The sequence below is a fragment of the Camelus ferus genome, chromosome 11 (genome assembly GCF_009834535.1).
Source record: "Camelus ferus isolate YT-003-E chromosome 11, BCGSAC_Cfer_1.0, whole genome shotgun sequence".
Lineage (NCBI taxonomy): Eukaryota > Metazoa > Chordata > Mammalia > Artiodactyla > Camelidae > Camelus > Camelus ferus.
In genome coordinates this window covers 57367408-57439496 of record NC_045706.1, presented here as the reverse complement: position 1 = coordinate 57439496, position 72089 = coordinate 57367408, and the positions used below count along the sequence as shown (strand labels likewise).

Sequence of the window (72089 nt, the reverse complement as noted above, 5' to 3'; positions counted from 1 at the left end):
TTGAACTTGAAACTTTTAGCAAAATTTAAAAGGTACCTCTAGTTTGACATGTGGTATCAATATTTTACTAAGCCTAGTCAAGATATTGAGAAGGAAACACTGTTTATTATGAGCATCTTTTCATAAAAGATATTTGATCTCCAGAATATAGAAAGGGTGTGATATTTAAACCAAGAACATTTCTTTAAAGTTTATAAGATTTACTTTATAAAAAGTGATCATATAATACTTTTTTTCCCCTCATTTTTTTCCAGCATATCACAATGGACTCTGGTCCATTAGCTCAGGTTTGGGAGGCAGTACATTTCTAGGAACCTATAGAGAATTTGGTTGGAGGGTTACTTATAAAATAATCTTCTATACACCTATAGCTTACTCCCTTGTGATCCCCAGCCAAGGGTCCTCAGTTCAGCTGGGGACCTCCCACCAGCAAGAGTATTCTCTGCACTACCTCAGTGTTAAAGATGGTCAAACTTTCTCAGTTTGTTGGGGGTATGCTTTCTTTTCAGTCTTTGGTTGTAAGGAAAAGGTCACTTTTATTTTTCCCCAAAGAGGATGTTGATTTTAGGTAAACATGTGGACTGAAACTGGTATTGACCTGGAAATCGTAAGCTCTGTTTACTTCGTAGGCCCTCACTCATGATCTTCGTACATTAAAAAAATATGAGAGCAAAGAGAATGTTGCATGTGAAAATAAAAATTATGTTTACTTGATATGTTTCCTACAGAGAAAGTCCACTCTTCGAGAAGAACTGGACACTCTCAGTAAGAAGTACAGTGAGATTCTAGAGGGGAAGAGAGCTACAGATAGGCAGATGATTGGTAGAAAAACAAAAGTTGCCCCTTATAATTAGCATATCTACAAGGGATGGTAAGTGCATAGATACTGGTAATGCAAACATCTGAGATAAACTTGTTTTTATTAGGGAATCAGAAATATACAGGAATAGGAGCTCAGGACCATATTTATTTGTGGGAATAGTAATAAATAGGGTTCTTATATTTGAGGTGTATCTCTGAATGCAAAGATTTTTTTAATATGATTGCACTAAATAATTTTTATCTATTCATACAGAAGCAGGGCCAGGTGTCCATTTTACCATTTCATCTTTCTTTTACAGACCTCCCTAACTGTGAACACATTTTTTCAACTTTTCTTATTTCATGTTTCTGCCAGAAAACTGTGATTGACACCATTCACTTCATCTGACCCAACAGTGGGTCACTGTTCAGCCTATTATCTTATTCCCTTTGGATGAAGTTTTTCATCTTTTGTTCAAATAACCGTGAAGAGTGGACCCCATGGGTCATATAAGTAGAGAGAAAGGCCATATAACAGCTGAAGGACAGGCGGATTCCTTTAGAAGGGAGTGTTGGCAGGAGACTAGCATAAATGATTCTAGTGCAGTGGTCTTAGCCTTGTTGTCGCCATTAGCCTAGATACATTCAGACTGAAGCCATCCATGAGATTCATGACACCCTCAAGCTAATAGATAATTGGTTAACCTGCTCTGCTAGCCTGCCCAGGCGTTTCCAGAGCCCCACGGGAGTAATGGTGAAGGAGCCGAGGTCAGGAAATCTAGCTTAGCTATACACAGTAGAATGGAAGTAGATTTACTTGACCTTTGGTTACCGAGGCCAAACTCATACTGCTCGCCACACGACAGTCCAATAAATTGAGAGACAAGTCATTGGGGCAAGGAATAACAACTTTATTTGGAAAGCCAACAGACTGAGAAGGCGGGGTCCCAAAGAACCATCTTGCCTGAATTAGAATTCAGGCTTCTTTTATCCTAAAGGGAAAGGGAGTAAAGTCAAACATTTCCTGTTTCCCGTCAGCCTTCCAGAGGGGATGTGTTAATTTCTTCCTTCTGGCAATCTTTCACAGGCAGGCTTGGTCAGGATGTTTCTTGTGAGCTAAACAAAGGTATTTTAGCTTAATGCTCATTACCTGGGAGGCAGGGTTCCCAGAGATGGGCTATTATGTATAGTTTAAGCTCACAGGCAACATTTCTTTAGTGATTAACTTGTAGCAAAAGCAATAGAATATAAAGTGTGAAGTAAAAGAAGCAGATCCAATATGGAGTCAGATTTGTTCTTCACTGTTACACTTTTACATCAGAAAACCTTTTGACTGATTCTTTTTCTTTAAAGAAATGTTGGATACTCTAGACTTACTGAGGTGGTCATTGGTGATTCTTGAGATAAAGACATGAAGGATCTCAGTAAATGATATTTTCAAAGTACATATAAATTGAGAAGGATGTGCTAATGATGTGATATCTGTTCACTAATGTCTCAACAGTTGTTGAAAACACACTTTTATGCTTTTCTGAATAGGATAATATTATTTTATGAGACATCAGAACAAAAGATATACCTTATAGACACCTTTGGTAAATTCTGAAATTAGTTGCCATAAGTCCCATAGATGGAATTGGTGTGAGCCCTTCTTTTAGAATTTTAGGAAGTTCAGAGACACAAAAACTAAAACTTTTTTATGAGTTTCGGTAGGCATTGAAAAAAGAAAATTGCTGTCATGTTACCAATAGTATAATAAAAGTTATGGCTCACAATTGTTAACTGTAATGGAAAAAAATGTAGTATGCTTACAAAGTGTAAAACAAAACCATGAGATTAACAGTGAAGGAAGCTGAGTTTCAGCCCCAGCGTGTGTCTGGATAGCTGTGTAAACTTGGATGAGACATTTATTCTCTTTGGGTTTCCACTTCACAAACATTGAAAACAGAAAGAAATAAAAATTCTTGCACATTGAACACACTATATGAAGAATATTCCTGTCTTTTCTGAAAGAGAAGAAAAGGAAAAAGTACACAAAATAGACAAAGAATGAGAAAATTATTAAACAATTAATTGGAGAATAAGAGAATGGAAGAGAAACAAAAGCAAAAGGAAAAGAAAAAAATAAAGGGAGAAAGAACTTGGACCTTATATGCATGTGACTTTCCCCAGATATAAACAGCACAGAAGCCCTGGACCAGCAACCAGGTTGGAGATTAGCTTAGTAACCTCAACCAAGTTCCACCGATTCTTCTGAGACCTCAGCCCCCTCATTTATAAAATAAAAATGGTAGATGAGATGATTTACACAATACCTTCCTGGTTTATGACTTAGCTTTATGTAATTGGAAAAGGGAAGGATTTCATTTTACTTGCTTTAGGCTGCCAGACACCAACTGTGTCCCTGCAGTACTGAGCTTCAAGTAAACTCAAAATGCTTTCATGGCATAAATGCTCATATGCCCATGGATGCCCTGTGATACCTCATGCACTTTCATTCATTAATAAAAGATGAAATCTGCAATTTCTGTAATTAACTCTGTTTGTTTAACTGAGGAAGGCATTTGCCAAGCAGGCCCTGTCTGGATTTGGACATCAAGTGAACTCTGTGGGCAGCCCCCGAGCTCATCCTGACTAAAGCTAGACCCTTGCCCTAGCTGTGCCTGGCTTAGGTATTAAAGCAAATTCAGTGTAATCACTGTGGTTTTGGAGACTTGCCATGTGGATGGTCCTTCTCTTTGTTCCCGATGCCTGGGGCGAGGGAGCAGACAGTTCCTCAGCAGCAATGCTGAGACAGCAATTCACTCGCTGACAGCTCTGATCAACCTCCAGCAAACATCCGCCCTGCTGTCTGGTGTTATGGGGGTTACCACCTTCATGAGGCAATGCTGTTTAAATATCTGACAAGGCCCTTATATAGCAACATGGTGGAATAGAGTGGGAGCTCATATGAAGCAATGTGACCGGGTTCAAATTTCAATCACAGGAGCTGAGGGACCCTGATCTAATCTCTAGGTATCTCTGAACTTCTCTCTTCCTCTAAGGTGGGAATCACATGATAAAGGCTCAGTCTACTTCTCTGTAGAATCTCTGTAGTCTCACATGCCTCTCCAGAGGGCAAAAAATGAAGCAAAGACTTTGAGGCATAAAAGGAAACAAACTTGGACTACATGTTTATTTCCAAAAGGTTCAGAGAGAACAAATGGCTGAGCCATCCAGCCATGGTGGGCACTAGGACCACTAACACAGTGTTCACACATTCTTCTCCTCTGCTCTCCAGGTGGACACTTTTTTCATTTCAGTGCTTTTTTTGTGTGTCCTCAACTCCACATTCACTCTTCTGGAATTTCTATTGCCCTAAGGTCAGAATCAGATGTGGCTAAGTGTGAACAATGCCTAGGCTACCCATGACCCATCCAACACCATCATCATAATAACAGCTCGTGTTTACTGAGGTCCACTCTGGGTCTGCCATTGTGGTATTTCTGTGGATGGTCATCTTATTTAATCTTATTCTCACTCCCATGAGTAGTGAGGGTAGTAGGATCAACCAAGTTCACAAACCTACGGATAGGAAGACTTGCCCACAACCACAGTGCCTGACAATTTCCCCAGACTTCTCTCCAAAACTCTCTTCAAATTTTCTCCTAATCTCTGCCTTCGTGGTTCCCAACTCATCACTCTGCATCCCATCTTTACTACAGTTTCTTCATTATTCTGGGTTCATAACATCTACAGACTTCTTTTGGCTTCTTGGCTGTTGACTTTGTTCTTAGGACTTGACTCCATTTTTGACTCTGATTTAAAGATTCCTAAAGTCTTGGATAGAAAAATGATCTATTCCAGCCTTAGAGCCATGAATCTATTAGTCAAGTTTGTGCATTCTGTCTCTCTAATTAAAGCTTCAACTTCATTGCCTAGTCAGTAATAACTGCCAGTTCTTGAGGGCTCAGCGTGTATTAGGCGGTTTTCTGAGAGCACTTAACCTACAGCATTTCACTCAGTTATAATAAGCACCCTTTAAACAAAATTCTATTATTTTTCTGAATAAGCTTCTGAACCCTAATACAGCTAGTGAACGATGGAGTCAGAATCCTAATCAAGGTCCATCTGACACCATTCTAAATATGGCCTTGATAATATTTTAACCATAACCATGTTTTATGCTGATTGGTGATCTCATCCTATATCGTGCTTCCCTGATTTTATTCTGGATTCCAACTAGAATTGGAGCTGACCGTAAAGTTGATCCTATTGGTTGAAGTCGTACCTTTCTGACTGAATACCTTCATGCTAATCCTTCTGCGTATGCAAATTAAAATACTAAAAATTGCAGCTCCTAAAAGCCCCTAAAAACAAGAACAACCGCTTCCTAATAGTCTCCAACATGAATGGTGTTTTCTTGACAGTAACTCTATGTGGCGGTATGGTGGGGGTGACACACCATGATACAGTGCTATTCTGGTAGCTATTAGGAACAGAGGAAGGTTACATGCTAATCTTTTACTAGGAGGATTCTCAAAGTTAGGCAGCCATCTCTCATCATAGTTTGAAGAAATTACTCGGTCCTCCTCCTGCTGCTGTGGACACTGATTATTCCCCGTTGGCTGCAGGTTGAGACTTCCAGTGTTTCTGTCACCATAGATCAAGTAAAGGGGACAGAGATGACTTATAAAGTCTGTTAATTTGGGGGAACATTCAATCTAGCTGTAGTAAAATATTACCAAGGACCAGAGTTCCATTTTTTTGACCTTTCTTGAATATTTGATGAAAACCACAGATTCAAGACCATCAAACCCCTCAAATGGCCCATGATGCAGAGGAACAAATATAAGACTGAATGCAGGTTTCTTATGAGAAAAAAATGTGAGCAAGCAGACAGTGGAATAGTATCTTTATTTTTTAATAATATTTTTGAGGCTTTTTAAAATGAGGTAACATTGGTTTATAACATTATATAAGTTTCATGTATATAACATTATATTTCTAATTCTGTATGCAATGCAGCCTGCTCCCCACCAAAAATTAAGTTTCTATCTATCACCATACAGTTGACCCCTTTTACCCATTTTGTCATCTCCCTGCCACCCCTTCACTTCTGGTAACCAATACTCTGTTCTCTGTATCTGTGTGGTTTTTGTTTGTTTGGTTTGGCTTACTCATTTTTTTTTTTTTTTTGTATTTTTGTTTGTTTTTTATATTTCACATATGAGTAAATCATACAGTATTTGTCCTTCTCCATCTGACTTATTTCACTTAGCATGATACTCTCAAGGCCCATCCATGTTGCAAATAGTAAGATTTCATCTTTTTTTTTTTTATAGCTGAGTAGCATTCCATTATATATATACATATATAATGCATATATGTGTGAGTAGAATGAATTCTTTATATATTTTAGACTATCAGATTTACCCATTATGAGATATATGATTTGCAAATATTTTCTTCAATTTGATATGTTTGTTTTCATTTTGTTGATGATTTCCTTTGCAGTGCAGAAGCTTTTTAGTTTGAGGTAGTCCCAATGAAACATCAGAAAGAGAAATTAATAAAATAATCCCATTTATAATCACAACAAAAAGAATAAAAGAGTTGAAAATAAATTTAACCCAAGAGGTAAAAGATCTGTATACTGAAAACTATAAGACACTGTTGAAATTAAAGAAGACAAAAAGAAATGGAAAGCTATTCCATGCTCATGGACTGAAAGAATTAACACTTAAAAAATGTTCATGTTACCTAAATCCATCTACAGATTCAATGCAATCCCTACCAAAACCCCATTTTTCACACACAAAGGACGAAAAAATTATAAAATGTATATAGAACCACAAAAGACCCCCAATAGCCAAAGCAATCCTGAGGAAAAAGAACAAAGTTGGAGATAGCCCACTTCCTGATTGTAAACTATATTACAAAGCTATAGTAATCAAAATAGCATGGTATTGGTAGAAAAGCAGATATATACATCAATGGGATAGAATTGAAAGCCCCCAAATAAACCCATAATTAATTTATAACAAAAGTACAAAGAACATACAATGGAGAAAGGATAGTCTCTTCAATAAATGGGTTGGCAAGACTGGACAGCCACATGCAAAAACAAAACAAACAAACAAACAAAAACCACAAAACACTAGAACACTATCTTATAGCATGTGAAAAATTTACTCCAAATAGATTAAAGACTTAAAACCATAAAATTCCTAGAAGAAAACATAGGCAGTATGCTCTTTGATATTGGTCTTAGCAATATCATTATGGATATGTCTCCTCAGACAGGGGAAATGAAAGAAACATGATATTTAAAATGCTTCAAGAAAACGTCCAAAAAAAAACTGGTAACCTAGAATTCTATACCCAGTAGAGATTTTTTTTTTTTTTGAAAACAAAAACACACTTACTGAATGACTAAAATCTGACAATACCAATATTTAGTAAGAATGTGGAGCAACAGGAACTCTCATCAACAGTGTGAATGCAAAATGGTACAGTCTCTTTGAAAACAGTTTGCCAGTCTTTTACCAGTCTAAATATAGTCTTATAATATGATCCAACCTCATGCTTGTAGATATTTACCCAACTAATTTGAAAATTTAAGTTCACAAAAATTTTTCATGGAAGTGCTTATAACAGCTTTTTTCAGATCTGTAAAAACTAGAAACAACCAAGTTGTCTTTGAATGGGTGAGTGGATAAATAAACTGTGGCACATTCACACAGCAAAATACTATTCAGTGATTAAAATGAATAAGGCTATGAAGCCACACAAAGACACAGGTGAATCTTAAATAAGATCGAGGCATTTAACTGTCACTCTTGCTGTGTATGTCATGATTAATATGTAATATTCCTTCTAACCCTGATTCCAGTTCAAAAGCGTCCTACTACCAAAAGCTATTATTGTCTCTTTCAGTTCAAATAGTACCTCCTTCTGAAACCCCAAAGCAATTATCTGTTCCTTTATTACCAAAAAAAACAAACCAGAGGGTGTAGCTAAATGAATTTAGGTGAAGTCACTTGGGCTTGAGTTCAGATGCCAATTCTTATTCAATTTATTAACCTCGCTGAGCCTGCCTTACAGTGTAGAGGAAAGGGAGACAGAATAAAGAATTCGAAGGGTTTTTTTGTTAAAGAATCAACGGACACTGGTGGCTGGATGCGTGTCTGGGTGAAAAGAACTGTAATTTCCAGTTTGAGTGTCTGAGTAAATTCTGACTGTTTTCCCAGTCCTTTCTCCTAGTACTCCTTCTATACTTGTTCATATAACTCACTGCCAAGCAGCATGACTGAGATTTCCAGGCCATGTCACTGAAGCTGGGAGTGAGGGATTGGTGAATGAGAACACTGTGTGGGTAGCAACCATGCTGGTGGTTGTAGCCACCAAGGCTGTTCTCAGCTCTCACCATATCATGTCTCCCAAATTTCCTGCCAAGACATTTCTTGGATTCAGTCTTTGAGGTGACACACTTGTCTTTTAACGTATCAGAATATTTTGCTAAATGCCCACTGCTTTCTCTACTAACCTGCTCTATGCCACTGTCAAATAAAACCTAAAATGAGTTTTTCAAGGACAATAACGTAGAATGAAGCTTTTAGACTCAGCACTAATAATCATCTTAGTCAGCTTGGGCTTCTGTAAAAAAAATACTATAATAGCACAGGGAACTATTTTTTTTAACTTTTTCTTTATTGAGTTATAGTTATTTTACAATGTTGTGTCAAATTCCAGTGTAGAGCACAATTTTTCAGTTATACATGAACATACATATATTCATTGTTATTTTTTTTTTCGCTGTGAGCTACCACAAGATCTTGTATATATTTCCCTAATAGCACAGGGAACTATATTTAATATCTTGTAATAACCTATAATGGAAAAGAATCTGAAAAAGAATATGTAAATACATATATACATATATATACATATATATATGAATCACTTTGCTATACACCTGAAATTAATAAAATATTGTAAATTAACTATAGTTCAATAAAAAATACTGTAGACTGGGTGCTCACACAAGAAAACTTTATTGCTCACACTTCTGGAAGCTGGGAAGTTCAAGGTCAAGGTGCTGGCAAGATAGGTTTCATTCTGAGGCCTCTTCTCCTGGGTTGTAGGCAGATTCCAACCCACTGTGCTCACATGACCTCTTCTGTGTGCATGCATGAGGAAAAAGGGAGAGTAAATTCTCTGGTGCTTCTTCTTATAAGGGCACCAATCCCATCATGAGGGCCCCATGCTCATGACCTCATCTAACCTTAGTTACCTCCCAAAGGTTCCATCTTTGAATACCATCACATCAGGGAATTAAAGCTTCAACATGTGAATTTTGGGGAGATACAAATATTCAGTCCATAGCAGTCACATTACTTTCTTATTTATCTCAAAGATTCAAGGAGAGTCCATTATTATTCCTACTCCCTTCCCGTGTATATACACACCATTTATTGCTCTGATCGTCACAACCAGCCAGTTGACTGTGGAAGGAAGTGTTCATAGAGGACCTTTCTATTTACAAGGCTCTTTCATAAAGTCCGAAGCTTGGATCAGACCTCTCTGCATATGCAGCTCTCTTTGTGGATCACGTGGTCCATCAGTCATCGGGTAGAGTCAGAATATGTCTGGCCTTAATGGCTGTGTGTGGCCTCATGTAACTGTACGAGCTTCCTTGCAACTGAAGTTCAAGTACTGCAGGAATCTCCCTTGTTGCAATGCCTGCTTGGGTTTCTGAGCCAATGTTAGGACGTCCATGGACAGAGAACTGGGACATTCCTGGAAGAGGCACAATTCAGGGTTGTTCTGTCATGATAACCCACATTCTTCAACAAGAAATTGTGGAGTTATCAGGGAAGATGAAGTAGTGAGCCAGCAATTATAACTTTGCTCCCATTCACAGAGGCTAATCTAAGTCCTTCGCTCTTCCTGGTACATTTGGGCATTTTATGGTTGCTAGCCCTCCAATTGTCTTAAGTGTCAGATGCATCTGGGTTCCACATAGGTGGGGTCGCAAATGGATTTCTTCAACTGTGTGTTTTCCTCCGATACCCAGAAATCCTGCATCAAAATCATAATCTTATGTAAATCTCACATGATTTATGGATTAGAATCTTCTTATACCCTGACTACCAATGATGCTAATAAAACAATGCCTCCAATGGTAAGCTTCCAGAGATTATTTTGGAATTGAGGAAAAATGAAGGCTAATAGAGGTAATTTACATGTGATCAGGGTTCCACACAGCGACTGAAACATAGCAGATGTTTAGGCCATGCCCGTCTCCTTTTCCTTTGGTGATTATCAACCGTTTTTATTCAGTCAGATCTGCTTGTCATTTGCCACGTGAAAAATAGACTCAGACAATCTCTTGGTAGCATCCACTCCTATTTTTCCTGTCCCTTGATTGATCCATTAGTGTGGTTTCACTTCTTCATCTCCTTTTACCTAAAACTTTACCTCGCCCTCTGGCTCCTGTAGTACTAAATACAGTCTAGTAAACACAAGGATAAATTCTCCCAGTTTGTCCTCAAAACCAGCCCCTGCTGTAGGTAATTTTTATCTGCATTTGTCATATGAGAAAGTGGCTCAGAGAGACCAACTAGCTTGTCAAGGTCACACAGCTCCTAAGTGTTGAAGTCTCCAGGATTCAGTTTACAGGTAAAATAGCTACTATTAAAATTGTTCTCCAAAATTTACCATTTTAATGGCCACCTTTTCAAGGTGGCCCAGATGACCCACATGACATCTAGGGAAGCCACGTACTGCCTCAGTCCTGAGCCGAGAGGAAGAAGGGTGACAGGTGGCACATGGATTTTATAAACTGTGGGAGGACACAGATGAAAGCCATTGATCAACATCATAGAGTTAAGTCCGCTGCCAGTTGCCTTTGCAATGAGGGAAAAGAAATTTGCATTTCTTATTTCCAGGACAATAATTGTCCTGCTGTCAGGTGGCCGTTGCATGTCTGATGCTGATTTATAATGCCGAAGCAACATGCCTCTCAGGTGGCCTCTCTGCAAAGGAGAGGGGAGCCTGCAGTGTATCCACCTTATGTGGGGAGCTAATTCTACCAAGTGAGCCATGATTTATGACCCTGAGTCCATGCTGTGCTCCTGACAAACCGCATGCTGGGAGCAGCAAGGAGGGAGGCACTGAAGAAGCAGGTGTTGAGTAAGTAAGGGGATGTGGACACCACACCGTTGCACCTGGAGTGCCGGACCTGTGCCCCTGCGAAGGGTTGCCTGCAGCAGAGCAGCTGGGGGAGTCTCCAGGCCACACCTGGCTGCCCAGTTGCAATATCAAGTAAGAAGCCCCCGAATTCCAGGCTGCTAGACCCATGCAATTGAAAGAACAAGGACATCAACTGGTCCTGGAATTGCTCCAAAAGTATTCTGTGCAGGCACCCACATCTTTTGAGAAATAGTCACACTTGAGATGCATTTGTGATGTGCTCCTTACTGTACACGTCCCTTAAGCTTTGTCTTCTGGCCTGTCTTCACCAAACAAGTACACACACACACACACACACCCCCCCACGTGTTTATCATCCATCATAGCAGAAAGACAGTAGAAAAGGCATGCACCATCTTATATTTGAAACTTAGCCTCTTGGCTTCCTTAGCTCTATGAATTTGGGCAAATTCCTTAAATCCTTGTGCCTCTGTTTATCCATAAAGCACAGATGGTTGTAATGATTAGAAGAAAACATAGTGGAAAGAGCACATTCCACCTACTTCCTTTTACAGAACAGCAGATGTGTCTATAATTTTACTCCTTAAGGGCCAGGGACATATCTGATTTCTCTGCTGTTTCTCCCCAAACCCTCAGCCCAGCATAAAGATTGCCATGAAGCTGAAACTCAATCAGTATTAAATCTGGGGCTGGAATGGAAGGAACACACGGCCACACCTAGTTAAGGGGACAGCAGATCAGCAATTTCCATGCTATTTGGAATTAGGACTAGTAACAAACAAGGAAAGAAGTGATTATTTAACAAGCCCCCTGCAGCATAACATAGTCCACGAAACACGAATCAAAACTGAGCTCCAGTAAGCTACAGAATCTTGGATAATTCAGGTTACGTCTCTCCAGGTCTGTACCTTCTCCTAAAGTACTGAGAGCCGCCTTACCATTGAGCAATAATGTGGGTAGAAATAACTGTTAGATACAATAAAGGGTAGTGTTGAGATCTGTTGTTATTGTTAATATTATTATTATTATCATCATTACAAAATGCCAGGAATTAAGCTAACCATTGTTTTACATTGTTCTTGGACTTCCATAGGACTGCCATCAATTCTCAACTATGAAGTTAGTTTTTTTTTTCCCTTAAAATTTTTAAAAATTTAATTTAATGTTTTTAATTGAATTATAGTTGATTTACCATGTTGTATTATTTTTAGGTGTGTAGCAATTGATTCAATTATGCATACACACATATATATATATATTCTTTTTCAGATTATTTTCCGTTATAGATTATTACAAGTTGTTGAATATAGCTTCCTGTGCCATACAATAGGTCTTTGTTATTCATCTATTTTATGTATAGTAGTGTGTGTCTGTTCACCCCAAGTTAGTTTTTTATCAGAAGCATTTTCTAAATCTTCATAGAGTCAGTCATTCATCTATCCATTTATCGAATAATTATTAAGCCCCCACCTGGTCCCGGGTGGTGTTCTCAGATCTGAAATTCAATAGTATACCATGCTCATCACAAAACCAAACTTCCTGGAGTACTTACTCTGTGCTAAGTACTGGGTTAAGTGCTTTACATATTTTGACACATTTAATGCTCACAACAACCCAATGAGTTATATGTTCTATTCTTATCCCAACTCTACAAATAAAGGAAAAAAAAGTTGAATAGCTTACTCAGTGTCAGACAGCTAACCAGTGTTGGCACCAGAATTATAGGTGGTTTGGTTAATGAGTCTGTGCTCTTAACCAGTAACTGGTTCTCATGGAGCTACAGTGTGGAGAACAAGATGGACAACAGGCAAGTGAGCAAATTCATACTTACCAAAATTGCAGGGGACATCAAATACCACTAGAAAATAATAGAAGAGGCTAGAGAGAAGGAGGAGGTAAGTCTTGTAAATTTGATTGTTAGCGAATTTATCTATGGGGAGGGAATAGATGCCTCAAAATCTCAATAATGAAGATTAAAAGCCATCCAAGAGAAGAGCTTCTCAGGCAGCATGAACAGTAAGTGGATCTGTCTGAAGGCCAGTGAGAAGGCCAGTGTGACTTGCATGGTGTACGTAGAGTATTTAGTTCTGCTGCGGTGACAAAAACCACCTTAAATCTTCGTGGCTCATAAAATGTAACATGAATTCTTTACTCGTATTACTTACTGGGGGCCTCCTCTATTTGAATGCTGTACTTGTAGGAGAGGGAAAAGAATAAGAATTACCAGAAACATAATAACTCATGCTGCAACATGGCATGCCGTCACTTCTGCTCACTTCACCCTGGTCCAGGATTGCCCTGTGGCCAAGCTAACAGGGGGGTGCGGAGTGATGCTCCTTAGCAGGTCACATGGCATCAGCAGAGGCAAGGTCCTGTAGGGCTCGTCACTGTCCTGAGACACAGGAGAGTTTCTCCGGGTTCAACAAAAACTGATCCTCAGAGTGAAGGGCAAGTCTTCCTCAAGGACTGGAAAAGCTGGGTGCCTGGTCCTAATCTGGGTTGATGCTTGTTTTGGAGAGCTTTCAATCTGGGTCCCTAAAAAAAGGGAGCCTCTCAGACAAAGAGCTTCAAATGTAATAGTACCCTGGTGTTCTGTTTCCTGAAGAGGTAGCCCACTGTTAGAGAGAGTTCTACCTACCCCTGGATGGGTAGAGGAGGCGGGGTGAGAATGGGAGAAAACATGCTGCAAATACAGTGAAAACGTACTCTGAGTTTTAATTCTGGCCCTGGCATTAAGTTAAATTACTTAATCTTGGTAAATTCCATGCTCCTTATTGGTAAAATGGAGATAATATACTCATCTACTAGAATCCCTGTATCAACAAGAAGACCCATGCCCTGGGGCTACAATACTAGGCACACAGCAAATGACCGTTAGGTTTTCCTTTCTAATGCTAACGTTTTTCTTTCTCTGACTAAGAGAGGGAGATCAGGAGGGGATGTGGTTTGATTTCATACACATTTAAGGAGTTACAAAGATAAACGGTGCCGAGCACGTTGCCTTCTCCGCATCCTGCAGGATCTCAGGACGGTGCTCACCCTTCTAGACTTGATCAAACCTGACATGGGCTTTATGTCAGTTCTCACCCTGTGGTGACTCTTGTTTCTGTTACACTATACAAAGAAAACGAGTCTCCCACTTTCCACTGTCAGGGCATCCTGGGATTGGCACACCCTTCACATAAATCAAAACAAACAAAATGAGATTCAGAGAAAGACAGGGCTTTCCTTGTAATAAAGTGCCTGTAAGATTCTGTAGTAGAAACCTCAGAAGTTAGTGGCACTGTTCATTTTAGAAACTCGCCAGGCTAGCCATCCAATAGTATCTTTTTTTCTTTCTCTATTTTTTATTATTATTTAAAAAAATTTTATTGAAGTATAGTCTGTTATAATGTGTCAATTTCTGGTGTACAGCATAACGTCCCAGTCATGTGTATATTTATACACACACACACACACACACACACACACACACACACACACACATATATATTCATTTTCATATTCTTTTCCAATAAAGCTTAAGATGCCAGTAGAATCTTTAAGTTTTCTTGACATCCTTGCACCTGGTCAAAGGCTGTAGTTGCTTCTGCAGATGGAGAAACTTTGGCAGAAATGGCATCAGAAGGGATGAAATTGCCACCACAGTAAAGAAAACTGCTCTGCTGGGGAGGGAAACAACACATTATAAAAGGAAGAGGTTCAGATGGCTCTTATCCCCTGGGCTTTAAGAGACTGAAAAATGAAAGCTGGTGGAATGATCAAGTTGGGGGTTGGGGTCGGGGGATAGAGACTATTGGTTTAGAGAAGAGAGAAGGGAAATAAAATCACCCAATGAAGTCACATTAGCAAAGGCATTGGTATAAAATAAGAGCAGGGCAATCTTAGAAGTCCAGAGGAAGAAGGAAGATAATGAAAGATAATGAATGCCTTTTGCTGCACAGGGAAGAGGAATGAAAAACAGAGTAGGAGGGAAAAACAGGGAAGGGAAATGTGGATGCTTATAGCTGAACAACACCCCCTTTTCCGGGCTGGTACAGATGGCTGGAGAGAGGTTTCCACATGCTGATGAAATGCTTGTGATTAATAGTAAAACAGACAATCGAAACTCTACTCTGCAGCTAATCACCTGTATGGCACAAGCTGCATTATTCACCCACGTTAAGTTTTTTTGTTTCCACATTTAAATATTGAGTATTCTTTTATCTGTTCGACATATTTACTGGTGGCCTGCGTGGTGCCAGGAAATGTGTTAAGGGACCCTAATAGTGTGTAATTCATAGAGTAATAGGGATTAAAAGCCATTGCACATTCTGTGCATTGACACAGAATCATGCCTGAGTCATCAAGCGTTTACTGTGTGCTGAGAATTGTTATAATTATGTTATATTTGTAAACTGCTTTTGTGGAAGGAAGAAGCAAAGTAATTTGCCCAAGGACAGACAGTGATTATGAGAACTGGGATTTGAAAGAAGACAGTTGGCTTTTGAGTCTGCGCTCTTAACCACTGGGCCATACCACCCTTGACGGAGCACAGAGGGAGGACTTTAGGCTCAGAATCCTTAAAACAACTCAGTAAATTAGCTACTGTATTTTTTATTATTCGGGACTCTGTGGCACACGCAGAACTCAGTATTCACTAGCCCTTAGTATCAGATCCCACAGCCTAGAATTCAAAGTCAGAGCACTTTTTCTCAATGGGGAGACTGAGTAGATGCATAAAACCTGACTTCACTCCACATACATAAGAACAGTGAAAAGATGTGTATTTGACCTTGACGGTAAGAAAAAGAAATACCCCTGCTGTGTGCAAAGGAAACTTGAATCCGTAATAATGATCAGAAGGTGAAGTTTAACTGTGCAGAGGAGTGAGAAGACCAAATGTAAATTAGAGGCTAATCAAGACCAGTCTATGTGCAGGCAGGAGCTGGGACCAAGTTCCCTCTTTAAAAGGCAGGAACCTGGACATGACTACTGATTAGTGAAAGGGCGACACAAAAAACCCACCCACAGCCTGGGAACTCAGAGGGGAAATAAGCAGCCTGCCCAGGGCCATAATTAGAAGAGTCACCTACAAATACTGGAAAATAAACAATGCCCTGTGTGTGTGTCCTGGGAGGGGATGGGTCAAATTTGCATGCTGCTGGCAGGTGAAATTGTCCTAAAAGTTGTCCCTGAGTTTGCCAACCCTCTAGGGCCCCGGCAGGGGCAAATGTGGGACCTTCTGAGTCATTTCTCCAAGCCGACTCAGTAAATACAGTGAGCATACCTTCTTTTTGAGTACAAATTGAACAGTCCCCAAACTGATTGCACAACTACAAACCCACTTCCAGATATGGCCTGGTGAAATAAGAAATAAAATATAAGAATTAGGGATTATTTAAAGTTGATTAACATTGAAAGCCAAATATATCAAAGCATGAGGAATGACTCAAATTATTTTTACAGGAAAACTGATAAAATGCATGCTTTAGAAAACAGAAGTACTGAAAATTACTGAGTTAGGCTTACATCTCAATAAAGAAAAATAAAACAAAGACCCAGTAAACCCCAGCTGGGGTTCTGAGCCCCAGGCTCTGCTGGGCAACCCCATCTTTTGAAATCTAGGTGAAGTTAGCAATATCTAGGTGAATTTAGTCAGGCCTGTGCACTGTGTGATAGGAAAGACAGCCCTGCAGGTTTGCTGCCTGCACCCTCTGGAGGTGCAGCCCCTGTGGCTCACACTGCACGGGGGCCCAGAGTCGCACCTCGGGTGGCTGAGGTCAGGGAGAGGAGCCCTTCATGGGAGGTGGCACTGGGCAGCACAGCCTGAAGCCCTGCAGTTACCCGAGGCCCCTCCTTTGAATCCACTCTGTCTTCCTGGTCCTTGCACTCTGTGTCTGTGACGGGAGTGGCAGCCCCCGATGATCTCAGGATCCTTCTTCCAGTGTCTTGAACAATATCTCCTGGCTCCTGTAGAGATGGTTGACTTACCATCTCATCAGCTGGTCCTTTGGCCACACCCTTACTGTCCCCTCCAAACATGCTTTCTCATTCTTTTCAACACGGATTGGCTGAGCATTTTCCAAATCTTTAAGTTCTGGTTTCCTTCTGTTTAACAATTCTATCTTTAAATCATTTTTCTCTTCTCAAATTTTACTATGAGCACTCAGGAGGAGCCAGGCCACTCCTTCCTTTGCCTAGAGATCTCTTTCAACCAAATATCTAATTTCACCACTTGCGAGTTCTACTTTGCACCAAACACTGCAACACGAACACAATTCAGCCAAAGTTCCTTGCCGCTTTATAACAAGGGTTGCCTTTCTGTTGTCCGAGAATAGGTTCTTGCCTCCCACAGGAAAGAATTCAAGAGCAAGACATAGTAAAGTGAAAGCAAGTTTATTTAGAGAGATAACACAGTCCATAGACACAGTGCGGTCTGTCTCACTCAGAAGGGAAAATGGCTCAGGAGATACACACTGCATAGACAGAGTGTGGGCCGTCTCAGAAGGCAAGAGAGAGAGTGCGCGACCGCGGGGTGCAGAGTTGTTAGTTTTTATGAGCTTGGTAACTGTATATGCTAATGAGTAGGAGGATTATTCTATCTACTTTGGGGAAGGGGCGGGGATTTCCATAAATCGGGCCCCTAGCCCCTTTTTGACCTTTTATGGTCAGCCTAGGAACTGTCATGGGCACCCATGGGTGTGCCAGGAGGCTAAGTTCTGTTGGAAGTTGAATCTCCTGCCATCTTGGTTCCAACCAGTTTGTTCTGTCCTCAGCTGTCATTCCTTCAGTGGTTGTGCCCTGCCCCCTTTCCTCCTATCTCATTTCCTCCAACGTCCAGTAACATGTTCCTGTTTTCAATCTGAGATCTCATCAGAATGCCTTAACCTTCCATATTCTTACCAGCGTTCTGTTCAGGATGACGTCTGTATTCTTCAAGCTTGAAGCTTTCTGTACAGTTCTCCTCTTCTCTTTTCCGTTCCTCACCAGAATCTCTCTTAATGGTCCATTCACAGCAATACAGGCTTTTTCTGGCATGTACCTCAAAGCTTTTTCACCCTCTACCCATCATTAGTCAGTTCCAAAACTGCTTCCATATTTTTGGATGTTTGTCATAGCAGCAGCCCAACCTCAGTACCAATTCCTGTTCTAGTCTGTTGGGACAGCTTTAACAAAAATGCCATAGGCTGGGTGGCTTATAAATGACAGAAATTTATTTCTCATAGCTCTGGAGGCTGGGAAGTCCAAGATCAAGGTTCTGGTCGATTTGGTATCTGGTGAGGGCCGCTTCCTGTTTCATAGATAGTGGTCTTCCTGCTGTGTCCTCACCTGGCAGAAGCGGAGAGGGAGCTTCCCTGGGTCTCCTTAATAAGGGCACGAATCCCATTCATGAAGTCTCTGCCCTCATGACATAATTACCCACCTCCTGTTGCCATCACATTGTGGATTTGGGGGTTAGGATTTCAACATATGAATTTGGAGGGGACATAAATGTTCAGTCTGCAGCACTGTATTGCATGAAATAGTCTTTATTTTATTAACACCTAGAGATTTTGAGCTTTATCTCTTAGAGCTATCAGTACTTTAGAGCAGCCACCATTACCTTAACTAATGTAAGTAAGTAAGAGGCATTAAGAAAGTATTGGGGAAGGAGAATGACTGTAATGCGGTAATCAGGGAAGACCTTATAGCCAGGACAAAGGCCTTAAGGTACGAACACAGGTGATATATTCAGTAACCATTGAAGGATCTATCTTGTGTTGCTGGGAAGAGTGGGGAAAATGTTGATGGTATTTATAATGTTTCTAATTTTTTGGGGGGGCTTTTATGAAAATGCTGCAATGGGTATACCTTTGTATATAATTTTTCATAATTATCCTTTTTTTTTTAGGAAGAGATAAATCTTGAGAAGTGAAATTCCAGGGTTTAAGGGTATGCACGTTGAAAATTCTGAAACATATTCACAAACTGGCCCTCCAGAAAGAATATAATAATTTTAAACTCTCAGTATTAACTGTTTTCCTCTCTTTGTCATCACAGAGTAATATCAGTCTCTTCATCTTTGCCAAAAACATTAAGAGCCATAATGATAACAATAGTTGACATTTATTGAGCACTGATTATATGCCATGCAAATCGAGAAATGCTTTATAAATATTAATAAAGTTTATCCTTGTATAAACACTGCATTATCAGTGTTATTTCCACAGTAAATACAAGGAAACTAAATCATAGAGAGGAGCGACTCTGTGATTCCAGAGCATGAATTATTAACTACTTAGCTGCAATCAATTTAATAGTTAGAACAACGTCTTATTTAAGTTTCTTTGTTTATTAGTGAGATTAAACATTTTTTACTATTTTAATTGGATGTTTGCACATTTATAAATTATATTTTCAAGGCATGTCCCAATATTCTGTGGGAGCATTGTCCATTTCATATTAAGCCCGATTTCAGTGACATTATATGGTGCACATATGTTTTCCTAGTTGTTCATTTGCCTTTTAAGTTGGTTACAATATCCTTTGTTGGAGAAAGATATTGTTTAGCATCATAATATGATAGATAAATACCTTTACAAACAGAAACAGCAGGTAATATTTTAAACATTCTGGCAACTAGAATTAATAATATGAATTAAATTAGAGAAAGTAAGGGAGAATATTATTATTGCATACTAAGAAAATTCAAAGCATTAGGTAAAAAAAATTAATAAACACAACTTTCTAGCTACCTTTCTTTCCCTAGGCAATTAAAAAAAATCAGTTGGAATCATTCTGTTCATGATCATTTTTCTTTGCTCAATTCCCTCTTCCAAGATTATTTTAGATCTTCCTGTTTTTCAAGACTCTGATTCCTCTATCTTCTCCTTAATTCTCAGATGAGGATAGAAGACATTGGATGGGATCTTTGTCAATTTTGAACCATTGGCCTGTAAAACCGACCTCTCTCTGTGCCAGTTCTCTCTCTCTCTCTGACTGAGCAGACATCCATCCTTCTCTTTATGGCTAGTCCATTTTCCATCTTTCTTCCAAGTCCCTACTTTCTTCCTTTTCAAGAGACTTACACCAATTATTACCCAATACTTTCTCTTCTCTTCCTCTTACCTTCACTCTGTCAAATCAAACCAGATTGTAACATAAAACTACACCAAAGCATATATATGATGCTGGAGGCTGGGATAGGAAATGAAATGTAGTAAAATCTGACTTTAAAAATTTTAAAAAATTGATTTTTAAACTTCATTTTAGAAAATTAACCTTGGGGAGTCTTCTGTACTGCTTGGCTCTGGGGATCAACTCTGTGGTGGTGTTTACCGGTTGCACTTACTGATACTTTATATTCCCTCATCCTATGGAAATATTTGATATTTGACCCTCATGTAGAATTCTGGATCAGAAGCATCATGAATGCAGAGGTAGGTTCTGGGAAGTGGTTTCCAGGCAACCACAATGTATCCTTATTTTAAGAAGTGATAGTTCAATGACAATATGAATCATCTGACAGTTTAGTCGCTTAGAGGGAGAGTTCTAAGCTCTGTTCTTCTCAAAGCACTCTCCAAAGAACTATGTTCTTTGATCTAAATGGTTGTACAGGTGAATCCTGTTTAACGATGTTTCCAGGGACATCAAAATCACGGTTCTATTCAAATCTTAAAATGGAAGCCAGTTGTAACAGTTTAAAGAGTATGTGCACCACGGGTATTTTTATTCCTATCTCAAGTAATATTTGTGAGATGTGCTGTTTGCACACTGTTTTGTATATAAATGTATATTTGTAGCAAGAAGAACTAGAACATATTGAAAAGTGTCTAACCTTACTTCCCACAACTCCCACTTCTGTTTCTCTTCACAGTACAATGTTTCAAAAGCTTTTACTGTTATTGATTATAATAGAAATAATAATAATAGCTAACATTTACTGAAAGATCTGATACTCCTCTCCTGTAACCACCTTCTGAGGCACCTTCAGTGTCTGGAGCCAGCAGTTGTCTTTATAATGTGTCTCAACATGGTGCTTCCCAAAGCCAGTCTTCATCGGAGGAAGCTGGCACGCGAGATGAGATGTTTGCCTTCCTGGAAATGGGAGTGTTCCAATGTTTCTTCCAATTCTAAGGTTTTATGATTAAAAAAATGTGTTTCAGGCAAGATCACCATGTTATACTCCCTAAAAGCTCTTGATGCTAAATGGGCAGAGAGCTGTCAATAATTTTATTCAGGAGACACAAAATTTCTCATTTTATTTGCTAATACATTAATACTGGCAAATCAGTGTTAGTACAGGCAGTTGGCCAGTGCATGGAGATCAACTCAGAAAACCACTTAATATTTAGCTTACAATGTTTCAATTTTTGTTCAATTTTGTTTCTGTCACAAGGCATACAATTATGAACATTAAATAGTAATTTATGTTCCCCTTTCCTTAAGCTCTTCTAAAACAGGTCAAATCACTTAGTGTCCCATCAGATTAGGGAGAAAAAGAGCATTTGAGTCCAGTCAAATAAAACAGCAGTTCCTCATATTAAGGAGCAATGCTTTCTTCTGCTCTGATTACCTCTATCAAGTAATTAAAGTAGACAGTGGATCTCTTGTGTCAGAAGGATAGGAGTTCTAATCCTGGCTCTCTGGTTATCATCTGGGTGATTTTATGAATGTTGGTTCACTTCTCAGATCCTTGGGGATCTGTTGTTCCTTCTCATCATGAGTTTTAAGAATATAAAATTTGCAAATATTACTGTGATTAGTAAATGAAGTGTGAATGTGAATGTGTTCAGTACCTAGGACAGGGCTCATAGCATTGAGAATGTTCCCTTCTAATTGGAGTATTTGGGTTTTGGTTCCTGTTTTTTTCTTACAGTTCTGGCACCCCCTTTTGTTGTATGAATTGGATAAGCTCAACCTTCCAGGTCCCTTGGGTGTTAGGCTCCTGTTCAGGCTGATAACAGAACTCCTCGCTCCCAGGCAATACTGCTGGGGCAGTTACTTCCCAGATACAAATCCAGCTTCTCTGCTTTCCTCCATCCCAGACTTCAGTAGTACCTCATCTTTATTGTCCAGTTTTTGTAAGTAAACACCTGGAATCAAAGTGTGTCCTTGTCTGGAGAATGGGGAAAAGGCGAGTTTCAATTTCCCACTCTGTTTTGTTTCTAGGTTCCATGGAAACAAACACTCATTTCATAGGTGTCTAACTTCATCCCCTTCTGTGTTGGACAAGATGGGTAGCTGGGGGCTTGACTAGGAAACAGGTGAATTCCTGTGCTGAACTGAACTAGACTTGGTCTGTACTCAATCATTATAGAACACAAAATACAAAATAGACAATAACACTAAAAGATTATGTATGAACATTGAGGTCCAGTAAGCAGGATGTTTAGAGACTTAAGAATCCATGCTGGTCCAGAGAAAAAGGCTTGAGGTTGACAAAGAAAATCAGAATTTGAGAGACAAGTATATCACCTCAAAACCCCATTCTACCATTTAGTTTGCTTTCATTAACTGCCTGGCTTGGGCTGCGAGAGTCACATAGCCTAGCTTGGAGGGGCAGGTACAACTGAGATGGCAATGGTGTTCCCAACCTCTTCTTGGGCAAGGATTATATTCAATCATTCATTCATCCTTTCAGTTACCCAATGAGTAAAGCAAGGCAGCAGAATCTAAGCTCCAAGTGGTCAAGGACTTCATCTATTTTGTTTGCTCCTGTCTCCCCAGCTTCTATAAGAGTGCTGGCAGAGCGGGTGTGTCATAAATTTCCCCAGACGACTGATATTTTGTTTTGTTTTGTTTTATTTTCATAAGTGTAGGGAGGACTCTCTATTTAGGACTTGCAACCTCCCTAACATTTATCTACTCTGACATGAAATACATTCCAGCAAGGTCATGCCACCCTCAGCATCTGCCACATTTTAGACGAAGGTCTTGACTGGGAAGTCAAGCCCATCATCTTCTTTGAGGAGGCCTGGATGCTCTGGTTGAGTGCTGCTCTGCGACACTGGGGATAATGGAAGGCCAGGACCCCTTGGCCACTGCTCAGTGGAGGAAATGGGCCTGCAGACAGACCCTCTGTGTGTCATTGACAGTTTTGTTGAACGTTACAAATCAGAACGAAGGGTTGCAGAGCGCAGCTCAGAAATTTACAGGGCCTGCCTGGGAATGAGACAGGCTTTCAGCCGATTTATCAAGGCACTCACTGTGCTTGCTTCAAGGCAGAGGGAACCGTAAATACAGGGGATGAGAGTGAATCTGCAGCTCGAGCATTTTAATTCAGAGCAGGTAAATATGTAGACCTCATAGAGGCCATTGTTCCCTGACGATTTCTTTCCTTGTCATTCATCACCTCTTTGGCAGCTGGTGGAAATGTCTGGTGTGGAGGCACAGTGCCAGGCCTGTGTAGGGTCACGGCACCAAGAAGTCCTGATCATAATTTTAAGATTAATAAAAGCTGGGGAGAAAGCTCTTTATGATCAACTTGCTTAGCTCCTGATTTCATTCAGGTAAAATTAATATGTCTAGGATATTTGGTTTTCTTCCACTCACATGACTCAAAACTCTCTTTCATTCTTTATTCCACTGCATTTTTCTTGTGCTGTGTAGCAGGTCCGCTTTGATATCTACTCTTAGTTTCTCTTGCTTTATTTTACAGATTTATTATTTATTTATTTATTTATTTATTTATTTATTTATTTATTTATTTATTTATTTTTGCCGTGGCTTTCTTGGCCTTGAGGAGAATTTTATTTTATTTTATTTATTGAGGTAGTGTTCATATATAATGTTATATAGGTTTTAGGTATACAACATAGTGAGTCAGAATTTTTAAAGGTTGTATTCCATTTATAGTTATTATAAAATATTTGGCTATCTTCCCTGTGCTATACAATATATCCTTGCAGCTTATTTATTTTGTACATAGTAGTTTGTGTCTTTTAATCCCTACCCCTGTCTTGCCACTCCCCCTTCCGTCTCCGCACTAAGTAACAACTAGTTTGTTCTCTACATCTGTGAGACTGTTTCCAATTTGTTATAGTCACTAGTTTGTTTTATTGTTTGAATTCCACACGTAAGTAATATACAGTATTTGTTGCTCTCTGTCTGACTTATTTTACTTAACATAGTATCCCGCAAGTCCACCCACTTAATCGCAAATGGCAAAATTTCATTCTTTATGGCTGAGTACTGTCTCATTGTATATATATCTCACATCTACAGGTGGCTTTTAAAGGATGTCAAATTAATGCTTAACATCTTCCTGGGGGTGGAGGTGGAAAAATACACAATTTTGAAGTTAGCAGTGAAGTCATCTCTTTCTTTTTGCTTTTTACCCCCCCTTTTATTCCAATCAGTAAACATGAAAATTAACTGTACCATTTTCCAGGTGGTTTTTCGAAGACAGAGTTCTATGATAAATCCATTATAGTCTTTGGGCTCATAGTGTATCCAGTCTAGCCTTTCAGGAGAAATATGCACAAATCCAATAATACTAAACATAATGGAGTCTATGGAAGATCCAAGGGGCAAACTACTGACCACTAAGCCCTGGGGAGCTACAGGGTGGAGAAGCAGCCCATTTTGATGTAGCTGAATTGATGAGATTGTGGTGACCTCGGAACTATCTGATGTGGCCAGTTTGATGCTATGAAATGTAAAGGTACTTTTAAAATACTACCAAAGAGCAATCACAATAGATGTCCTTAAATCTTATTTTTCCGAAGTCTGTTCCCGACCATATTCTTAAATTCCTCCCTCCTTGGTGGATGGTGCCAAGGATATGGGCTAGAGTTTGAAGATGAGCAAGCAACCCAGGGATAAGGTGAGGATTTTTATGTCTCCAACGATTACATATCATGTAATAATATATAATATATATAAATATAGAAATAGCTTTTAGAGAAATAATTTATGTATTATAAAGTTCACCCATTTAAAGTGTTTAATTCAGTGGTTTTTAGTATATTTACAGAGGTATACAAACTAACATCCTAGTTTCTTACCATAATTCCGTCACCATAATTTTGGTACATTTTCATCACCTCGAATAGAAGTATCATACCCATTAGCAGTTCCTCCTTCTACAATACATATTCATGCGCCTGTCCCCCTCCAACCCTAAGCAACCACTAATCTTCTTTCTGTCTCTGTGGATGTAATTATTCTGGACATTTCAGATAAATGGCAGTCATGTAATGTGATCTTTTACAATTGGCTTCTTTCACTTAGCATAACATTTTTTTGAGGTTCATCTATGTCATCACTTGTATCAGTACTTCATTCTTCTTTATTGACAAATGATATTCCATTGTATGAATATGCCATATCTGTTTATCCATTACTCAGTTGATGGATATTTGGGTTGTTTCCACATTTTGTCTATTACGAATGATGCCACTATGAACATTCATAGGCACATTTTGTGTGGAGGGATGTTTTCATTTCTCTTGGGCGTACACTTAAGCATAGAATTGATGCGTCACATTGTAACTCTGTGTTTAACGTCTAAAGAGATAAAGCTATTATATTTTTAACCCTGAAAAGTGTATTGTTTTTGCTTTTATGGTTTATTGAAATGTCCATGTAATGCAGCCAAGCGATGATATTATGTATTCATGTAATTGGGTCTTAAACATGTGTAGAACTCATGCTATTCAAAGAATAAATAAATCACGATGCTACCTACAGAAAGCTCATGATTTTGAAGAGCAGACAGACAATGACATTGCAAGGTGCTAGGAAGCAGGAGAGAGCAAGTGGAGGGGGAGTGAGCAGGGAGGTCAGGGAAAACATCTTGAGGAGATAAAATATTGTCAGCAGCAAGAAACTGGTAGGGAAAGGGGCAGCAAGGGGAAATGCATTGGGAAGCAAGAGAGCATCGTATGTCATGACATGAATTGGGTGAAAAGGTACAACATATTCATAGGAAGTCAAACAGCACAACTTAACTAGGGGGAGGGGGGTTAGCTTGTGACGAGGTAGCAGGTAGCGTCGCTTTAACAGAACTTTAAGCACGCTTCAACAGAACTGATCTTCATCTATTTTCTTTTACCCCTGAAAGAAATAAGAAAGGAAAGGAGCTGTGAAATGCTTTGAAAAATAGAGCTGGCTATGGAAAAGTTTATTCTTGTTAAGGCATTAATGAAAAAAGCAATACCTTATTTTCAATCCCAACTATCCTATATTAAAACTTCATTTTTTATTTTAAAAGACGTAATTGCCAGTTGTAGAAAACTTAGGAAACACTGAAGAATATAAAATAAAAATCAATAGTAATCTCACAGCCTAGAAACAAACGTTGTTAACGGTTTGGAATCTATCTGTATTCATTTTCATATTTATAGCTGCTGATATAGTTGGAACTTTAAACATAGTTGTATTTATGAAATAAGGATTAAACTATAGATTGTTTTAATTTCTTCTTTACAACTAATACTATGCTATAAGCATTGTTCTAATTTCTAACATGCTCTCCATGAAAAAGATTTTTTAAGACAACATAAAGTTTCACCTATAAGAATGAGCTAAGTGATTTATCAAATCTCTTCCATATGCTCATTTTATGCCATCCTTTTATCCCAATATAACCTATAAATATTTTAATGTCAGAAATGGCTTTTTGACATGGATAATTGCTAACTGAAGTGATTTACAAATGGAGTAACTGAACTAAGTATACAAGAAGAAAGTTATTTTTAAAAAGGAAGGAAGTATTTTGTGTATTTTTCTGGACTTTAGAGGACAAAGTCTTTCTGCCATACATAAAAACAGTGGAGACAATTGCCAAGACAAGAGATTACATTAAATCTTTAAATTTAATTATTATTAAATTTTTACATATTAGAATTATTAATAATTGCTGCTCAAACCTTTGATTACATTAACAATTTAAACAGAAATAGTTTCTCCAAAAGTTAAAAGCAAAGAAAAAACAGGCAGACTATTCACAAAAAATGAAGTAGATTTGTCATTGTTAATGTGTACAGGACTAATCAAAGCATTAGAAGGAGCAGAAGGGAGTGCCCAATATAGTAATAAAATGGGCAAAGAATATGAATAGTCATTTCTCAAAGAAAGTCAAATATCTAATAAAAATTTTAAAAATCATTTGTTGCTTATTATTGAAGAAAGCACATTAAACAGAAATCAGATATCATTATCTTGCCTTAATTAGTAACCAGTTAAATTTCAATCTGAGGAGGTTTAGCTTAAATGTGCTTTTCTGGCTTTCTTAGTGGAATTGCAGAGAGATTGAGGCTCTCTTGAAAGCAGTTTAACAATATATGGTACATGTCTTTAAAATGTTTATGCTCATTAATACAGTTTAAGGAAGTTCCCAGCAACTGAGACAAAGATTTATGGCCAAAGATATTCATGCCAGGCATTTTTAATGCCATTTCACAGATTTTCATAATTACAAAATAATAATGATAAAGAGCATTAAATAAATCATGGAGTCTATGTAAAAGGAAATATTGATCTTCCATCAAAAGTGATGCTTTAAAGAACATTTTATGATGGGCCAATTCATATTATATATGTGAAAAATCAAAGTACAAAGCTACTTATGAAAGAGTATAAGTGAAAGAGAAGAGAGAAAGACTTAAAAGGAAACATATTTATGATATTAATACTGGTTTCTTCTAGGAAGTAAGCTACAGTTTACTTAGATTTGTCTGCTTCCTGAATCTTGTTCTTCATCCCGGTAAAGTGAGAAGGGCCCTTGGGGGCCATATGAGGCGTCTGGAAGGATATCAAGTATCAGGAGTATTTCCTTGATTCTTTATTTTTTTTTTTTAAGGCTTTGGTAGGTCCTGAATTTATGATGCATACTTGGTATGAGGATTACATTCTTGTCCTGTGTTGATCTCTGCCCAGTAGGGCATCCTGTCTAGTTCATGACAGCCTATCCCTGAGGCCTGAAACTTGTCCCCATAATCTCATTTAGCTGAATCCTGCCTTCTCTGGAGAGAAGTCTGGAGCTGGCTCCACAAACTGGTCTGCTGTCTTTATTTCCTGCACCAGAGCTGGCTTCCGGAGTTCTATCTGGTTGTTCAATAACCTCCCTGTATTTCTTAAGATTCTGGGATCTTGGCTGGCTTTGTGGTGCCTTATCATATGTAATATTTCAGCACACCTGTTTCTAGAGGGTTTGCTTTGTTGATTTTCACTACATCAAAGGGGGAGCAGAGAGCAACAGAGAAACGTGATGGGGACAGGCATGGAGACAAGTGTACAGGGCTGTAGATCCAATGGGGAAAGACAATGTTAAAGTCTCAAGGGAGAAGTGACAAAATCACGGAGAGTGAGGAAACCTGGGAGCTCTGTTGAGCCATGTCATCTCTGAAGGCTGACCTGAAGTAGTCAGATAGTCATTTCTGTCCAGATTCCTTCTAGCCTAGTAGACCCCTTGCTGTTGAACATCTGGGAAACTTGACCCTCAGTTTTCTTCTTCAAAGGTTTTTCATTTTGCCAGACAGATGGTAGCTAAAGCCACTGATGGCTTCACCTTAAAGTTTAGGTCCATGGGGTGATCGCTGAAGGGAAAAAGATGTTTTTCATGTCATACAAACTAGTATAAATTGTATTGTCCGTATTGAATTCTTCTTATCAGTCAAAATATTAATTAAAAAATATTTACCAAGGATTTCGTGTACACAGAGAATAACGATAGGATCTAGAAGATAAAATGTGGCACCTGCAAGTAAGAAATTGTTTCCCTGGAAAGATAACAGTATTATATTGTAAGCACTTGGTTGCTATAAGCCAGGAATTTGCATCCCTTGTGCCTAGAACAGAACATAAGGCTGTTCAGTGATGGCTGATACTGACAGCATAAGAACAGGGAATAGTTAAATTCTGAAGCTGGAAGAATTCAAATTACATCATGGAACCACTGACAACCCGTGTGATGAGGGTTGTGTCTCACACATCTTTCTGGACGGTAGTGTTTACACTTCTAAAAGGAGTATTTGGGGAGACATTTTGGGGCCACTGGAAGGCTCATTTAATTGTGAGGAAGAAAGAGAATGGTATTACTGAACAATTCCTGTGTGTCAGACAGAGCACTAATATTTTTTCATATGAGGTGTCACTGGGGGTAATAACCCAGGTTATATTCATTATATCCATATCGAACAAGGCACTGTTCATATGAGACGTTATTCAATTTTCATTGTAATCCTGGAGCTAAATATTAATTTCCCAAACTGTGTCTGAGGCCTTCTGTGGTTAAATCCATCCCATAATTACCTGTATCTCTATCACCTGGCTAATGTTTAGCCCTCAGTAAGTATATATTAAAAGTCTCAGAGAAAGTAAGTAACAGGCTGTAGTCTGTCTTCAACTGTCTGACTTCAACTGTAGTCTCTTTGACTTCAAAATCAAAAGGTCTAGAATCTTCTGTTTGGCCTCGGGAAAATCATTTCTCAAACACTCAGCCTCCTTACCTGAGAGCAAAGGCCACTCATTTCTTAACTCGACTGTGAATTGAAATCTGAGTCCCACCACCAGTCGGATGAGCAGGAGTTCTGAGGCAGTGAGGATGGGAGACACGCAGAGCCAGGGGATCAAAGGTCTCAGCTTCTAAAACCTCCCCTATGACGTGGCCACTGCTAATGGAACCACTGGCAGGCAGCTTCTCCCAGGCGCTCAGCTGCAGTGCGCTCTGATTCGGTGATCTGAAGGAAGACCTTCTATTGTAACTGACACATAACCAGGATGGAAAATAGTATGTGATTGCAGGAAAACGTAGGGCTGCATTTTACCTCCAGACTTGTGCTGCCCATTAACCATAGAATGCGTGCTTGTAAGTTTTCCAGTAAAGCCAACAAACCCAAAACAGGTGAAATTAATTTGTAATTTTGACACTATATTTTATTTAACATGTTGTACCCCAAATTTTATCATTTCAACATGTTAGTCAATACAAAAATATTGAGGAGATATTTTACTTTTTTTGTACCGTCTTTGAAATCTGTTGTGTATTTTACATTTAACGCACATCTCACTTTGCATCAGTTACACTTCAAGCGCTCACACGTGGCTGTTGTATTGGACAGTGGAGGTCTAGGCTCCATACTTTGCTCTTGGAATTGGGAATAAGTAGGTTCAGACTTGCTGGGAAACCTAATATGGTTCGGGTTGCACAGAGGTCCTGGTGGAAGACCTACATTTTTGTGTGTCTTCATGTGTACTATGCACTGAACTTTGAAGTTCCAAAAGCTTTTTTATATATACTTTCTTCTTTAATCAGTGCAACATCAATAGTCATCATACAGATGAGAAGTTCCCTGAGTCTGTTGTAACAAAGTACCACAAACTCAGTGTCTTAAATAACAGATGTTTTATTGTCTCACAGTTCTGGAGGCCAGAAGTCTAAGATCAAGGTGTCTGTAGGACTGCGCTCTCTCTGAAGGCGCAAGGGAGGGAAGGATCTCTTCCTGGCCTCTCTCCTTGTTTCTAGTTGTTCCTCGGTTTGTGGCAGCGTAAGTCCAGTCTTCTTCACATGACGCTCCCGCTGTGTGTGTGTCTGTATCCAAATTTCCCCTTGTTATGTGGACACCAGTCATGTTGCATTAGGGGACCGCCCTACTCCAGTAGGACCTCGTCTTAACTAATGATGTCTGCCAACGACCCTATTTATAAATGAAACCACATTTGGAGGTCCTGGGGGTTGGAATTTCAACATATAAACTTTGGGGAAACATATTCAACCCCAAATATAAGCTTAAAGAAGTAATCATTAATTAGACTGCCTTAGACTGCCTAGTTTTGTCTTAGTAACTGAATGTTGTATATGTAGGTGTGTCTTTTTTTTTTTCCCACATAATTTAATCTGCATTTGTGGTTTATATACCTAAAATTTCAAATTAACATCTCTTAAACCTCTGAAAATAACCTTGGAGCAATATGATGCCTGTATGTGTGAGTATCTTCGTATGTCTGTGGTCTGTGTCTGGGTTTGTGTGTGGGTTTCTCCTGCTTCAGTGGGCGCCCACTCACCATCCCAGTCTCCAAACGTTCCCCAGCCCACAGTAGGCCCTCAGTACATGTTTACTGAACAAAAGAATGGAAGAGCAAAACTTCTGGCAAATTGCGAAGCCTGTTTGTGGTGTTATTATTGTCACGCTAGGGAGATGTAGACATTTTATGGCTTGTCCTTGCTTTGGCTAGAATCTCTGACTTTCAGGGCTTCATAATACTTATTAGAAATTCCATCTGGTTGGGAACTTGGCTAAGCTTCTTGGCCTTGAGCTTTTAATTGATGCTATGTTTATTGGAATGTGAAAAATGTGAGTTCTAGTTTTTATGATGCTCTCTTATGCCTAATTTACAAATATTTTGTTGCTGCAAAGGCCCTTTCTGACTCAGTTATCAGTTTTTACAGAAATAAAATATAGATGCCTTAAGGATGGACCTAGTGTAAGGACCAGGGGCTACGGAGTGGCAGAGTCTTGAGTAGCCAAGTGTCTTGTGTTGAAGTGTGCTTTTTCACTCTTAAGAAGAGCCTGCATCCTGCCATAGGTTGAGTCGAAGACAGTCCACACCTCACCACGCAGTACTGCTCTGTCATGAAGGGGCTCCAGGCTGTCCTCAAGCATGACACCACCTGTTCACAAACACGCTTTCAAATCTCCATCCTGCTGGTTGGATTTCATTCCAGATTCTGTGGTGTGGAACCCAGATGATTGGTCTTAGAGATACTAATGTGTGTGTTTTGTGTGTTAGAGATATCAGACACCTGACTCCATCCACTTATTGAACTAACATTTATTGAGTACTTATGGTATGCTCAGTGCTAGGAACATACGTAAATGAGACTAGGAGGCTGCCCTTGAAGACTTCAAAATCTATAGACATAACCAATTCATTATATAATGAGCAAAGGTCATTACAAAAGGACGAGGCACTTTGAGGGCAGAGAGATTTTTATTGTGAATATTGGAAAGAGGTGGATGGAGAACTCAATCTAGTCTTGTATGAATTTCCTTCTGAGCTAACTGACTTTGGCAAATATTGGCAACTTAGTAAAGATTAGCATAAAACAGAGAGCACTACAGACAAGTAATATGACTTCTTCTATCTAAGGGTGTACTTTGAAGGGGCTCCGTGAACCACATTTGATGGCTTCACAGTTACTGAGCCAGATCCTTCCTGGGCCAAAGGACTCTTACTTTGACAACGCTAGAAGTCCCTCCTACCCTCCCCCTCCTTCATATAAACAATGATAATTAATATGTGCATGTTGCACACTGAACTTTGGAGCATTTTTTATAATTTTCTCACATAGTCATTATCCCAACACTTTGATGTAAGTTTTACCATGTCCATCTACAGACCAGAAAACTTAGGCTTGGGGAAGGTTTTATGACTTACTCAAGATCACATGGATATTTTGTAGTTGTACTGGTCAGCATTCTTGCTTTTGAAAATGTGAAGTTAAAACTGGAATTAACCTAAACAGAATTGACAACTTATTGGTCAACTATCTGGACAGACAGGGGTAGACCTGGTGCCAGGAGGATTAGAAATTCTAAAGTCATCAAGACTGAATCTGTCTAGATTGAATCTGCCACTTTCTGCAGACTGGCTTCATTTTTCTCTAGCAGGTTTCTCTTCATTATTTACCCTTCCCCTGGCAATTCTGAGGGCACATTCAAATGGCTTTACCCCTAGAGGGTACAGGGGTCTTCCCAGCCAACTTCAGATACTCAGTTCCACAGGTGGGCTCTGACTGGCTCATTTGGGGTCAGGTAACCCCTCACTATGGCTGGAGTAAGGGTCACCACCAACACCATGTACTTTGGAGACATTACTTAGGAGAAAAATGGTGTTATCCTACGCAGTCAGAATAATTAAAGTCCACATCGGTGGTGGAGTTGGAACTGAAATCCACGCTTCCTGACTCCGAATCCAACATTGCTTCATGCTTTTTGGACATTGAGGACACCACAGTCATTTTTAAGTTGAATATCTAAGAGACTTTTTGTCATTTGCACTTGAATGTGTCACAGGTCCCTCAAACTCAAACTGAAGGGACTTGCAACTGTGTTACCATAGCTCTCTGGCTCCATGCCCACCTGGTCTTCCTTCGGGTTCCTGTCTCAGGGACAACTGGCCCAGGGCTGCATTATAATTTCCATGAGCTCTAAGCACTTTTGCTCCTTCCATAGAAAAAAAAAATTAAAGATTGCATTTTATTTCATTGGTATAAAGATGGATATATGAATATTATATGATTAAGCACACTCCTTGAATTAAATTGTTCATTTTGATTTTATAATTTAAAATACACTTTTGCGGGCTTCTAAAAATATTATAGGCCCAAACACTATGCCTGCTGAGACTGATGGGTAAGTTGGAACTGAACTGGCCTTAAACTGGTCTGAATGGTGCAAACCAGAAACTTGGGATTTACCCTTAATATTTTTCTCTCTCCAGCAGCACAACTCAGTCACCATATTCTATCAAATTTATCACTTACTTTTCTCCTCGAATTACACATCACCTGCATTTCTTTCTTCTACTCCTACATTACTTTGTTCTTGGTTGTTTGTTTGTTTCGTTTGGTTTTTCGGGCTTTTTTCTTTGCTTTTCTTTCTTTTTTTTTTCTCTTCCCTGAGATATGGAGGCGTTTTCATGCGGGCGAGTGGGAGGCTGGCGAGAGCAGGGCGTGGGGCGGGGCAGGGAGCCGGGCGGGAGGAGAGGGGAGGGGCGCGGGAGAGAGGGCGTTGGGTTGGAGGGAGCGGGAGGGCGCTTTCGTGGTGGAGACTTGGTCGGGTAGGGATTTAGTCTGTATTCGTTGTCTGCTTTCTTCTTTCTTCTTCTTTAGTTAGTTGTTTGTCTTTCGTCTTTATGTGATTCTTTCGTCTTTCTTTCTTCGTTCTTTCTTGCTTCCTTCCTTCCTTCCTTCTTCCTTCCTTCCTTCCTTCCTTCCTTCCTTCCTTCCTTCCTTCCTTCCTCTCTTTCTCTCTTTCTTTTTGTCCCCATTTTTACTTCTAGGGTCTAAACAGTCATACAATCTTGACTGGTCCACTGGCATCCATGGTTGTATTTCTCTAATCTGCAGTCATTAGTGCAGCCAGAATGATCTTATAAAACAAGTCTATTTTACAGTCATTCAAGAGCTTCTCCTTCTTCTTCTTCTCCTCCTCCTCCTCCTCCTCCTCCTCCTTCTTCTTCTTCTGATAATGGCAAAATAATCTTAACATAAGCTGTCAGTTCCTGGTGGGGCTAACTCTTGCCTGTCTCGTCTGAACTATCACCTAGCTGTCCGGCTCGATCTTTCTGGCCTGGCCACACTGGGCTCCTCTCGGTTCCTTGAGTGTGGCTTTATCCTTTACATCTCAGAGCCCTGAAACACAGTCTTTCTTCCGCAATGTCCTTTCTTCTCCCTGACTTACCATATTAATTACTCATCATTCTTTACACTTTGCCTGAAATGTCCCTTTGTTGGGAAATCTCCCCCTGGGCGCTGCTCACACAGCTTGGATCAAGTAACATGTCCTCCTGGCAAACTGTACGAGATGTTTCTTGTAGTGAAATATCTACAATTATAACTGAATATCTAATTGTGTAAATAATCATCTGGTGTCCATTTCACCCACCAGAAGGAATGCTCTATGGCTAATTTATCATCGCTTCCCCACTGTGGCTGCTACGCAGTAAATACTCAGTGTCTGCCAATTGAATGAATGAAAAAGGTATGTTGGTGTGTCTTGAAATACTTCACATTTAAAAAATTCACAGCAAAGTTTTTTGAGGACCAATGACAGGCACTCCAGTGAGCTCTGAAAACCTAAGACATTCATAATCACTACCCTGACAGATTTTTGTTTTTTCCTAAGCCAATGAGACACAGAAGTTAGGTCAATAACAAATTAATAAAATTCTCCCCAGTGGTGTGTAGAGTGAGAAGGATGCCAAGTTTAGCCTTTAAAAGCTTCCTCATCCATAAGAGTTTAGTTGCTGGGTCATCGTGGTTCCTAATGTTTGGGACATCATTTTTTTCTCTGCTTTGAATTCACTGTGAGATGTGCAGAGGGCAGAAGGGTTGAGGGTCCTAACCTTCTTGTTCCATTGCCCGCAACTGAATCACCAAGTTCATGGCTGTTGATCTGGACATTTAATTGCACTGAATAAAAGTCCCCTAGGAGCTTGAAGGTTTTGACTCTTTGTGCTGGAATGCTTCCATTCAGTTGGTTTGGCCATTACCCTGATGCTGATTTAGTACTGATCAGGTTAGATGGCTATCTGAGTAGATCGAGGCTCAGGAAAATATAAATTGAATCCCTAGAAACCAACACAAGTATCGATGGAACATTAAATGGTCAGACCAGGATGGAAAGGCTACAACTGCTGTGCTCTTAATTAATGGTGTTACAGGCGTTATCTTCTTTGATCTTATAAATCAGAAAGTGTGTGTATCTTTTGAAAGTTGGATGCAGCTTTAGGAGCTTAGGCCAGTCCAAAAACTGAATGGTGAGTAAATTACTGCATGAATATGCTTTCTAATACTGGCCTCTTATGTAACAGTGACTCCACTCTCCATCTCATATACTGATTTATGGCATTAAAAAGTTCAAATAAAAGCTGTATTTTATAGTTGATACAGTGGAGACTCAGTGCAATGATGTAATTTATCCCAAATTGCAAGATTTCTTAGTAACACTCCTTAGTGTAGAGATTGACTGGAGATTTGGTGATCTCCCTGTTTTCTCTTGCTAATTTGCTTTCCCATTATCCATTGATTCACAATCAACTCTGAGTTGTTTGCTCATGTACTAAGCGCACTGTGGTTTTTATAGAGCAAATCCACTGTCACAAATAATGTGAAATTCACATAGTAGCGTACGTCCTTCTCCTCACTGCCGATTTCCCTGCGCTCAGAAGTCTACACAACAATTACAGTCCGAGGAACACAGAGTTAGGAAAATAAATAAGTGAAGAAGAGCCCCACCTAAATACAGGGGCAGGCCTATTATGTGTCATAAGTGGAGAGAGAAAAATAATCACTGAGTGTCCTTAAGACTATCACAACAATGTAAGGCATTACAGTGAAAAGAGTTTGTTCTTTGGAGTCAGAAAAAATTAGAAATGTAATTACTGTTTATTTTGTTGGGTGACCCTGTGCAAATTAATTTACCACTTTAAAGGTGTAGGTATTTTTCCTTTATTAATTTGAGATAATTAATCAACTAGCACAGCTGTGGTGGGAGTGTCCCTTTCGCATCATCCAAAGCTGATTGGAAGGGAGATGGGGACTGCAGCTTCCCCTCTTCACTCGCCTCCTCCTTATTCCTCTTGCAAGAGGGTAGTTGTTTCTAGAATGGTTCCTTAGCTCATGAGATATTTATTGGCCAGGGAGGAATCAATGTGCGTTAAACTCTCCTAGTGCATGCTTCAGCGTGTTTTCTCCTGCACGGTGTCAGAATCATGCAGCGTGCTGGAGGGTGGCACCGTCCCAGGAGCAGATGCAGGATTCAGAGAGGTAGCCGTGTCTGCTTCGGCTCAGAACCTGAGCCCCAGGCTCCAGCCCAGAATCAGCAATGAGTCCTGCAGTTGCAGCGTTGGTCACTAGTCTACCTTTTAATAACATGGTGCTTTTCTCTCCTTTCCTCATCTGCAAAATAAGGATCAACCTATCTTGGAGGTTGTTGGGATGAATTGAGTTAAAACAGGGAAGGGGTTTAGAAAAATGCCTGACATAAGATTAGTGCAATAAACATATATGGACTGACTGAGTGTACCACCTTCTGAAATAGAATTATTATTAGCCCTACTTTGAAGATGAGAACACTGGAGGTCAGAGAAGTTAAGCCACAGGCAGATGATACTAGAGCCAGCCCTTCAACCAAGGCCAGCAGACTGTCAACTGCATTAGCAAATGTTACAGATTTATTCATGGGGAGGACATAGAAAAAATCCTCCTTAAACATTTTCTTCCCCAATTCTCTATTGTGCAAGTGAGAAGAGAGAGGGGAAGAAAGGAGGAGCTTAACCTCGAGTAACACAATGTGGCATCTGCAAATTCATTTTTACATTTGGGTTAAATCAGTTGTCAAATGATGCTAAGAACTGAAAGCGGTTTCCGGGGGAGAACTGAGTCCGAGTAACTGGTAATGTTATCTCTGCTCCAGACAGTCACTGGCTGATTTCCCCAAACTCCAGTTATGTCAGTAAAACAGGAGGTTTGCTCTTATCTGAAAGTGAGGAGGAGGAAGTGAGTTTGGGAGCTTAAAAATTATGAAAGAAGCCACTAAGTCACCATGGAGAGAAATCAGATGTTGTCTGGAGTCCTGCAGGAGAGCCATGCCATCATTCATGGTGCAGATGCAGTGAAGGGTAAAGAACGTTAAGAAGGAGAGGGAAGGAGAGAGAGGGGAGAGACAGAGACAGAGAGAACCAGAGAAAGAGAGGCTATGCCAAATAAATAGCACAATTTCCAAATGAAAACAAGTTTACATTTCACTAAAGTACATTGGATCAAAGGCACTCAGCAAAGGAATCTAAATCCCATGTTCTGGGTTTGTGTTCTGGGATATAATCTAACTATTAGCCACCAATTTACCACGAGCTCAGAAGTTCACAGGACCCACTGCAGCCTTCAAAATTTTGCCCCCACCCCACGCCTAAGAGATGCACCCACTTCCCCTGGCTCTTGGCTTATACTGTGATCATTTAGCCCAGCCAAAGCAGAACCGTCCTTGACATTTTTCTAAGAGCCAATTCCTGCACAACTTGGTTAATCTGGGTCTACAATTTAAAAGTAGAATGTGGGCCACGCTGGGAAACAATTTGTCATTTCAGCAGTGGTACTTGGTTCACATCGATCATGTGCTTTGCCAGGACTTTGGACCCGTAGATAAGTCCTTCATTCCACTGTCATAGCAGACCGAGTCCAGTGTGTTGGTGATAGTGGAAAAGAGATGCCTGTGTGACCAGAACCATGGCACTCTTTCCAGGACCTACAGGAGCCAAAGTCGTAAAGGCTTTTGTATAAAAACATGGTGAGGATGTTAATGCACGTAATGTTCAACAGGCTCCATTCATCCTGCCAGATGGAATGGTAATTCCAAACTGAGTTCCGAGTTCCACCCCGCAGATTTTACAGCCGTCTTCTGGTGTAAGTCATTACCCTTTTCTCGTCTTTGTTCTCGCATGGTATGTTGGTGCAGCAGCCTGTTAACACCTGAGAAACCGTAGTAATGCCGCTGACATAAAAAGTTAAATAAATAATGGGGGGGGCGGTTTTGTGGGGGGAGGATTCCTATGAATATCATGAGGACGTGAAGAACTGAGTGGGGTTCTGGGTGAGCACTGAGCCCGAGGGACTGGAAATGGTGATCTCTGATCTAAATCATTAGAACAGGTCTATTGGTGGATTTTGCAAGGTTCAAAGAAATGATGGGAGAAAGGCTGTAGCTGAGGAGGCCTACAAGGGAGATTCAGGGGCAGAACAGGGAAGATGATTAGATTGTCCTGAATAAATCAGATGAAGTAGAGTTTAGGGCGGAATTATGAAACCTTGCAATCCCATACACGTATAACCATTTTTAATAGAATGATGAGTTTTGCTTTAGGTCCATCTCACCTTTGACTTCCATAAAGGCCGAGATGAGCTCTGAGAATTCTGTCCGTGCAAATTATGTTTATTAGGGTGTAAGTTCAAAAGAACCATTGTTCTTACATTAGAGAAGTAATGCTTTAATTCCCCATTTCCCCTGGCTTCTATTGTAGGATAACACATTGCCCAGAACTGTAGAATGTTTTGACTTGTTGATAATCCTACCTGTGTAGTGACATTGGTCGGTCCATCTGCTGCTTCTGTTCACCTCTTCTCCAACTGACTAACGGATGACTCAGGAATAGATCTTCAGCAGGCTGTGAAATTGGCGGTTCTCTGATGAAAATACGTTTAAACTGTGACAAGACACATGGACAATAATTTATATTCTCTATAGCGATCTGCTGGCTCTTCATTTCTTTAATACCACTTAGACATGGGTATGTTTTGTGAATCGGGGGAAATTTTCAGTCAACAAGAAGTTTTAGAAAGTGGCATAATTTGGTTAATGGAATAATCAGGATGAGTTGAAATTAGCAAGAATTTTTTTCCTATTTGTTTTTCTTGTTAATTCTTTTTTTTAATTGAGGTACTGGGGATTGAACCTAGGACCTTGTGCATGCTAAGCATATGCTCTACCACTAAGCTGTTACCCTTCCCCACTAAAAATGTTTTTGGTGAGAGAGTCAATCCCCAGTTCCCAGGTATTTGGCTGCCCTAAGAAACTAAGATGGACAATGAATCTTCTTGAAATTAAGACTCATAGACATAACTGTTTCTTTCTTCCTCCTAATATCCCTAGTGGACACCAAGAGCAGAGGTTGAGAATAAGTTTGGTTTAGAATAGAGAAGTAGGGGTTTATTTCTTTTTCATTTTATTCCCACCACTGCCTCTCCCTCCCTAGATATGTGAGAATTCTTATCTCTGAACCCTTCAATCTCCTTGGGATTTTATTTTGAGACTTTTCTAAGACAATGTATGGATCTGGTTCAGACTAAGAACACTAACCTTCTTCCATGAAACATATCCTTTGCATTGCCGAGGATTGATATTTTCAAGTCTCTGGGTGACTCAAAATAGGTAAATTCCTCACCTTGTGTATTTTTAAAAAATGTCCCCACTACTATATAGGCTGAGGAAGAAAAGGCTCTTTTCATCTGGGGCCAGAAGTCAAAAGTCCATGTTGGAAAAATTCACAGAAAATTTTCCAACCTGGAATATGGCTGTGATAGGAATTAGAGAAGGCTGTAGACAGAAAGGAACGTGGAGTCAGAAGCATCTTAAGCTTATAGCAACTTTTTTATACGCTGAAAGGGGAAGAAGCAGAGAAGTTGCTGAGAGAGAAGGCTAGGATTTTACGGTTCCCAAGGAGGATGAGAAGCAAGGGAAGGCAAAGGGGTTCACCTTGAACAAAAGGAGAGGCCTCTCATTCACAAAGCTTCTGGACAAAGGAGGGATGGTTACCCTGTACAAATGACCATGTAAGTAGAAGGGCAGGAAACAGGATGTCCAGCCTAACAGACCTACTTAAAAAGCAGAAGAAAATTAATTGGAGCAGAGTAAGAGTTTTGAGAGATGAAATGCTTCTGTGTCCATATTACCTGAAGCTGCTCATTTTTTCAATGGTCAGGTGAGAAAGAAAGATTGGAAAACAATTGTATTAAAATTGTTTTGTAATACATTCTTATATAGGGCTTATGAGACTGTTCTAGACATTGCTTGAAATAGTGTTTCATTTAATCCTTATGACCACCCTAAGAAGTAGGGACTCTGATTAACCTCACTTTACAGATGAAGACGCTAAGACACAGAGAGGTTAAGTAATTGGCTCTAAGTCACACAGCAGGTACACAAACCAGGATTCAAACCGAAGCAGATGGAGGGTTCCACAGTAGATGTTCTTATCTATTATGCTGTGTCTCTGTGAAGTAAAAATGGTGCCCTAATATATTATTTGCAGTCTTACCAGGGCAAGGTTTAAAAGTCAGGGCTTTATGTGAGTTGCATCCTGAAACTCTTTCCTCCTATTTCACACACAAATCAGATCCTTTTTAGTTTGAGCCACATGCAACAGAAGAGAAACACAATATCTGCCAGAAACTCCCAGAGTTGTCATTTGAAACACTTAATACTGTACGTGCTTGCTAGATGATGTCTTAATCTGCTACTGCATTTTATAAATAACTTCATCTTTTCTTCTCCAAAGCCATAAATCAGCTCAATTTGTGTCATTTGCATCCTCGCTTTCTTTCATTTTTTTTTTCCTTCCAAACATTACAATCTTAAAGGGCCCGCCTTTTGAGGCGTGTGTTGATGGGCTCCTGGAGACAGAAACCAGCAAACATCAATTTCTTTTGTTAAAAGTAACAGAATAACTTGCCAACTCTGTTCTTTCCTGAAACAAAACCCCCAGAAATTGGAAAAGCCTCTGGTTGTGATTGTTTCTTGGAGAGATTTTCAAGGGCTTGTGTACCTTTTCCTCAAGTTCGTTCCTGATCCTGTCCTATTTAAGGCAGGCTGAGTCTGAAATACTGGCCATTGTTGGCCCGAGGGCTCGTATCCCACTGCTGGCAGCTAAATACCAGCTATGTTCTTTGCTTGGGAAACCACAAAAAGGAGAACAGGACTGACTGGCATTTAGGGAAATAACTTCCTCCAGTCTAATGGCGCCTGGTTAATTAAAACTGCTCAAACTGTCACTGTGGGCTGTTGCAAAAAGGTCCTGGTTGCCAGGCAGAGTGAAATGCTGCGGCGGGATTGTCTGATGTGTTCAGGCATGTTTGACAGGGACAATCTCCTCAAGGGGGTCACTGTTAAGAAAAAAAAAAGAAAGAAAAGAAAAGATTTTGGATTTTATGTTTTGTAATTAGCAAGAGCCACACTGCTTTTAACCCTTTGTCTCTCACAGCCTATATGAACAGTCTGAGAATGGGACAAGTTACAAGAGATGGCACACCTGTTTTGGCATTGCCATTATACTTCAGTGGCTGTCACCTGCTAATGTAAAGTATGGACTGGAAATCAGATATGCCTGGGTACAAATTCTGGTTCAGACACCTCTTAAATATATGACTTAGAACAGTTTACTTTTTTTGTTGTTATTTGTTTGTTTTGGGGGAAGGAGATAATTAGGTTTACTTATTTATTTAATGGAGGCACTGGGGATTGAACCCAGGACCTCATGCATGTGAGGCATGCCATTTACCACTCAGCTATACCCTCCCCCGAACAATTTACTTTTTGAAATTTTGTACCTAAACTGCTAAAACTTGGAGCATAATATTATATATCTCAGGATTTTTAGGACTAAATGATATGATATGATATGATATGATATGAGATATATATATCTATATATATATGCTTGTTATATAGTAGATATTTGATAACTATTATTCCCTTTTCTTCCTTATCTTATCATTTGGAGAGAACACAAAACATTCAAAGTTAAGACCTACAAATTCAGAAATGTTTCTTCTAACTTTTAAAAACAAACAGCAGCCACACAGGAATAGTTCATACAGTTTGATACATCCATATGATAAAATGCTTTGCAACCATTTTTTAGAAAAATCACATTTTAATGAATAATTCATGACATAAACATGCTTCTGTGAGAATGTTGTGAAAAAAATTAGCATATTAAATTGTATATGAAATACGATGTTTTTTTTAATTTTTAACAGAACATCAAAAAAGCCTATAATGATTTTTATAATGTGTTAATACTTCTTAATTCCTACTGGTAGGTTTGTAGGAAATTTTTATTTTCTTATATCTTCTATATTTTAATACAAAATGTATAGTTTAAAAAAGAAAGAAATGAAACATAAAAATCACTCAAAAAGTTAACAATGCAATCAAATGATACTGGTTTTTCTGGATGGCTTAGAAAATGACTCAGAATGATTTTAAAAAAGGTTAGTCATAAGCAATGACAGTGCTATTGAAATGAGGTAACTATTTTGAAAGAGTCAAAGTCATTTTCACACAGGAGTTCTTGAAGTTTTGATATAAAAATCCATCTTATTATTTTATAATGGCCTTTTACCAAACTCCCAGCAATGTACAAGGAAGGAGAGTTTGAGTTTTGGGGGAAAAGGCACGTATAACTTGGAAACTTCTGAGCACTGTGTACTGTGCTGGGAAATTCACTTACTTTTCTATTTTATCCTTTCAGTCCTTGAGAAGGATCTACTGTTATTTAATTTTTAAAGATGAGGAAACTTTTGTTCAGCAATGTTCTGAAATTTACCTAAAGTCAATAGCTAGGATGAGGAAGAGCAGGAAAGGAAAGGTCTGTCTGACTTTTTAACACCAACCCATGACCGCAGGGTTGGCCGTAGGTGCTCTGGCTCTGTTGGCCACAGTGTGTCTACCGTTGACTGTGCGTACCTATTTACACTTAAATCAATTAACATGAACAAAATTAAAAACCAGGTTCAGGCACTCTAGACACACGTGGACTGTAGGATCGAACTGTGCAAACATTGAACATTTGCATGATCTCTGAAGATTCCAGTCGGACAACACTGCACCATTTGTGAAGAGATTCACAAATGGAAGAGATGACTGACGGTTAACCAGAGTGGTCACAGAAAGCTCCCTGATGGAGGAGGTGAGAATCAGCTGGCGGAATGGTGAACCAACTTTCTTTTTAGTGCTTCTGCGTCTCCTTTCAGATTCCTTCTCTAATCCTCATTCCTCAGCACATGCCCCTAGTCTTGATGTCTACTCCCAGCTTTCCATGATCACAGTCCTGAGTCCTGCGTTAGGGACCCACACTCTCATCCACTGGTATCAATTTCCCTTCCCAGGGAGCATTAGGTTATTATGCAGGTCTTGCCACTGATGAAATGGAGTGAAGATCGTCTTCAAATTTGATGAAAACAAGTCAAGGGATATGACTGCCTCAATTAAAAAAAATTCATCAGTAGCAGCCCTTAAACATTGATTCTTGCCCCAGACTTGCTGCTGGACCATTTGTAGTGAGCCATCGTAGCATCTGGCTTTGAAAACCAGTGGGTCTTATATCCAGGAGACCCCAAGGGCTGTAAGAAACTAAGACTTTGCTATTGAAGGGCTCACTCACAAAGTCCCTGCTCTGAGTCCCAGCACAGAAGCAGCAGCTTGAAAAGCACCTGGGTTGTATGAGAAAGAGATTCACTGACTAATTTTAGGGCATGTGCCAGCGGGCACCATTTTTTTTTCTACTCTTTCCACCTAGCTGGCCTGGCTCTGGGAGGAACCATCTCTGCTCTCCACCAACCTAGCTAACACTCTGAGATCCACCCCAGCGTTCCCCTAAGGACTGCCCTGCCCAACTGCCTCCTCTAGCTGGTCTCTCCAAAGCACTTGCCCCACCTGGTTGGTGGCCCCCGCCAGCATGAGCACACCTCCAAAGCAGCTCCTACTCTGGGGAGGCCAGCCCTGCACATCAGCACTCCTATAGTGGTCATGACCAAGCCTCACAGACAGTTGGGCTAGGGGCCAGCCCCATCTACCTGTGTGCCCCCAGCAGTTGCAGCCAAGTCTTGTAGACAGCTTGGCCGAGGACCAGTCTCACCCACCAGGGCATCCACAGCAGTTGTGGCTGAACCACATAGCCAGGCAGCTGGGGACCAGTCCTGCCAACCAGTGTGCCACCAGCAGTTGAGCTTGGGTCTCACAGCCAAATGGCCTGGAGGCCAACCCTGCCCACCAGCATGCCCAGAGCAACCACAGCCCAACCACAACAGGAGGGTACCTGCAGCCTGTAAAGGGGATACACCTGCAGCACCTGGTTCAGATGACCATAGAGGATTGTGCCAGTTGGACCCACAGAACACCTTCTACATACGGCCACTTTTTTAAGACTGGGAGATATAGCTGGTATACCTAATAATTAGAAACAAACTTAGAGTGTTAGACAAAATGCCGAGACAAAGGGATACCTCCCAGACAAAAGAATAAGACAAAGCCTCAGAGAAAGAACTAAATGAAATGGAGATAGGCAATTTCCCAGATAAAGAGTTCAAAATAACAGTCATAAAGATGCTCACTGAACTCAGGAGGAGGATGGATGAACTCAGTGAGAACTTCAACAAAGATATAGAAAATATAAAAGGAACCAATCAGAACTAGAGAATACAATAACTGAAATGAAAAATACACTAGAGGGAATCAACAGCAGAACAAAGGATGCAGAGAATGGATCATTGATCTGGAGACAGGGTGGTGGAAATCACCCAATTGGAACAGCAGAAACTAAATACATATATACATGGAGATATGGAGATAGATAGATAGATAGATAGATACATACATACATACATACATACATATAGTTTAAGGGACCTCAGAGACAACATTAAGAGTACTAACATTCACATTATAGGAGTCCCAGAAGGAGAAGAGAGAGAAGGGACATAAAACCTATTTGAAGAAATAATAGCTAGAAAGTTTTCTAACCTGGCAAAGGAAGAAGACATCCAAGTCCAGGAAGCTCAGAATTCCAAACAAGATGAAGCCCAAGAGACCCACGCCAAGACATGTTATTATTAAAATGTCAAAAGTTAAAGTAGAGAGAATCTTAAAGGCAGCAAGAAAACAACTAGTTACATACAAGAGAAAGACATCCTCCCTAAAACTATCAGCTGATTTTTCAGCAGAAACTTTATGGGCCAGAAGAGACGGGCAAGATTACTCAAAGTGATGAAAGAAAAAAAACCTCCTACAACAAAGAATACTCTACCTGGCAAGGTTATTATTCAGAATTGAAGAAGAGGTAAAGCGTCTCCCAGACAAGCAAAAGCTAAAAGAATTCATTACCATTAAACATGCCTTACAATAAACCTTACATGGAAAAGGCAATAGCTAGAAACAAGAAAATTATGAAAGGAAAGATCTCACTGTAAAGGCAAATATATAGTAAAAAAAAGTGGATTCAACCACCTATAAAGCCAGGAGGAAAGTTAAAAGACAAAAGTAGTAAAATTGTCTATATCTAAAGTGATTAGCTAAGTGATACACAAAATAAAAAGATGTGTGATGTCAAAAATATACAACATGGGTTGCAGGGAGTAAAATGTAGTGCTTTTAGAATGCACTCCAACTGAAGCAACCAATAGACTGCTATACGCATAGATTACTATATATGAACATGGTAACCACAAACCTGTAACAGATACACAAAAAGTACAAACATCCAAAATATACAAAGTATACAGAATATACAGTGAACTCATACACCTCAACATCAAACCCACCCCCCAAAACAAAACAAAACCCAAACAACCCAGTTAAAAAATGGGCAGAGGAGCTGAATAGACATTTTTCCTATAGAAGACACAGATGGTCAACAGGCACATGGAAAGATGCTCAACATCATTAACCATCAAGGAAATGCAATTCAAAACCACAACGAGCTGTCACCTCACACTTGTCAGAATGGCTATTATCAAAATCACAACAAAAAAAACAAGTATTTGTGAGAATGTAGAGAACACAGAACCCTTGCGCACTGTTGGTGGAAATGTAAATTGGTGCAAATGTAAATTGGTGCAGCTACTATGGAAAACATTGCAGAGGTTTCTCAAAAAATTAAAAATAGAACTACAGTACAATTCAGCAATTCCACTCTTGGGTATTTATCTGAAGAAAATGTAAACACTAATTCAAAAAGATATATGCACCTCAATGTTTATAGCAGCATTGTTTATAATTGCCAAGATATAGAAACAACCTAAATGCCCATCAACAGATGACTGGATGAAGGAGATGTAGTCTATATATTCAGTGGAATATTACTCAGCCATAAAGAAGAATGACATTTTGCCCTATTTGTTACAACATGGAAGGACCTGGAGGGTATTATGCTTAGTGAAATAAACCAGACAGAGAAAGACAAAAAACATGATCTCACACATAGGTGGAATCTAAAATGTACATACAAACAAACAAAACAAAACACAAGCAGATTCATAGAGAACAAACTTGTGGTCACCAGAGGGAAGAGGGATGAGGGTTGGGCAAAGTAGGTGAAAGAGATTAAAAGGTACAAACTTCCAGTTGTAAAATAAATAAGTCGTGGGGAGGTAATGTAGAGCATAGGGAGTATAGTCAATAATAGTGCAATGACTTTGGTAACTAAACATTGCAGTAATCAATTCACTCTGTATATTAATGTTGAATCACTATATTGTACACCTGAAACTAATGTAGTATGTCAAGTATACTTTAATGAAAATAATAAAAAAGAAAAATCATTAAAAATCAAAATATTAGGAGAAAAAGATAAGGTATTATGAGATAAGTAATCAAGTAAATAAATGAATAAAGGCTCAAAAAGAGTGACACATCTCACTGATTGGCTGCCCAAGAACTCGATGACATGGGAAAAAGCTCCCAGCAAGGGCTTTTTCATCTCTGAACCTACAGATCATGTAACCTACAGTACTGGAAGTTATCTCAGGTAACAAGCAAACACCCAAGTAACTTTATAGCATCTTCCATTTATTAAAGAAGGACTGGGCTTGTTCTATATGGCTCTAAGAGGCAGGACTGGGTCACCTTTGGGAAGTTGAGCGAAGATGTGTTTTAGCTAAAATGTTAGCTATTCACTGACTCTGGGTGGATGTGTAAGCTCTAGATTTCAGACGGGGATGTGAGTAGACGCTGGTAAACATATAAGGGTGCTGTCTGTATACTTTGAGGCTGACTAGGGTTTGGGTATGAAAGATTGTTTCCATCCTTAGGTTTATGTCAGTCTGTGTCCTGTCCCAGCGGCCACATGCTGAGCTCTGACATAGAATTGGTACAGGATCCCCGTGTGTTGTCTCAGGAACTCAGTAGTGGCCTCTCTGGGACAGAACAGAAGGAGTAAAGACACTTAGGATAACAATTCTTTGGTACCAGAGCTTTGCACTCATTATATTATGTACATTTTCTTAATGAGACCTTACTCTTGTTATAAGGTATAGCTTTGACCCATGAATAAAAGTAACATTTTATCCTCTAGAAATTTGCAAGGGCAAGAACCATTTCATGTTGGGTGGATATTGTCTTTTTTTCTTTTAGCAGGATATGAAGTTGGGGATAAGAAATAGCCCTTTATGAAAAGACATTTCTTCATCTGTGACAATAGTCCATATTTTAATGTCTGATGCACTGCCTAGGATCATACCTCTGAGTCTCTTTTGATTTGGGGTGCTCAGTTTCAATCCTCTTTCTCAGAGATTAGCTTCCCCCCTCCTTTTTTTTTTTTTTTTCCCTGAGGGTTAAATCTTCCTTTTGAAGCAGGACTGTTTTGCTTATAAAAAAAAATCTTGTGGAAAATAAATATTCCATCCCTTATGGAAATAGATCCTGAGAAACATTACAGAGACCAGAGGGGGAGGTGCACATACCCCATGTGTTGGCAAAGCTTGGCATCTCCATCTAACTGACTTACAAGGCGTGGCAGTTAAATGAGATCAAACGAAGAGTTCCATTCAAGCCATTTTTCAGAATGATCTGGGTTCTACTGCTGCTAGGTGGCGTCTGCACTGGCATCTCACAGCCTGGGCCTGTCATTCAGAGCTGGAAGATGGTCTCAGCCTTTCTAGAAGGAAACCTGTCTTTTAAAATTGGCCACACATGTCAACGGGAGCAGAAATGGTCTTAATGGTGCATTTAAGTCTCAAATTGCTTGAGGTTATTTATCAGAGCTCGGTTGTAAGACTTAAACAGTGCAGATTTCAGATTTCACCCGTTCTGGATTGAAGTGCCATTTAGAATTCAAATTGTCTTACAGAAAATGCAAAACTCCCGCAGACTCACGTAGGATCATTTACCAGCTAAGCCCTTTCACTGCAGATTTCCTATTTGCTCTTCCCTCAACTCATTCCTTCTGACAAACAAGGCTCCTTGGAATGGACCCTTCAGCGATAATATCGTCTTCAACCTCATTATCATCATTATCAGTCATTTTTATTATTGTAACCATTGCTATCGTTATTTATCCTAGAAATTAGCACTGCCAAGAGGTCCTTCTAAATGAGAACCAGTCCAAGAGGCATGTGGAACTGCCAGCAACCCGAAATGTGCAAGTTTGAGGCACCTCTATAGGCTGGGTCTTGGCAGCTGGCAGCTTACCCATAAAGATATACCTAGAAACTTAAGACATCTGAAAGCAGAGTACACTTTGCAGTGGGCCCATAAAGACCTGCATTCTTATCCCAGCTCAGTAATAAAATGTGTGCATGTCCTATGAATCATGCGTTCCTCCTTTTGCGGGAGGTTGCATGTTACATGGGGACTTTCAAGTTGGACTGAAGTAAGTTTGTGTCTTGCTTTACTCTTTTTTTGTTTGTTTTGGGGGGTTTTTTTTTGGGGGGGGTGATAATTAAGTTTCCTTTTTTTTTTTTTTTAATACAAGTACTGGGGATTGAACCCAGGACCTCGTGCATGCTGAGCACGCACACTACCACTGAGCTATTCCCTCCCCCTTTCTTGCTCTACTCCTGGTGTAAACTTTCTAATACTCAACTTTTTGTATCTGTCAACTGTAGATAATGATATCATTGTTGGCAGACCTGAATGAGGCAAAACATGCAAAAGTGTTTTGCGTGCTTGACATATTTCATAGCAAATGCTTAGTAAGTGTTAGCTCTGGGTTTTACTAAACTGCTAGAGTGTGGATAAGTGATCTTGAACATTCTCAGATGATCTGATTTACATTCTTACTGAAGGTGCTTTGTATGTGTGTGTATTTCCTAGGTAAAAATTAACTTGTAATTAGATCAATTAAGACATAGTATTCTCTCGATCTTTAGAAGTGAGGTTCCTAAAAATGTTTCAGCAGTGACTATGATGAAGGCAAACAGGAGGCATAACAAATTCTTGCCCATTGATCTTCTTAAGGTTTTTAGTGCGAGAAAGCTGGAGTGGGTGGTCTTTGACAACTGGGGTCACCAGTCGTGTTAGAGACGTTTTTGAGGCAGATCATACAGCTCATCTCTATTCTGTTGTTTGCTATTTCCAGGAACCTAGGCCAGTAATTTGACCTCTTCAAGCCCCTTCTTCCTCACTGGATATAAAATCTGCTGCATAGGAATTGTGGTGACAAATAAGCTAGGTTTATGGCTGAGCTAGGAACGCTGAGCCCCTTACACAAGGTTAGGCATCCTGTAGATGTACTAAAGTATTCTTGGACTAAGTCACAATTGTTAGGAAGTGGGAGGTGGGAAAGAACATAGAAGAAATATCCTTAAACCAAATAAGTTGAAGAATCAGGATGTGGGAAGATAATAAGACAAACTCCAAAAAATGAAGCTGTGCTATCATTCCATGATTTTTCTAGTTAGTTCCTAATCCTACTAAGTGGCCTTTCCCAGCAACAACAACACAATTGCATCTTTGGTCTTCATAATGGATTTTGTGTTAATTTTTTTCAATTAAGGCAGATGCTACAGAGTATATGTTTGTGTTCCCCTGAATTCATGTTAAAACCTTATCCCCAATGAGGTGGTATTTTGAGATGGAGCCTTTGGGAGGTGATTAGGTCATGAGGGTGAAACCTTCATGAATGGGATTAGTGCCTCACAAAAGAGATCCGAGAGAGCTTCATAACCCCTTCCATAATGTGAGGACACACAAGATGACCTACTTTCGTGAAGTAGGAAGTGGCTTCTCATCAGGCACCAAATCTGCCAGCACCTTGATCTTGGACTTCCCAGCTTTCAGAACTGTAAGGAATAAAGCTCTGTTGTTTAGAAACTACCATTTCTATGATATTCTGTTAAAGCAACTCAAACAGACTAACACTGGAAGTCATTACAGAATTTTAAAAAAATCTGTGAACAAAATTTATATTCTTAAAATCCCCCTGGTCCCTTTAAAAAAATTCCAAACAAGTAAATTTAGGACTCCCATAACTCCAGATATTACTCTGGGTAAATTCCTGCAGGATCAGAATGTGGGAAGGTTGTAGAGAGAAAATCTGTGCCTGTATCTAAATTGAATCCTGAGCAAATATACCTGGTGCCTAACAGGGACTCAAGCTCTTCACTATGAAATCCTGGACTTCGAAATTGAGAATTTTCTGTTTCAGACATCACTTACAACATGTCTTCTGTGCTACAGACAAACCTAAAACCATGATACAAGGCCCCGTGCATTTCTGTGTTTCCCAGAGAAGCCTGCACATAAAGATGCTTAATTCTGATCACCCACAGAAATCACAGACCTGGTGCTAAGGCTGCTTGGGGGGAAAATTGGGGAACCTGCTCTTCATCCTTCCCCTGAGCAAGATCCTACAAGATGTTGAGTGTTCCGGAGGATGATGTGATGTTTTGATCATAGATAGTCATAGGATGCCAGATCCGACTGAGCCATTAAATAACTGTGCGACCTTGGGGAATCTATTCATATTTCCTGAACCCCACTTTCCACATTTGGAAAACTGAGATAAATATTATTTACACATAGAATTGTTAATAAGTGAACCTAAGTGAATTGTAAGCTCTTGACAGGGTATGTGGAAGCTAGTTATTATTTTTAAACAGCACATTAGTAGAGTGGATGTGTGTACAAGAGGGAACGGTGGTGGCTGTTTTTTTGGTTGTGTGTTGTTTTGCTGATTGTTGAGGACGGTGTGTGAGTGTGGATGTGAGGGATCGGATGAGCTCAGAGCTCTGGCAGTGTAAAGATATATATGACAGAAAAGCCAAATCTGGGCTGGCTTCCCAAGAAACAGTGGAGTGTGGGGCATGGAGCTGGAGAAAGAGCTCATGGGAATAGGCCCCTCCTAAAAGTTGATTTGACACACGCTTCCTGTGGGCCAGCCACGTGCCTGTATCATCATAGGTGCCATGGAGAGTGGACAGCAGGGAACAGACACAGTCCCTTGTCTTAAGTTGCAGACGTGCATTAGGGTACTAGGAACACGCCTACACAAGACAAAATCAAGAGAGATTTTAACAAGTGTGTATTGACAGGGAGAAAGGAAACGAGATGGTGATCAGGAGTTAAGTTGGAGGAAATGTCTGGGATTGCTAGTCATAACCTTTCCATAGCAGAGCCCAGATGGGAACCTGGACAGAAGAAGGGATGTGTTCACCAGGCATTCTCAATCTGTGCAAAGTAATTCAGTAAAACTGGCAGCATCTCGCTTATCATAGGGAGATACGTGAAGTTGTATTAAAATGTATATTCTTTACACTATGAAGTCTTCAGAAAGCTCTTTTACATAGTTTTGATTTGTAAGAGCAGGGTTGGTGGTATTACTATCACTGAGAGCCAAGTCCCCAAACCATGAGCTGGTACTAAATCTAAACTCTCCAGAGACTCAGGAAGCAAGGATGGGAAAAAGAGGGAGGATGAAGCTGAGCTGTAGCTGCTGCTCCTGCAGGTGAGACACAGGTGAGAAAACATCAGCCTTACTCATTGGAGGACAGGTTGTTCAGGACCATAAAGTGCCTGTTAGGACCCCTTTGGGTAACACTTACTTCATAGTTAAAGTAAGAGGTGAAGCAGGCCTACTTTTTATTGAGATTGCATGTTCTGGGAGTCCTTTTGATGGGGCTATTAATAAATACAGTCTGGTGGTTAAAGCTGCCTCCATCTCAAGCTAGCCTAAGAACTACAGCTGTTCATGTCCTGGAGATATAATTGTGAGTAGCAAAGAAATAAGCAAGATTTGGTGTTGTGTGTTATTGCAGCCTCAAGGTGAGGTATCAGCAGAAAACTTGAAACACCGATTTCAGTGTTTCCTGCTTTATGTAGTCTTAGCTCAGTTTCCCAATACATAAAATAGAGATGATAATTCATTATCTTATTTGAAACCCTATAACATAAATTATTTGTGTATCTGATATAAGAACCAAAAACGTTTCAAATTAATATTGGCCAGAATATGCAGACAGACTTTAAGTTGGAAGCTGAACTTGAGCACTAAAGATGGTTTGGAACTCGACCAAGAAGAAGGTATGAAGAGGATAGTTAGTTTGAGTGGAAGAGCACAAACAGTAATACAGAAGTTGGTGCAGTGGTGCTGTATCCATTGAAATGTGCTTTACAAAATTCAGAGCATACCATTTAATTGACCTTAACACTATTTTTGGTTTTTTTTTTCAGAGCAGAAAAACAGTAACTTTTGCTTCTGGTAGTAAGATCAAGTAGATACCTTGGTAGCCCCTTTTAATAAAGACAGTTAAAAATGCTAGATTAAAAAAAATGTATTGTTGTGGAGAGGGTATAAGCTCAGGGTAGAGCACATGCTTAGCATGTATGAGGTCCTGGGTTCAGTCACCAGTACCTCCATTAAAATACGTACATACATACATACATACATACATACATACCTAATTACCTCTCCCCCAAAATTTTTTAAAAAATTTAAAAAATGTATTGTTGGATAGAGAAAAAATCAGCAATTTTCAGAAGCTGAAACTATATCAAAGTGGGAACCCACAGCAATAAGCAACTTTTACATGTAATTGTGACCTTATGATCCAGGGTGTAGGGCTGCAAAAACAAACAGACAAACAAAAATTTATTCTCAGTCTCAAATGAGAATCTAGTAGGAGGGCCCACATAATGTCATCAAGGTGAACTTGAAATAAGTCAGCTGTCCCTGCACCCTCAGAGACTTCAGGAATAGGTGTACTTTGAGGGGGAGTTACTTGTTATGCAGCAATACCTAAGTAATACACCCTTTGCTAGAGGGTGGGCAGGCCATCTGAGAGATGTCCCCTGAGGTTCAGATCTGCCCGTATTTGGAAACAGGGTTGGAGAATAATGAGAAATCCTCCAGTGCTCTGGGTCTCACACTAAGACTAAACTAGAAGGAAAATCTTGAAAGTAGCCAGAGAAAAAGTGAAATATTACATAGAGGGGGACAATGATGAGAATAATGGCTGACTTCTCATCAAACAAAAATGGAGGGTTTAAGACAGTAGAATGGCATATTTAAAGTTCTAAGAGGGGAAAAAAAGTCAAACTAGAATTCTATAGCCTACAGGTAAATGCGTAGAAGATGGGATGTCAATGTGAGACAAAAGATAAGAAAAAAATTATAGGACCAGTCGAAGAGGTAACCTAATATTCATCCCTAAAAAAGAAGTTCTAGAGAGAAGAACTAAAAGAGAGAAAATGAAATCATCAATGAAATAATGAGAGATATTTCCCAAGAATGAAGAAAATATTCCAGTAGTGAACGGGCTTAGTAATCATCTAAGATAATGTATTGAGTTGAGTATTGTCAATGTACTGAATGATAAGAGATTTAGAAGAAAATATCTCATCCCCTACCAAATACATATTTTGTAGCTGTGGGGTCAGAAAATATTCAGAGAAGTGGGAGAGGAAAAGAGAGAGAGAGAGAGAGAGAAGGGGAAGAAGAGGAAGAAAGAGGAGGAGGAGGAGAAGGGGAGGAGGGGAGTGGGAAGTTCATACAATGAATCAAGAATCAGAGGATCATTAGTCACTAGGCACCTCAGTTGCACCTGTGGAAGCTAGAAGACAATGGAGCAATACCTTCAAAATAAATTATTTCTCACTTAGAATTCTATTCCCAGGCAAATTATTGTGAGAGTAGATTAAGAAATTATCAGATGTAAGTACTCTAGAACAGTGGCCTTTCATACACTCCCTTCCTCAGGAAATCACTAAAGAAATACTTTACCGAATTCATAGTTAAAGCAAGAAGGAGGAAGATGAGGGATCCAAGAAGTAGAGGCCCCGACACAACAAAGGCAAACAGAATCCTCAGGATGATGGTGCAGATCCCCCAAAGCGGGCAGTCTAAGAATGCCATCTGTCCAGTCTGGAGCACCTAAGAAACCCTGTGAGGGACTCTCAAGCAGACGGAAGTGATGGGACAACTGACGTGTCCCAACTTCTTGCCATGAGAATTATACACCTCGAGGGATTTGATTGTAACGTCATGATAAGCTCATGGAAAATAAGCTAAAGGAAAAGTGTCCTGTTAGACAAAAGAAGTCATCAGTGATGAATAGTCAGTTTACATGGATACACCAAAGTAGGTATGACTACGGATCGCGACAGAATTAGAGTATACTGAGAAAATTGTGAGACTGATCGAGTGGGTGTGAGCTGTGGTAGAGAGAATGAATGAAAAACAGCTAAGCCTCCTTATTATGTTTGGGGAGTACTATCTAATATTTAAGACTAAAAATTTAAGATTATAGAAATATAAATGTATCCTTTAGATACATGAAGTCAAATAATAGGAGATTTAGCTCACAGACTTAAGTTAGCTGCTAAGGAGGAGAGGTAAATATGGTGGGATTTCTGCAGCAAATCTTGTAAATTATTTGATCCTTTCAACTATGGAACATAAAACTACAGAAAAATAAAAGAATAAAAATAATAAAGAAAAAGTAGTTAACTCTTCAGAATTAAGTGGTGGTGAGGGGACTACATATAGTTTTAGGTGAAAATACACTTACAGCTACATAGGCATACAGACACAAACATGCATGCACACACAACCATACCGACATATACACAGACACACATACATACATTTGAATAAATGAAGACATATCCACACATACCAATAAACACAGATATACAGAAACACACATGGCATATATACATATATAAATGATTATACACCTGCACGCACAAAAACACACACACACACACATACACATCATACATGTGCACCTCTACTGGTCCACACAGCTGTATATACACACATACACATCCATTCATACATGTATACACCTATACACATAAAAACATATGCAGACACATATAAAATCCTGAACTTATAAAAATAAATGCATTTAACTATATGCTAACATATATAGAAAAATTATTGAGTATAAATAATAAAAAATACTAGCAAACATTATGTGTTGTGAGATTATGTATTTGTTTTCTAAATAAGGTTTCAATATTTTCCACATTGTTATTTTAGAAATAAGTATTTTGAAAAGAAATTATGTAGCAAATATCATTTATTTCTGTGACAGAACGATTTGGTCAATCTCACCATTTCTTAATCTGCCTCTTAATCTAATTTCTTACAAATATAATTATACAGAACAACTCTCTATGAACTCTGGATTCTTTGTCTTTTTCTGTAGTCTCTTTGAATATTTTCTCCGAAAGGAATTATATGTACATTTTAAATTATTTTTTTGTCTTTCAGTGACTAGGCTAAAGAGTTATTTAAAAAAATGAACCTAAGGGATTAGTTACAGATAATTAAAATTGTGGTGTTTGCAATTTTTGGACTTTATGTTAAAATATTTTTGATTACATTATTTGTAATTTAATTGGAAGATTGAGCTTAACTGGTTCGAAATTCTTCTCAATTATCTGCAGAGTCACCTAGGGGAAGGGATCCTTATAAAAAAAGGAGATCAGCATGGAAAGGGGAAGTTTTGAGTGTCTACACTGCATGGTGCAGGCTCTGTGCACACTTCAACTCACCTAATTTAAATGATAAAGAGACCTGGTTGGCGTGGAAAGAAATGGAGTTTAGTTTATATGTGTGTGTTTAACTTGGAGGCTGCTCTGCAAACTTTCTCCAGGAAATTGTTATTTAACTTTAGAAAACCACTTTCTGTGTACATTTACACAACCCAAGTGCGTTTTGCGAGAAAATCAATTTTAAAATGTGTTTTCTTAGTTAAATGAAACTTGAATTCTGTAAACAGTGGCTCAGCCCTCCAGGATAAATTCTTGGGCTTACTGGTGCTTGTCTCTGGGGAAGGCAGGCAGGTGGACTAAGGAATCACCTGTTTCCTGTGGGCCTGGGCGTCCCATTAGAGAAGCTGGCATTCAGGTCCACCATACATGATGGACTAACTCACCAAAGCAAGGCAGCAGCCGGATGTGGCTGCCTGCCTCCTTCCCTAATGTATCTAAATGGCTTTGCCAGCATTATTAGTATCTTAGTGTTAAGGTTAGAGCTCGATTTCAAAGTGTGTACCACTTCCAGCAATCCACGTGCCTATTGAGAGAACTATGTGCTTTTTTGGTGGGGGGACACTCAATGTGGAGAGGGGGTTCTGAAACCTCTCTAGGCTTAGCACTAAAGAACATGTGGATTAATTGGCTCTGTTTATCATGGGTACAGAATTACAGGGGCTTCAATACAGAAGCATTCATCCTCACCAGCTCTGTGACCTTGGGCAAGGCACTTGGCCTTCTCCAGCCACAATTTTCTCATTTCTATAAACCCTACCGGACAACGTCCCTGGAAATGCTACTGAACCAGGTTCATTTGCCTGACGTGCTGCAAGCCAAAATGCTGAGACACTGGGGTTTGCAGCTAAGAGAGGGTTTATTCACAAGGCAGTCAAGTGAGGAGATGGGAGAATTCGTCTCAAATCTGAACCCCACCTCCAAAGGCGAGGGGCTTGGGATATTTATGGGATAAAGAAGCCGGTGGTCTTAGGCATGGGGAAAGGTGATTGGACTTCGGGAAAAGGTGAAGTCATCAGTGTTCTGCGCAGCGTATCTGGGTTACATGCTTCTTCACGGGACACATGTTTAAAAATGGAGGTGCTTAGCATGATCTGAGGGTGGAGCTCTTGGCTCTCTGATGTCAGAAGTTCATTCATCGGACACTTGTGCAGGACCTGTTTTAGGGTCGGTGGTCCCAGCTAGTCTTAGCTGGCTTGACTTTGAACTCGACAAAGCAGATTGCAAGCAGATAGAAAACAACTTGGGCAAACATCTTATTGTTTAGATTACATGAAGCCTGGGGGTTATGCAATTTGCAACAAAATAATTAGAGTAAGCTTGCACAGTGAAGGCAGGCTACAAGCAGAGGAGTTTTTAGCAAGCTGTAAGACAAGCTCAAGAATGTCTGTTAGTTACTAGTTTCTGTTAACACTATCAGGCATGGTTTCAGAAAGATTAAATGAGATAATGCATGTTGAGCCATACTATCTGAGAGTTTTTCATTCAATAAGCATACTTTTTTGTTGGATTCATCTATTTATTTTTAACTAATTTTCTATATAAAATATTTAGGTCTAGTCATCAGTTAGCTGTTTATTTCCAAACCTGGCATAGGATAATAGAAGAAAAGTCACATTTGTTTCTAATGTTCAGTAATTTTTCTTAGGAGAAAAATATAGAGAATGCCACTGGGCCTGAGGACAAAAGAATACATTTCCATGCTGGCAGTTAGGTTGATGCATGTGGAATTGCCATTTATAGCCCTGTAATATAAGTTGATGTACACAGACAACAGAAGAAATTCCAACACTGTTAAATAATATCTAACACATGAACAAATACACAGACAATGTTGGATCTTTAAATGGAGACCTAAGTTCCATACACCCACCTCCCTCTCTAGAGCCATTGGACACAGCATCCCAGCCATTCATATGAAGAATCAGCTTTCCTGAACTGGGGTAGGTGTGACTTTCACAGAAGTTTATCCACCGGGAGGGGGAGAAAGCATGTAAGAGTTGTGGGAAAGAATGTGAAGAACATGGAATTTGGGTTAGACAGGACTAAGCTGGCGTATCTGCTCTCTCATTTTCTGGCCATGTGACATCGGTAAAAGCATCAAGCACCCCTGGGTTTTAGTTTCCCATCTGTAAAGTGGAGCTGATGGTTCCTACCTTTTAGAGTCACTGTGGGATGACAGTAATGTGGGTAAAGCATTTGGCATTCTGTAAGTCACGCATTTGATATTTGCAGAATGAAGACAACTGCATGGAATTTAGGTGCTGGAGCGTTTAGTAATTTTTATTTTTAATTTTTCTAAATTTGAGCTTCATATTAGATATTTTCATTCTTCGGAGCAACATCTTCATGCTGAAATTTCATTACGTATGTAAATCTGAGTGATTTTTTTTCTACCTCCCAATACGATTAGTGCTTTGCCAAGTCACTAATTACTGAATTAGCAAAAACAGCTGGTTTAAATCTAATCATCGATGGAAGTTAAGGTGAGGAATAGCAATGTCAGAGCAGCATTGATCTGAACAACAGACAGGCATGCTATGTTTAACCTTCAAGCTCAAATCACACCGTTAGGAAATCTACCACGGATGCTAATTGGGAGGAGGAGAAAATCAAATAACCCATTTGCTGAGTGGGAAAAAGAAATAGATCAGCTTTATTGGGCAACGACCCTCTTCAAATGAATGGTGTAACACAATTTAGAGTCTATGAAGCCAAAAGCTCAAGGTCTTTAAGAGGTGAACTGTTACTCTGAAACAATCAAATTGGGAAGGTACCCAACAATCACTGAGCATCAGTGTTTGTATGATGGGAAAGCCCCTGGGAGTCTGATCCCTAGAGATGCTAGAATAATGGCAGGGCTTTTCATTTCATTGGCCATGGAGAAGAAAGACACCCCCAACCCAGCCTCCGTCCCCAGTTCATTGAGATACAGAGGAAGACTGGCAGCTGATTAATTTTTAATAGGTCAAAGGTCTGGTTTAATTAATGCTCTAACTTGAGGACCTCTCTTCTTTCTCTCATTTACCCTTGAGTTTGAAGAAGTCTTTCCTTTCCAAAAGCCCATGGAACTAGAAATTAACGATCATCACACGAGTGAGATGTTGGATAAGTGGACCAAAAGGATAATAATGGGGAAAGGTTTCGTCTTGTATGGCAGTGCCCGAGAATATGCTGATTTGAACAGAGATGGGTGGTTGCCAGGTAAATTCAGGGCTCAGTGCCGGGAGAAAGATCATGGAGATGAGATCATTTGCTTAGATACATTCCTGACTTTCTGCTGTAATGTGAACTCCAGAAAGGTTGTGATACAGTGCTTGAATCTGAAGTAGAGTGTGTGATGGTTCATTGCATGTGTCAGCTTGACTGGGCCGGGGTTGCCCAGACATTGGGTCAAGCATTATTCTGGGCGTGCTTATGAGAGGGCGCCTGAATGAGATAAACACTTATATCAGGAAAACGAGGAAAGTAGAGTTCCCTCCCTAATTTGGGTGGGCCTCATCCATTTAGCTGAGGGCCTGAATAGAACAATAAGGCTGAGAAGAGGGAATTCCCTTCTGCCTGACTGTTTTCAGCTGGGACATTGGTCTTTTCCTGCCTTCGAATCGAAACATCAGACTTTCTTGGGCATTCATGTAAGTTGACCTATTACTATACCTACTTGTTTTAAACTGGTAGTCATTTAAGTTCAAACACATTCTTAAACATCTACATTTTTTACTGCCTTCCCACCCATTCTGTGATCTTTGATGTCATATTTTACATCTTCATTTTTATCTCTTCACTGTTTATTGTAGTTACAGTTGCTTTTATAAGTTTTTGTCTTTTAGTCTTTGTACTGGCTGATTTAAATGACTTAACCTCAGTCCTTACTATATACTTGCCTTTCTTAGTGGCATTTTCCTTTTACCATAGATTCTTACTTTTTTCCACTTAGAAAAGTCCTGTTGACATTTCTATTAGGGTTGATTTAGTATTGATGAACTCTTAGTTTTTGCTTGTCTAAGAACTTCTTTATCTCTTCTTCAATTCTAAATTCTAATTTTGCTGGGTCAAGTATCCTAGTTTGCAGGGGTTTTTTTCCTTTCAGCACTTTGAATATATCACGCCACTTCCTTCCTGCCTGCCAAGTTTCAGCAGAGAAATCAGTCAATAGCCTTATGGGGGTTCCCTTATATGTGACTCTTTCTTCTTCTCTTGTTGCCTTTAGAATTCTCTCTTTATTTATAGCTTTTGTTATTTTAATTACAATATGTATTAATGTGGGTCTGTTTGGATTCATCTCATTTGAGACCTTCTTTGCTTCCTGTACCTGAATATCTGTTTCCTTCCTCAGGTTTGGGAATTTTTTAGCCATAATTTCCTCAAATACATCTTTGATCCCTTCTTTCTCTTTTCTCCTTCTGAGACCCTTATAATGCAAATATGTTGGTATGCTCAATATTATTTCAGATCTCTCTTAACCTTTTTTAAAATTCATCTTTCTTTTTGCTGTTCTGATTGGGTGATTTCCATCATTCTATTTTTCAAATCACTTGTATGTACTTTTGTATCACTTAACATGCTATTCATCTGTCTCGTGTGTTTTTTTATTTCAGGTATTGAATTCTTTACTTCTGATTGAGCCTTTTTTATATTTCCTAGTTCCTTGTTATTATTTTCACCATGTTCATCTATTGTATCCCCTAATTTGGTGAACATTTGTATTGCCAATGCTTTGAATTCTTTATCTGATAAATTTAAAATTTCATTATTTTATCAGAGTTTTTCTCTTGCTTTCACTTGAGAGCAGTTCCTCTGCCTTTTCATTTTGCTTAAGTATCTCTGCCACTGTGAGTTCAGATGAAACAGTTACCTATTGCAGTCTTGAAGGGATGTTCTTATGCGGGAGCATTCCTTTACAGACTGCAGGTGCCCAGTGTCTTTAAGTGGGAAAGACGGATTTGACATGGAAGGAAGTCATGTCTTTTCTCAAGGTGTGCTGGCAGCTATCACCTTGGTAGGGGGTGGGACTGGAAATGGAATGGCTAGAATTGTAGCCAGGTAGGAGGCAGGACTTTCCCTCTGCTCAGTGGCTGTCACTGCCCTATCAGAATCATGATGCTTGGCCACCTCTACCACAAAGATGTACTATTGGAAGGTCTAATTTTAGTTTGAGCATTCTGGGAGATTTAGTAGAGATGGTCCTGCACTCAGAATTGGAGTGGGCATTAAGTAAACCAAACTTATAGAATCTACTATTCTATAAGTTATCACTTCCTTCTTTTGAAAATGAAGAAATTGAATTCAGAGAATCTGTGGCTCTCCCGAAGTGCCATGTGAGGTGTTTCGTGATGAAAAATTGAATTCAGTTTCATTTTATTACAACATCGTAGCTGCCTCTGATTTTCTTAGATGTTGAAAATGAATATCAGTTTTGAATAAGTTGGGTAACAAAGGAATAAATATAAAACCCCTTTTCACTATTGCTTCCAATTCAACACCTAGTGAGCAACTCATTTTAAAAAATTTTATTTTTCTTACTCCTTTTTTCCCCATTTCACCTTATTTGCTAGTTTGAGATGCGCTGGAATACTTAACATCAGATAGGAAAGCTCTTTGCAACTTGACTGAGCTGGGGAAATGTTGACTGGCCTCAAATGAAGACAAGGCTGCTGAACTCATCATGTGCCTCTGTACTAAAGAGAGTGGAGAATGGATTTTCTGTAATGCTATTAAAGCATGAAAATCAGATGCTCAGGGGAATAAATGGTGAGTTGCTGTCTTTCACAAAATAGATAACTTTTTGGATGCTCATAACTTCATTGTGTATTATGGTGGGATGAGAAGGGGTGTGTGTGTGTGTGTGTGTGTTTGTACGCACACACACATGAGTATGTGTGTTTTAGTTGAGCAGAAAACAGCTCACTGTCTCCACAAATGTGAAGAATTATGTTGTCCTGGGATTGTCAGAGAGGAGAGCTTGCTTCTAAAAATGTCTTTTGTACTTATTTTCCTGTGAGGCAGGGATTTCCAATATATCCTATTTTTGTTAATTTTCCTCTGAGGAAGTCCACTGAATTACTTAATCAGGAGAGGAAGAAAGTAAAGGCAACTCAATAGTGACCTCAAATTTTCAACAGCTTATCATATAAAGAATAGTGCCTACCTTCTGTCTGTCATATGAGATACATCTGATTTCCTTTCCCTACAAGAAAGAACAGATAATTGTACAAATTTAAAAGATTTCCTTCACACACATAGAGACAATTATAGTTTGCCATTTTTCAGCCCCTAAAGACACTGGTGGTGTCTTATATCCATTTTCCATAACATCTTGCTAGATGCTAGTCTAATCAGACACTTTATGAAATAAGATGACATAAAAGGTAACATACCACATGTCATATCCTTCTTTAAGAAGTTCACCAAATACATTTGTATGCAGAAGTCTCTGTGCAGTCCTGCCGTGAAGAGAATCCACTGAGGTTTTTTAAACTCAGTCATTCCCAAGCTTCTTTGGTCTTGCATCCCCTATTTATACCGAACACGTATTTACAGACAAGCTCTGCTGGATCCCCCGCCTCCCATAGGTGCTCAGGAAGTGGTAGGAACCTGGTTTGTAACCCCATGTCTACACCTGTGGGTGAGGAAGGGAAATCAGTGCAGCCCATTTCACTCTTAGCATTTGTTGGATCAAAAGCTAATTTTTTTTTAAATCCTGGAAAAATTCCAAGTAGTCTAGTTTAGAAGACCAGTTCCCATCGACTAAGTTATAGAGATTAAGGAATAAGCCAGAGTTAAGTTACTAGTTTGCAGTTGGATATCTTACTTTTAGTTATCAAAACCTTTTTCTTTTTCAATCTGAGCATGGTTCCCTCTGTGTTAATGACTGCATAAGCAGTTCTGAATGTGGCTCAATGAAATGAAAGCAAAGCCCAGTTGCAGGGAAGCGTGAGGGACATTTCACTGAATTGCGAATCAGAACTTCATACAAAACAGCACCACTTTCACGATGGAGATAAAATCACTCTCTCATGCAGCGCTCATTTATTTCGTGCTTAAAGCTATAGAAAAGTAGAGAGAATAATGAAAATCATGTTCATGTTCCTACCTATAGGAATAAATGAATTTTAATATTTTGCCACTTTTACTAGAGATATGAATATGTATACTTATATAGAATTATCTATAATGATATATTTTAATAGGATATCATAGATAAAGTCAGTTTTTGTTATTGACTCCAAAACATTTGCCTCTCTCCCTCCTTAGAGGCACCCACCAACATGCAGTTGGATCCACATATTTCCTGTGAATGTTCTGAGACTTGAAGGGTACAGTATGAGTCAGGGTTCTGATCTTTAGCCCTGCCCCACTTCTCCTTCTCCCTCTTTCTCTTCGTTAAGTACATACATCTGGCTGGGTACCATGGGCTGGCCAGGTTGACACACGATATTAATTCATCATATATACTGTACACTTTTATGCTATGTTTGGGGAGAGTTAATATACAAGTTGCTTTCTCTATTTCTATTTTAAAATTTCACAGAAATTATTCTTTACACAAGTTGAATTTCTTTTTGAACCTTAGGTTTTGAAGTTCTTTTCATACTGCTACATGTAAATAAAGTTCATCATCTTAAGTGCTACCTGATATTTAAACATATGAATATTGCACAATTTATTTATATTATTGATGGAAATTTAAATGCTACCTTTTTTTACTGTACTCGGCTACAACAGCCATCCTTGACGTATCTGCTATTGTTCACCTGCAAGATTTCTCTGAAGTGCATACTAATTATTGGATTGAGGGGTTATCCTGAAGACACAGTCAAGTTTTTAAATTTACTAGACCAAATGTTCTCCATAATGTATATTTCAACTAGTAGGAAGGGAGACCTCCTTTTTACTTATAGTCCTAGCCAACTTTAGGTATGCCAGGCATTTTTAAACTCTGAGAATGATTTTTTAAAAGTAACTTTTAAAAAAAATTTGGCTTTCTTCTCATCATAAGTGAAATTTTTCTCTTGTGGTTTTGGTGACTTGGTTTTTTCCTTTGTGAATCATTTTTCATGTCGTATGCTCAGCTTTTTAAAGTGACTTGAAAAATCTATATGATGTTTGTCTTTCAAAATTGAAATGTAAGAGTTTTTGTTATGTTCTTGATAAGAACTGTTATATAGGCTGTAAATACCTTCTCCAAATACATTTTTTACCTTTTTTTGTTTATGATGTCTTTGTTATAAAAGAAGTTTTTTGTTTTATCGATATTTTTCTTCATAGTTGTGGATGTGTGTTTCCCTTTCCTTTTCAGTAAGATGCAAAAATATTCTCCTACACATTCTTCTAAGAGTTTCATAAGGTGTTTTTATTTTTGCTGTCATGGAAAATCAAGTTTTTGCATTGCTTTTTGGAGGTTTTTTAAAAAGAATTTACTTGCAAAATGACTTTTAAAAGGAGAAGTGATTTTACATACTTTGCCAATTTTACAAGCACTCATAGGACTTTTTTATATTGGTTGAGATATTCTTTTCAAGATAAGTGATTGTATAATCAGCAGACTTAACCACAAAATGGTAAGAGTAAGCTCCCATGGAAAATAATTTACAATTCCATGTGGAAAAACACATTTTTCAGTAACAAATACTCTGTATATTCTGATGTAGTTTCTTATCTTAAATATTCATAATTGCAAAGTGAGAAGTCAATGGTCCTTGGGATTTTAAACACTATATTTCATGATATTAGGAAGGTGCTTTGCCTCTTTAAGGAGACAGGCTTAGGCAGAAACTAAATTTTATAATAATAAATTACAATATATTTCATGGTAAGTGGTATGTAAATAATCACTGATCTTCTTATCTACTCAAGCAAAGGCTAATGGTTAATCCAAGGCTTTACATTCTCTAAAGTATTATATCCTCTCCAAGTTCCTCATACCAAAACTTATGCTCTTTATTCAACTAAGTTTTAATTAATACTGAATTTAAAATATTGATGTTTCTATTCTTTGTGTATTTCATTTGAAATTTATTTTTAACCTATAGAATAAAATAGCAGACATTTTAACTTTGGTGTAGAATAGGGTTTTAATTTCATTTTTATCATCATCATCATCATTATTCACAGAGTGAGTGTGTAAAGTCAGTTGTCTACCTCCTCTTTTGTTCCTTAATATTCTATTTCCCCTAAGATTTCAGTTTCCATTTAAATCTGAAAATTATTTGACATGTGTTAAAAACAGCAAGATGGATTTTATTGACTAAAATAGGGGTTAAACTATTGCAGTAGGGGAGAGAGACTAAATACAACAGAGACCAGTAGGGATTTGTAGTCAGGGGTCAGCATGAGGGGAAATAAAGAAAATTACTAAGAAGAACTTGGTTAGGTATCAAGGATGGGAGGGAAGGGGATCTTGGTTTGCTACTAATGGTGGAGGAAGAGGAGTTTGATTGAATATAAAGAGTGAAGGGACACCTATGTGACTATATGTAGAAATAGGGAAGGAATCAAAGTTAAGTGAGATCGTAAGGTTGGGGCCCTATTCCAACAGAACTGGTGCCCTTTTAAGAGGAAGACATACCAGAGCTCACTTTCTCTTCTTCTCCCCACAGGTGCTACAGAGGAAAGGCCAGGTGAGGATGCATTAAGTCAGTGGCCATTTTCAAGCCAGGAAAAGAGCTCTCACCAGGAATTGAATCAACTGGCACCTTGATTTGGGACTTCTAACCTCCAGACTTGTGAGAAAATGAATCTGTCGTGTAAGTAGCTAGTCTATGATACTTTGTTATGGCAGCCCTAACTGGCTAATGCAATCTGTTTTTTGTTTGCTCTGTGAATAGCCCACTGCCCTAATTACCATACTCGTAATAGTGAAGGAAGATCCAGTCCTGTTCCCTTCTATTTAGATTATCTGTTTTTTCTCTCCTTATTGGTATAAATTGATTTTAGAATAAGTTTGCCTAACTACAAACAATACAGTTGAAATGCATTGGAATTCTATTGGTGTTAAAAATTGCTTTAGGAAGAATTGAAACTTTTAGAATACTGATTCTTCCTATCCAGGAAAACAGTAAATCTGCCTACTTATACAGAAGTTCTTTCCTAACTTTATGACATTTTATAACACATACACATTCATTCCTTCATATCTCAGAGTTTGCTGCAATTGTAAGTGGTATATTTTTGTCTATTACGTTTTCTACTTGGTATTTAATAACACATTGTTAATATAATGCATCTTTTCCTTAAATGTTTCACTGTGTATTTCCTTACAAATCATTCCCTTTCATAATCATCATATAATTTTCCAAATTATATGTATAAAGTTTCCAAAATTCACATTGGTGGATATTATTATAATTTTCTATTGTTCTTGCTCATATCTCACATTGTCCTAATAATATACTTTACAGCCATAAGGGGTAGATTAAATAATTCTTTTTTCTGGTCCTAGAGCCACTCCAGGATCACATATGGCATTTAGTTGTCATGTCCCTTTAGATTCATTTAATCCAGAATAGTTCCCTAGTTTTCCCCTGACGTTCATGAGGTTGGCATTCTTAAAAGTTCAAGCCATGTTTTTGTGGAACATTCTTCATTTTTGTTTTGTTATTTCTTCATGACTAGATTAAACTTAACACATTTTTGGCAGGAACATCATAGCCGTGATGTAGTAAGGATCTTTTTTTAGTATGTCACACCAGTGAGGACAGGCTGTTAACCTGTCCCATTACTGATAATGACTTTGATACTTGGTTAATGTGTCTGTTTTCCAGATTTCTTACTTAAGATTTTTTTCCCATTTGTCATTAAGAAACTTTGAAACCATGTGAATATTTTAATTCGCATCATACTTCCACCCTCAAGTTTTAGAATCTATTTAAGATTCATGATTCACTAAATTATTTATATAATTGTTATCCAATGATGATTTCTTCCTAATTTCATCATCCTTTCTATATTTATTAGTTAACATTCTAGTTAAAAAATAGATTTCCCTTCTAATTTATTTATGTATTTATTTTTAAACATATTTTTAAAATACACAATGCTTGCATTTATTTGTATCTCCACAGACTCCTGGATTTTTACTTTATTCAATGAGTAATAATCTGTAACTATTATTCTGATGCTCAAAGTTTCCCTGATTTGGCCGGCGGGAGAACTTTCAGTCAGGCTTCTCTGCTGCGTTGACACACCCACGTATTCTTTGAACATTTATTTCCTTACTTTCTGGCACCACAAGGTATTTCGGATTCATCTTTTCCTGCACAGTCTGAAATCAGCCATTTTTCTAAGAATCATGAGGTCCTTCTATTGCAGAAGGGCATTTAGAAACTAAGAACTGGGTGCTAGCCATACTCATTACTACTAGGCCATCCTTGCTTCTAAGCCCTCTCCAGCAGACAGAACCAGGAAATACGCATATCCACACACAAACACACCTCTCTATGCCCATAATTCTGAGTCATTTATATTAAAACTCTAAATTTTTACTGATACTTCCATTTCTAATACAACACTGCAGAGTTCCTTGTAACTTTCCACTTTTCCCTACTTGTAAACCCCTGCTTTTCCTCTCATTCTAGCACTTGGCTTGACTATTAGCCTTTCTGATATTTTTCTATGGGGCCCTGAGTCTCCCTTAATTTTTTCCCTGTACTGTTTTCTCTGTTTAGATTAGAAATTTTCTGTTAATCTATCTTCAAGTTCATAGACTCTTTCTTTCTGGTACCTCCATTTTGCTATTAATACACTATGCATAATTTTATTTATTTATGTATTTATTTATTTATGTATTTATTTATTTATGTAAAGGTAGATTTATTCAGAGAGATACATAATCCATAGACAGAGTGCAGGCTATTTCAGAAGGCAAGAGGAAGGCCACGAGGTGTGGGGGTTGGGTGCTCAGCTTAAAGTAAAAGTAGAGGGGGGAAGATATAGCTCAGTGGCAGAGAGCATGCCTAGCATGCACAAGGTCATAGGTTTGATCCCCAGTATGTCCATTAAGTAAGAAAATAACAATAATAAATAAATAAATAAACCTAATTACTCCCACAAAACAAAACAAAAAATTTAAAGTAAAACTAGATGCACAGTCCATAGACCGAGTCCACGCCTTCTCACTCAGAAGTGAGAGTGGCTATGCGTAATTTTAAAGTGTATTATATATTATGGGTCTCAGATTTGGCTTTTTAAAAATAGCTACTGTTTCTTTGTTGAGTAGTTTTATCTTTTCAGTCTATTCAGGAATGGTTGCCCTTACATCTTGCAACATGGTTATGGTAGCTTCGTTCTTTGTCTGATAATTCTAGCATCGGTGTCATTTCAGGGTTTGCATCTGCTGAAGTGTTAGATTTTGCTTGTTTTTTTTTTTTTTGTGGTCAGTAATTTTGGATTATATCCTGGATATTTTGATGAATATGCTACAAGATCCTGGGTGCTTTAAAAGTCTTCTGGAAAATACTGATTTTGATTTTGTTTTAGCAGATTGTCAATCTGGAGGAGGCAGTGTCCTGAGCCCTGACCTACCAGGATTGGGGGAGGGGGAGGGGTGCCTAGGAAAACTGGTACCAGAGCTTTGTTAGGTCAGGGGAGGCAGGACAGCCCCACCCATAATAGTGGTCCAAGGGCTGAGCTATTTTCTTACTGTGCTGACTAGCTTGATCCAGGGAGAGATCTGACTGAAGTGGCTTGACTTAGGGCCGCACAGTCTAGACATGTATCCGAGGAGCTGAGAACCCATGGTCCATGGTCTCCTCATCAGTAGATGTTGGAATGGACACTATGAGAGGGGCGAGCCATTTATGTGCATATATTCACCAAGTCTTTTCTGCACCAGTTTGCTTGGTGTTTTGCTTTACTTCTTCCCATGTTTGTCTGCCTATCCTCCAACCCCAACACACACCCACACTGCCTGCCTTCCTATTGTCTGCCATCCCTCTGCATTATCTTCTCTGACTGGATTTTCTAAAATGTATTATAAATTCGTACAACAGTTATGAACAAACATCTATCTTCTTTGCCATGATTTTTGTCAGTTTCATCTGTGTAGTAGTATCTGCCCATAAAACAATGACTTTAAGATTGTTCTCTGTATGCTCTTGCATCAGGTGTTTTCCACATCAGCTTTTTAGGGTAAAATTTACATGGCATTAAGACAATTATTTGAAGTACACAGTTTGGTAAGTTTTGACAAAGATATGCACTCTAGTATCCACCAAAGTGATTATATTTGCACCAAGCCCCAAATGATGGGATTCCATTCTTTCCTGACATTTATTGTGGTTTTGAACTTGGACTAGGAGGTATTGCAAGATGGCACTCACTGTATAAAAGGGATGATTGCCAAAATAGGGGCAATGGATGACAAGACAAGGAGACTGTGCACCACATCACTAGCTCATGGAGCTTAGGCAATTTTACCTCCTCTTTGAGCTTTGGTTTTCTTACCTGTGTAGCAAGATAATTATTCCTGCTCAATCAAAAGACTATGCTGAATTAACTGATTTTTATGAAAGTGAACTGATAACTGAAAAACACTATACAAGGGGAATTTTTGCTGTTATCATTATGATTATTATTATGATTATTATACCATCTTTTAGTTGAGCTAGTCCTGAATGTAGTGTCCTGAATCCTGTCCTTTAAGGCAGGGCCTGGTTTGTGCTGCCTGATCAACTTAGGTCTCAGTTGCCATCTCTCGAATGACCTTACTCAGGTCAACATCAGTAAGCATGACCAGCCCTGGCCTCTGAAAGGACCTCTGACTTTCCATGGAGGTGTTCTCAGGAAGCAGGGGTAATACCTCATGTGATGGATGTGTGATTGGGAAGGGACCCCATCCCCAGGACAGTTAAGGCCGGATCCCATAAGTATGTGCTGTGGTTCCCAGCTGTGTCAGGTTAAACTGATATGAGCATATGTATTTCAAGTCAGCAGCTGGGAGGCGTTTACAGGACTGACTGTACATCTATTTCATCCTCCCCCTATTGAAGGTTTGTAGGAAAATGAAGGAACGGCTACATAGTGCTCAGTGCTGTGTCTATAAGATGGGAGTTGTAGAGTCCAGGCCCTATGTGCTTGAGCATGAACTCTTTGATTCTGATTCATTTTCTCCACCCACTTTGTTCTAACTTTTCTTCTGATGAACGAAGAGCCAGATGTAACTGGTTGGAAATAGGAGCTCTGCTGCTTACTAACCATCCAGACAGGCTTGGGTAGGTTACTGAAGCTCTCGAACCCTCACTTAGTTCATTAGTAAAGCAGGGGGTAATAATGGAACCTACCCCTCAGGGTTTTAGAGAGAATTAAGTAAACTTAGTAAAGTCATTAGCCCATATATAATAATAAATGCTATCGCTTGTGTAACTTTTATTTATAAAGACGAGTTTTATCACCTACTTTTTCTCGTTAGATTGACAACAGGATATTATTTTAATCTACATGAATTGATGTCATTTAAGAAGCAAGAATTGTGGGCTGATGTCATTTAAAAATTATGATCACATTTCCTGATTGTCCAATGACATTACAAACTTTTCATTTATTATCTTTTGTATGCCCAGCCTTCTTGAATTGCCAGATGGCAGAGTTTTAGACGCAGGGGACCCCAAGATCAATGCTCCATATTAAATCTACACTCAGAATGGCGTGAAAAGCCGTTCGTGGCATGGCTCCCTTGCATCTGACCACCTTAGAGTTTATGTTCTGTCCCACGCAGCTTCTCATACATGAAGGTCCCACTCAACCTTCATACCTTTGCACATGTTGTGCTGTGCCTTCTCGGTCTTTCTGGCAAGGTCCCTAGTCTTTGAAGTCCGAGCTCAAATGTCACTGCCCTTCCCACTATTAGTTCTGCTTAGCGTCCACGTCAAAGAATATGTGTATTGTAACAGAATGGCCTGTTTACTTCACAATCGAAAGTGAACATCTTGAAAGCCAGGCAATAACCAGCTTGTCTTTCAACTCCAGCTTTCAGCGGAGTGGCAGCTCAATACTATTCATTGAATGAGTGAAAAATTTATCTAGCAACAGTATCATTCCTCTTGGGGAAAGTAACTCCTAAAGGGTTCCTTTATCAATAATAAGTACTGGCACATCATCCAAAAAGGAGGGCCAGCGTCTTCTGAGGTGGCGTTGGAAGGAAAGAGGCTGAGGGATTTCATGACCTGTGCTGATCTCCCCTCTCCCCTTAGCGCCTGCCCTGTGGCAGCCATCCTGGCGCCTCCCTCCCACTTTCCCCTACAGCCACTGCCTCGGTCCCTCAGGATGGGGGTCGGCAGCGGGGTGGTTCTGCTGAGTTGCCCTAGTGCCCAGGCTTCCCCCTCCAATGAGCCCTGAGGAAAAGGGCCGGCTGATGCAGACGCGGACTGCCTAAGATGCCCCACAGGGCCAGCCTCCAAGGAGCCTGCAGACCCTGCGCCCTGCGGGTGTCAGCTCTGCTCTGGCCTCAGCCATTGTGAACATTCCTTACGCACCGCGGGGCCCGTCTGGTGCCAAACGCCTGCTAGAGCCGGAAGTTCGAGGCGCCGGTGAGTCCAGCCGAGGATCGCCCTCTGCCCGTTGCGCTCTTTCCGAGTCGCGCGCTCTTCCTATGTTACGCGTCCGGTGTTGCGTCACAAGTATGCGACGGGTCAGAGCGTGCCTGGCGTCGGCGGAGGAGGTTGCGTGGAGGCCTCTGGGAGTTTCGGCGCGCGCGCCAAAGACGGAATAACGCACGCTCCGTGCCTCACCGGCAGCTTCCTCAGCCGCCGTCGCCCGCCTCCTCACCCCACTCGCGGTGTCCTTCTCCCCGCTGCCCCAGAGTCTCTCTTTGGCGTTGTACCAAGGTGGCGGGTCTTACACATCTGTTTGACGTCGCCCCTAAGAGACAATATGCCGCTTGGCCCACTCAGTGCTCCCCTCTGGGATCCTTTCGATCCTTTCATCCAGTTCCTGGCTGGACTCTCCAAAAACGTTGGTTCTGTCGGCCACTCAGGAATGGTGAAGAGACCTCCTTTAGGGCCCAGATGGACTTTTTCTGCCGTGTCAGCTGCTAAACGCCTCTGCCTCTACGAAGCCAGTCCTATCCAGTCACCCCTCACCCGCCAAGTCCTGACTGAGCTTGGGCTCTAGGAAAGTGCTAGAAAGGCATAGCAAAAG

At 39.5% G+C, this 72089-nt stretch overlaps 1 long non-coding RNA gene and 1 other non-coding gene across 2 annotated transcripts; both read right to left on the bottom strand.

Annotated features, from left to right (window-relative positions):
• Positions 1-37894: 37894 nt before the first annotated feature.
• Positions 37895-71650, bottom strand: LOC116667221. Its single transcript, XR_004324036.1, has 4 exons — positions 71426-71650; positions 62104-62142; positions 38759-38889; positions 37895-38158 (listed from the first exon to the last, which is right to left on the bottom strand). It is a non-coding gene; the product is annotated as an uncharacterized LOC116667221 (long non-coding RNA).
• Positions 41685-41756, bottom strand: TRNAV-CAC. The gene has a single exon. It is a non-coding gene; the product is annotated as a tRNA-Val (tRNA).
• Positions 71651-72089: the final 439 nt, after the last annotated feature.